Below are 72,089 nucleotides of genomic sequence, written 5' to 3' on the forward strand. Positions count from 1 at the left end.
GTAATATATATTTCACAATTTTCTCTATTTTTGCTTAGGGCATTGCCAGTTATTGACCCCAAAATATAATTTTCTGGTTAGATAAATATCACTTTGAATTCCCCTATTATTATCAATACTACTATTCAGGCCATTATTTCTTTTTTGACCATTTATGATTAACTGTAGTTAATAGTAAACTATTCATAATTTCAACTCACTTTGAAGATTGGCCTGAAATGTTGTCATTAGAAAATTAATCTCATTTTTTTGAACACTGATCACAATAATACCTATTATTTGAATTTTTTAAATAATGTTTTGATTTCAAGTGAGAAAAACTCATAACATTTGTACATTAAGGCTAGGTTCACACTAGTGTGAGGTAGATGCAGGTTTCCCCTCATCCAATTTGCATGACAGTGTACTCCCCTCCTTATGGAGCCGGTTCACACATCTCTGTAGCGGCTGCGGAGCAGCTTGTGCAGGAGTCCTGTGCATCTTTGGCTCAGTTTCAGGGCTGAATTCAGGAAAAAAATTGGGCCTGATTTGTCCTTGAAATGGAGAACAGGGACGCACTGGACCTCCTGCAGTGAATTGAGAAGAGACCAAGAAGAAATACACCAGCGGTATAAAGCGCGTGTCAAGGAGCATGTCATGGTCATCGCTTATCAGACAGACACCAAAAGCATAAAAACAGTCGATGTGAGAATAAGAGCCATATCGTGAGCGCTATTCATATCATATGCTGGGGAGTGGGTACCTTGGGAGACCCAGAGTTGTATGACGCCAGGCAGGACATGCACTGCAAGGACTTTCGTCAACATTTGTTTTTTTATTGGAGCCTTTCTCACTGGATGCACTTGACTTCAGCAGTGTGTTTACTTATACCAGATTATATCTTATTTGATATTTTCAATGAATCTGTGGACACTCTCCCTTTGACACCCAAGTGCCTTTTGTGTATGAATATCGTTCACGATATGGCTCTTATTTTCAGATTGATTGGCTTTTATGCATTTGGAGGCTCTGTGGTGAGCGATGACATGCTCCTTGACACGTGCTTTATACCGCTGGTGTATTTCTTCTTGGTCTCCCCTCAATCCAGACACCCCACCTCAGGTGACCTATGAGATCTTTGATTTAAGCAAGAATCAATTCAGCCTTGAAGAATCGGATATGTCTGATTGCGAAACATGTCCATATGTGCATGTGTCCTTGTGTATTTTTCTGTGACTAAATTATACTATTTCACTATTTTTGTGTTTCAGCAGGGATGTCTGGAGTTGACCGCTTAACGCCCTACCTATATTGTCTTTTTTTCCCTTCCCTTACTTTAAACCAGGGTTGGCACACCATTACAACAACTAGACTTTTGTCTGATGGGTCTTGACTATATATTTACATGACCCTAGGCTATTTTACTTTAGAACTTTGTACTATTTGGATAGCTCTCATCACCATAAAAACATTATTTTGACACTAGGCTTCATGGACGTTAGAAGGGTAATTGTGTTAGAACAACCAGTCTAATAAGCATTACTTATTGTATTTAAACAGATAGCATTGTATGTATAGGCAGGACTAAAATTTCCAATAATATATTTTATTTAGGAAGTCACATAAATATAGTTACATATTATACAGAGAAAATAAATAGATATACAACATAATATAAATTAATATAAGGTGCAATTCATTATCAGGCTCAGTTACATCAGTGTCTATAAGCATAGTGTTTGTTTAATTCCATAAATCTGATGTAGTCTGTAGATCTGTTTGATCTCTTTGATTCAGATATGTGCCATTGTGTCTAGTACAGGTTGACATTTTAATTTAGAGGAAAATCTTCCAGCAGGTTGCTATGGACAGCACAGATTTTTTTTTTGTTATACTGACAAGCCTATAATTATTATTTAAGGTACTTACATAGCGCCATCAAATTACACAGCGCTTTACATATACATTGTACATTCACATCAGTCCCTACACTCAAGGAGCTTACAATCTAAGGTCCCTAATGCTGAGTACACACGATCAGATTGTCTGGCGTACTTAGTCCGCCGAAACGCATTTCAGCGGACAATTCGATCGTGTGTGGGCTTCAGGGGACTTTTCCAGCGTGAAGTCCGGCGGACTAAGAAAGTATTTTTGCACTCCAATCTTCCCGTCGGACTTGGGTTTCAGCGGACAATACGTGAGTCAGTATGCTAGTACGGCGGACTAAGAATGATGCATGCTCAGAAGCAAGTACGAAAAAGGAAGCTATTGGCTACTGGCTATTGAACTTCCTTTTTCTAGTCCCGTCGTACGTGCTGTACATCATCGCGCAAGCGAACGTCGGACTTTCTGTTTGTCCGTGTGTGGCCAAGTCCGTTCGGTAGAAAGTCCGCTATACTATCCGCCGGATTGTATGTCGGACTAAGTACGCCAGACAATTTGATCGTGTGTACGCGGCATTACTCATATTCATATACTAGGGCAAATTTAGACAGAGCCAATTAACCTACCAGCATGTCTGTGGAGTATGGGAGAAAACCCACACAGGCACAGGAGAACATGCAAACTCTAGGCAGGTAGTGTCGTGGTTGGGATTCGAACCAGTAACCCTTAAATAAAAAAATATGAGAACCCAATTCCATACAGAGAGAATATTTTAGACATATCTACATTTCTACACCATTCGTTTAGCTTATATCAAAGTTGAAGATGGTGTACTTTTTCAAATATGGATATAACCTTCCCATCTTGAATGTCTTCTGTAATGGAGACGATCTTCAAACCTGTCAGGAAAGAGACAGATTTTATTAGTCTACCTTACCAATGACAATTACTAGCCATGGTCCTAATTTGTATATCCAAGAGTGTCTACAATCAAAGTCTTCCTTTCATTTTATCATTTGGATGGAATAATGGAAGCTAGAAGTTGAGGACACCACAGACACTTTTCAGAACACAAACCTTTGATAAATAAAGAAAAAAATTTCATTTTTAAGTCAGATAAAAGTCTGGAAGTCACTATTTTAAAAATAATGAAAATATGTGTATAGAACTTTCTCATATCTGTGTGCTCATTTTAGGAAAAATCTACCTTTTACTATGCTTATCATAGAAATCCAAACAAGTGATAGCACACTATACCTACATATTGTACATAGTTACCCCTTTGATTTTTTCAGCCAAAATTTGGACTGAAATCGTCTTATATGTTAACTAAGCCAAGCAATCACACCTTATACATTTTAGCATCTAGGTATACAATTACTGTAGATATGGAACTAGAAATGGAGGCTATTAACAGAGTATGTGACTCTTTAAAGAGGGCTTTTACAGAACTTATAAGGCTCCAAGGAGGAACGGTTAGGCCACTATAAAATAGTTTACAGTGAATTGAACACATTGAAAGATGAATAGGGGATGTTGCACATGTTTGGTGGCCCTGTCCCCACCTCACAGGGTTCTGGTCCTGGGTGCCTGGGCTCCTCTATACTTCGTTCCATATACCCATCCACAAAGATGGAAAAATTGCCTTACTGCACTATCCGATCCAGGGGTTATTCTCATACCAACAAAAGCTGGCATCCTATCTGTTCATAGCTGCTAAACAGGCGATAGCCAGAGCTTGGAAGAAAGCCTCTGCTTCATTTGCCACGATGAAGAGCATTCTGACCAACCTTATGATTAATGAAAAAATGTCTAACATCTTGCATGATTCCCACTTTAAATGTCTTAAAATATCATCGCCCTGGTGGGACTATGCTCTCCCCACCTTGTATCCAAACAGCCTGGGTATTTCCTAATAGTCGCCTTGCAACTCACTCACCCTGCAGGACTTAACCTTTTTCAACCCCCCCCCCCCCCACTTTTTTCTTTCTTTTTTCCATTCTTCTCCTTAGTCTATCTCTTTCTCTCTCTCTGTTGCTAACACAGGGCTTGTGACGACCCTCTGTCTGCTGCTTTTTATGAAAGCCCTGGGTCTAGGGCCACCCCCCTCTCCTTTTTTTGCTGACATGCGGCTAACTATGCCAGGCATAAAACCCATTTCTTGATCATACATCACGGGACACAGGAGGTTCATTACATAGTGGGTTATATAGGCACCTCTGGTGATTGGACACTGGTTAACCCCAGTTAAGGAGAATTCCTCCCCTATATAACCCCTCCCATATGGGAGGCACCTCAGTTTTTTCGCCAGTGTCTATGGTGGTTGGTCACGTAAAACTTTAGCTCTGTGCAGGTCCCTGCGGGGGCCTAAGGGCTACAACAAACCAGATCCATACCTCGGGCCGATATTTGACTCCCAAGATGGTATGGTACCCGGGCCGCGTTAGCCGAAGAAACGAGGTTTGGCCTGTAAGTCCTCTCCTATTGGAAGACTGGGCTCTGGGAAAACCAGACTTGGTGTACTGTTTATACAGAGTGCATGAAAGTTTCTGGCAGAGTCTTTTACATGGTCCAGGTAGGAGGCTCTTCCGAGAAAGAGCCCCAGATAAACCTGAAGGTTGGCTAACACTGCCCGCCGTGATGGGTGAAGGCTGAAATATGTCTGTTTCAGCAATTCCTGCGGCGAAGACAGGTAAGGGAAGTTAATCCTATATATGTAATTATATGATGGATTTCTTCATTTTGAGTAGTTGTATGTCTTACCTGGTTTCCACCACTAGAGGGAGTAAGAGCAGCCCGATGCATACTTACATACCTTTCAGTAAACACGCTCAGTGAAGCCTGGTTCCCCAGCTGTCTCACGTCTCCACTGCAGTCCCTGCCACAACAAGGTAAAACAGGGGTCCCACGTAGTCTGAGGGTCCAACGCAGCTCCGGTGTGGTTCTCCTTTCCCCCCTGGATCCTGCGATCCTTGTGCACACGCGCCGGGCATGTTCCCGGCCTAATGGAGGAAAGGGGGAGTGTGGTTGTGAGCCGTGCATGTCAGTGTGCACGGCGCTGTACTGCGCAGGCGCCAGGCGGCAGATTTAAAAAGCCCAGAGCCTCAGGGGGCTGTAAGTGTGAGACACAGTAGCTATGGGCAGTAAGCATCCAAGGGGATTGGATCCAGGCAAACCTTAGAGTCAGCATCAGGTTGTGCAGTTTAAGCATATATATTTATTGTGAGACTTTAAGCACAACAGTGATTGCACTTTTACTAGTACCTCTGCTTTGTAGCTTAGGACTATGTCTCCTCATAAGAGGGTCTCAGGGGGAGGTAGCAAAGGCACTGGAAAATCACCGCCTAGGTCCAGGGGTTCTAAAAGTGCCTGTAAGTTACCATCCCCCCCTGCAAGACTGGAGCCAGCCTCTCAAGACGAGTCAGTGCCCCTGTCAGGTTTTGCAGCCTCTCCTAATGTCCCAGCCCCGGTTTATGTCACTGAGGACTCCCTTAGGGCTACATTGGAGGGTTTTGAAGGGAGAATAATGAATTTTATTTCTGCTTCCCTGAAAGATAGCAGGAAAAGGGGTAGATCCCCTCCCTCTGCTGAGATTCCTCTCTCCGATGATTCTTCTGACAATGAGGAGAGATCCCTGTCTTGGGACAGGGATCAGGAGCAGTCGGATGATTCAGAGGAAGAGGAGAGAGTCCCCTCCTCCCAGGCTCTCAGAAAACAGGTGCAGTATTATAATGAATTGGTGCGTACCACATTCAGAATGCCTGCTGCTGAAGTCGCTACGTCCTCTGTTTCTTCCCTGGGAGTCAGGAAAGCCCCACAGACTGCCTATTCCTTTCCAATTCATCCCTTAATGGATGAATTGTTGTATGAGGATTGGGGACATCCTGATAAACAGTTTGCTCCTCCTAAAAGGTTTTCTATGCATTATCCTCTGGAGGAAAGTTTAACCAAGAAGTGGGGGGTCCCATCTGTTGATGCGGCTGTTTCTTATGTGAATAAAAACCTGACTTGTCCCTTAGATAATGCGCAGGTATTTACAGATGCAACTGATAAGAAGCTGGAAACCTTATTAAATCCTCCTTTTCCATGGCTAGCGCTGTAGTGCAACCTACACGCGCAGCCGTGGGGTTGTGCCAGTTCCTCAAGGAACAGGTTAAGCAGATGCTTGGGCTCCTTCCCAGCGAGGAAGTAGAGAAGTATGCAGAGATGCCTCATATTCTGTGTTTCATGATTGATGCGATTTTGGATTCTGTCCAACAAGCATCACGTTTATCCCTCATGTTGGTTCACAAGCGAAGGGCCCTATGGCTAAAGAATTGGGCAGCTGAGCTGTCATGCAAGAAGCATTTGATTGGGTTCCCGTTTAAAGGGGAACGTTTGTTTGGAGAAGAATTAGACAAATTCGTCCAAAAAATTTCAGGGGGTAAATCTACTCTCCTTCCAGTCAAAAGGAGCAAGCGTCCTTCATTCAGGCGTGCTCTCTCTCCCGGAGCATCAAGCTCTAATCAGTGGCAACGGCCTTCTCAACCCTCCTCTACAGGAAAGGCTCAGGGCCGGGCCCAGGGGCAGAAAAAGACTTGGGGGCGAAAGCCTGCCAAGCAGAGCCCAAAAGCTTCCTTGTGAAGGGGCGCCCCCGCTCGGCAGAGTGGGGGGAAGGCTCCTGCAGTTTGCAGGAGCCTGGCGGGAAGAGATCCGGGACAAGTGGGTGATCTCTTCTGTATCTCTGGGCTACAGGCTAGAGTTTCAGGAGATTCCACCTTCTGGCTTTCTAAGGTCAAGGATCCCCAGGGATCCAGTAAAGCAAAAACCGCTATTTCTGGCCTTAGATCACTTACTATCCCAGGGGGTGATAGTAGAAGTGGACCCAAAAGAACAGGGTTCAGGGTTTTACTCAAATCTCTTCACCGTTCCGAAGCCAAATGGAAGTGTCAGACCTATCCTAGATCTGAAGGATCTGAACCGGTTTTTACGCATCCGATCCTTCCGAATGCAGTCAATCCGCACTGTGGTCTCCTCCCTGCAAGGGAGAGAGTTTATGGCATCAATGGATATCAAGGATGCATATCTCCATGTGCCAATTTTTCCCGCACACCAAAAATTTCTAAGGTTCACGGTAGAGTGGCGCCATTTTCAATTTGTGGCCTTGCCATTCGGGCTTGCTACGGCCCCTCGAGTCTTCACAAAGATTCTGGACCCAAACCTAAGAGCTCAGGGTATAGCCGTCATGGCTTATCTAGACGATTTGCTTCTCATGGAGAAAACTGTAGCGTTCCTGAACCACAGCGTCACCAGAACGCTAGAACACCTGGAACGCTTAGGTTGGATCATAAACCTAGAAAAGTCATCCCTACAGCCTGTCACCAGGTTGGAATACCTGGGTATGATCATCGACACCGCTCAGGGCAAGGTGTTTCTTCCAAGGTCAAAAGCCTTGGCCATTGGGGATCTGGTGCGCCTAATTCTGGGCAGGAGATCTTCCCCCATTCGATTGTGCATGAGACTGTTAGGGAAAATGGTTGCCTCCTTCGAGGCCGTCCCATTCGCCCAGTTCCACTCAAGGCCTCTGCAAAGATGCATCCTTGCGGCTTGGAACAGGAAGCCCCAATCCTTGGATCTTCCTATGCGTCTATCCCCAGGGACACGCAGGAGTCTCATCTGGTGGTTGCAAACCAAAAATTTGCTGAAGGGCAAAACTTTTCTTCCTCTTCCATGGAAGATTATCACGACAGATGCCAGCCTGACAGGCTGGGGAGCAGTGTTGGAGGAGACGTGCTCGCAGGGGAAATGGTCTGCGATCGAGAAGCTATTGCCCATAAATGTCCTGGAGATCCGGGCAATTTATATGGCTCTCCTAAAGTGGTCTTACAGACTACGAGGTCTCCCTGTTCGGGTTCAGTCCGACAATGCCACAGCAGTGGCCTATATCAATCACCAGGGCGGTACCAAGAGTCTGGTGGCCCAAAAAGAGGTGAATCGCATACTTGTCTGGGCAGAAAAGCATGTTCCGTGTCTTTCTGCAGTCTTCATTCCAGGAGTGGAAAATTGGCAGGCGGATTTTCTGAGCCGCCAGCAGTTGTGCCCAGGAGAATGGGCTCTGCACCCCGACGTGTTTTGGAACATATGTCACAGGTGGGGTACTCCAGACGTAGATCTGTTTGCATCCAGGTTCAACAGGAAACTGGACAATTTTGTGTCAAGGACAAGAGATACACTTGCTCAGGGGTCAGATGCTCTGACAGTTCCCTGGGATCAGTACAATCTGATCTATGCCTTTCCCCCGAGCCTGCTTCTGTCGCGGTTCCTGGGAAGAGTCAAGAGGGAGACAAAATCGGTCCTTTTGGTGGCTCCGGCTTGGCCCAGGCGACTGTGGTACGCAGAGATCATGAAGTTGGCAGTAGGCAGGCCATGGTTCCTCCCTCTCCAGCCAGATCTGCTCTCATAGGGTCCAATTTACCATCCTGCTTTACACAGTCTGAATTTGACGGTTTGGCTGCTGAGACCCACATTCTGAGAGACCGTGGCCTTTCAAGGCCAGTCCTTTCTACTCTGGTCAATGGCAGAAAGCCGACCTCCAGGCTTATTTATGACAAAATCTGGAGGGCATATGTTTCCTGGTGTGAGCTCAGGAAATGGCATCCTAGAAAGTATGTCATTAGCAGGATCTTGGCCTTTCTCCAGTCAGGCCTAGAAATGAATTTGGCCATAAGCACTATCAAGGTGCAGATTTCAGCCCTGTCAGTATTTTTTCAGAAGCCACTTGCATCGCATTCCCTGGTGCGGGCTTTCATCCAGGGGGCCATGCGGATAAGACCGCCAGTCAAACCTCCGGTATGCCCATGGGATCTGAATTTGGTTCTCTCGGCTTTGCAGGGGCAACTATTTGAACCTTTGCATCTGGCTTCATTAGTTCTCCTGACTAAAAAATTGGTCTTCTTGGTAGCCATATCTATGGCTAGAAGAGTATCAGAGCTAGCAGCTCTTTCCAGCAAGGAGCCGTATCTAATTATTCATAAGGACCGGGCAACTTGGTCATCAGTCCACACATTTACCAGATTCTATCAGGTGGATGTCAGAGGGCAAGAGGATATCGCCTTCGGGCGAAGTGTACTGCAGGCTGCAGTTTAGGTCCTCCGGTCCCTGGCGGTCTATAATTATGATCTGTGTCTCCCTCCCCTCAATCTGAGCATTGCTTTGGGACATCCCACTATGTAATGAAGCTCCTGTGTCCCGTGATGTATGATCAAGAAAATTGGATTTTTATATACAGCTTACCTGTAAAATCCTTTTCTTGAGAGTACATCACGGGACACATGGCTCCCGCCCCTCTTGGGTTTTACGTGGTTTCTTATTGCTTTGCTACAAAACTGAGGTGCCTCCCATATGGGAGGGGTTATATAGGGGAGGAATTATCCTTAATTGGGGTTAACCAGTGTCCAATTACCAGAGGTGTCTATATAACCCACTATGTAATCAAGCCTCTGTGTCCCGTGATGTACTCTCAAGAAAAGGATTTTACAGGTAAGCTGTATATAAAAATCCAATTTTTGTTCTTTTCCATTAACTACCTACCCCAACTGGGGACATTCTGTGGAACTGAATGCATTTTAACCTTTGATGCAAACTAGTGCACCTGCAATATAGACTTTCCTTGATGGCCCTTGGGCCTGGTAGACATATGTGGACCTTCAGTTTGTTTCCCTAGGTTGCACAGTGGACATTCATTACCTACAAAAGTTAACTGTTCACGTTCTCTCAGCCCATGTCTTTTCATTATGTTTGATATGCTACACCCCTGCATGGGTGATAGGTTGTCATGTTGCCATGCTCATTACAATAAAAATTATTGTACCAAAAAATAAATAGGCTAAAGCTGTGATCACAAGAGTTATGTTTAGAGGGTTCATTTAGGCTTAGCTTTTGGGGTGGAGTCACGATAACATTAAGTTTCTTAGTATTTCATTAACCACTTGCTTACTGGGCACTTAAACCCCCCTCCTGTCCAGACGAATTTTCAGCTTTCAGCGCTGATGTCCTTTGAATGACAATTGTGTGGTTATACAACACTGTACCCAAATAGAGCTTTCTTTTAGTGATATTTGATTACCTCTGCGGTTTTTATTTTTTGTTAAAACAATTGAAAAAAAACAAATCTTTTAAAAATTATATATTTTTTTATATTTTGTTATAAAAAATTTGCAAACAGGTAATTTTTCTCCTTCACCGATGTATGCTGATGAGGCGGCAGTGATGGGCACTGATAGGTGCCAGTGATGGGCACTGATGGGTGGCAATAATGGACAATGATTGGCACTAGTTAGTTACACTGATAGGCAAGCACTGCTAGGTGGCACTGATTGGCATCACTGGTGGGCATTGATAGGTTGCATTTGTGGGCATTGATAGGTGGCACTCATGAGCATTGATAGCTGGCACTGGTGGGCACTGTGGGCACTGGCAGGGGGTACTGGTGGCACAGATGAGGCAGAATTGCCTCTTCCTCTTCGGGACCGATGTCCCTTGCAGATAAGCCGGTGATCTGCTTTTTTTTTCTCCTCACACTGTCAGAAAAAAAAACAATTACCGAACTTTTGTTTAGATCATGTGATCAGCTAGCATTGGCTGACAGCTGATCACGTGGTAAGGGGCCCCTTACTCGGATCTGTGGGGCACGGGCAAAGGGGAGGAGGTCATATGACGTCTCCTGGAAATTCAGGTCCGTGCCGTGGCCGTCATTCGGCTATAGCACAGATGGCAAGAGGTTAAAGTGTATAATTTTTTGAGGGTGTGATCAATTCCTTTTACCTATATTTCAATTGTCTCAACATTTTTGATCTCTTTAGCACCAGAACTACTTGCACCACTATGCCAAAAACATTGCATCTATAATAAATGTATTTAAAACAGTATACCAAATTGTACTGCATGTTGACTAGACTAGAACGTCTTGCAGTCACACACAGTTTGGCTTGACAGTATTATAACCCCTTTCAACGACACTTCCCTTTGCAGTTTAGGGCCCAAATGGTAAACCATACTAAACTTTACCAGGAAAACTATTGACTGCAGTTGGCAGCCAATTTCAGTGTATTTCTGTTATTTCATCTATAGCTACTGTTCATTATAAGACTTAATATTAAAGTGAATGTAAACCTGATTCATGAAATTTAAGCTGGGAACATATATCTGCAGTGTTTTCTTATCTCTCTTCAAAGTACTAAGTCTTGTGGCTTTCTCCTGCACCATTCTTCTGTTATCAGCATGATAACTTCTGTCAAGTTCTCCATCAACTGTTATAAATCCAGGCTGAAATTTGTATTGTGGGAGGTTGCTAGAAATAGATTCGCAGAGAGCTGAACTTTTCACAAAACAGCTCTGCAAGTCTCTGCCTGTCTGTCTATGTGGAGTGGGGGTGTGTGCCTTTCCTCCGAACAGCTGTCTTGGCTGTGTGACCAGACTTCACTTCCAGTGTTGAACATGAAGAGAAAATCTGTAACACGATGTGAACTTTCTAAAGAATATATAAAGCTGAAGACAGCAGATATGCATGTAAAATTTATGTAGGGAGATTTGTTTAATCTCTGTGTATCATCTGAGGCTGTTCACTTCACTGGGTATATATGTGATAGTTTACATCCACTTTAACTTCATTTACCTCTAGTTTCTGTCGACTGGAGCTTCGAATTGCTATTTAATGACAAAAAAAAAAAAAAAAACAGGTTAGTGGGTCATGGATGAAACATACATATAACTTACACAACTCTATCTTCTCTAAGTATAGTTGAAAATGTGAAGTGATTACCTTTCTATCCCCTTTAACCAGTTCCCGACCAGCGCACACCGATGTACATTGGCAGAATGGCACAGGCAGGCAAATGGGCATACCTGTACGTCCCTTAAAATTTGCCGCCCTGCCATTTGCCGCCCTGGTCGGGACCCCCGTGAGTCCGGTCACGGGTCCCATGGACTCGATCACCACGGGCATACCCACGATCGTCTCACGGGGCGGCTGAACGAGGAAATGCCATTGTAAACAGCATCTCCCCGTTCTGCCTAGCAACTAGTGAAGCTGATCTCTGCTCCATGTGATTGGAGCAGAGATCAGTGTTCACTAAATTAAAGCCCAGCCCCCAACAGTACCATACCCCTAGGAACACTTAACCCCTACACTGCCACCCACTGGTTAACCCCTTCACTGCCAGTGTCATTTACACAGGAATCACTGCATTTATATAGCAGTGATTGCTGTATAAATAACAATGGTCCCAAAAATGTGTCAAAAATGTCTGATGTGTCTGCCATAATGTTGCAGTCACAATAAAAATCGCTGATCGCCGCCATTACTAGTAAAAAAAAAAATTATTAATAAAAATGCCATAAAACTATCCCCTATTTTGTAAACGCTATAACTTTTACGCAAACCAATCAATAATCGCTTATTGCTATTTTTTTTACCAAAAATATGTAGAAGAATATGTATCGGCCTAAACTGAGGGAAAAAATGTTTTTTTATATATTTTTGGGGGATTTATTATAACAAAAAGTAAAAAATAATGCATTTTTTTCAAAATTGTCGCTCTATTTTTGTTTATAGCGCAAAAAATAAAAACCGCAGGGGTGATCAAATACCACCAAAAGAAAGCTCTATTTGTGGGAAAAAAAGGACATCAATTCTGTTTGGGAGCCACGTCGCATGACCGCGCAATTGTCAGTTAAACGACGCAGTGCCAAATCGCAAAAAGTGGTCTGGTCTTTGACCAGCAAAATGGTCAAGGACTGAAGTGGTTAATTTATGTGAGCTTTAGTTGTTGGAAAAATCCAAAAAGTTGTTAGCCACAGTAAATTGCGTGGCAGCATTTGTTTTCATAGACATAGCCCATTAGTTGTAGCCTATAAAGGCCATTTGTTCCTACTTACTCTAAATCTTCTCCTTCCATAAGCTGTTTGTATGTTGCAATTTCCATCTCCAGACGAGTCTTTACATTTGTCAGGATCTTATATTCATGGTTTTGCCGTTCTAGATCATATCTCATCTGAGCCAAGTCAGCTTGTATACTATTAATCAGTTCTTGAATCTCAGCAAGCTTGGAACTATAACTTTCTTTTGTCTCGGCCAGTGTGTCCTCCAGAGCTGATATCTGAAATTTACAACAAATGTATTTAATAATCAGATAGATTTCTACAATATCCACCTTCGATGTAGTCATTGTTTGACCAATGACCCAAATACACTATAAGGATTTGTGCTAGAAGTTTGTCCTTCTGTTGATTGTTTTGGAGTACACTAAACATCTGAAATTCTAAAATGACATCCAGTAGACTAAACTTGTATTGCTGATGTGCATGGAACTATGCATATAACTGTCAGACTCTGTACTAGCAAGGGAGACCTGGACATATCCTAATAGCCTATCTAGAGGTGAGCGATATGACGTCATGTCTTTTCCTGTAGACTCTTGATGGTCAGACAGCATACTCTTAAGGTAGTACTGGGTATATAAGCTGCTATCAGTTTAAGTCATGGCAAGATAAATACTTTCAACTTAGACTGGATAGGCTATTGAAATTTAAAATCGGAGTTGTTGGTAGCTATGGCATACTGAAATTAGTTAAGGCAAACCTATGCCCATCTTAAGGCTGCTTTCCCACTGGGGCGGGAGTGGCGTCGGCGGTAAAGCGCCGCTATTTTTAGCGGCGCTTTACCGTCGTTTTAGCTGCGGTCTGCGGGCGCTAGCGGGGTGGTTTTAACCCCCGCTAGCGGCCGAAAAAGGGTTAAACCCGCCCGCAAAGCGCCGCAAAGCGCCGCTGCAGCGGCGCTTTGCCGGCGGTATTGCCGCGGTGTCCCATTGATTTCAATGGGTAGGAGCGGTATAGGAGCGGTGAATACACCGCTCCTTCACCGCTCCAAAGATGCGGCTTTCACACTGAAGGAAAAGGGGCCGGTTTTTTTCAGGCGCTACACAGGCGCTATTTTTAGCGCTGTAACGCCTGAATACCGCCCCAGTGTGAAAGCAGCCTTACACTTCTTAATAGGCATACTTGTACAACAAACACCTAAATGTGCCTGCACATATGTTGATCTTGAAGAGTTATGGAACTCTGGAAATAGTAACTTCAGACACTGTTGGCTGTTGCCTTCACTACCTTACTATTAATATGACATCATGATAGACACAGTTTCAAACTATTGTAAAATGCCAGCGATGTGAGGGAACAAGGCAAGCATGTCTTCAGAAAATAAATATGCAATTTGCATATTAAAGCTTCCCAGGCATTGGGGCTCTATAAATAGCCTTGAGTCCAGGAAGCCACCCTATTTTTTTTATCTCTTTCATCTTGTCAGGACGTACAAATCTCCTATAACTCCTCCCACTGGACCATCATCCCACTTTACCGCAGCAAATATGGGTGGCCCATACATTGAAAGATAGTCTTGATATGGGCACATACTGTATATTAAACATGTATTTTTCTGTTTTAATTGTACCATTGCCACCAGAAGTGGTGTCATTGGAAGAATTATCCTCTGTTCCTGTTCTGGTGACAACTTAATCTTATGCTGGCCATACATGGTTCGAATTTCGAAAGAATTTTCTTTCAAAAATCATATCTAAGAATTTTCGTATGAATTTCACACCATTAGTGGGCAGCAGCAACAGCCGGTTTTCGTGCGGAAATAAAATTTGAGGAATCGGACATGTTGGAAATTTTTAGAAAAACAAACGATTTTCTAATCAATGATGGGAGAATCGTGCGAGAAACGTAATAAGAAAAGAAAATGTACGGAGATAAAAGAAAATGTACAGAGATAAAAGAAAATGTACGGAGAGAAAAGAAGATTCCCAGCCAAGAAAATTCTTTTCTGTAGCAACATGAGGTGAAATTGAAGGCTTGGTCGGCCGAATTTTGAAAATCAATGGTGGCATCATCGGATCACAAAAGAAACAAATTTTCTGATTTTGAAAAGAAAATTAGTTCGAAATTCGACCGTGTATGGCCTGCATTAGTCTTCAGCGCTCTGCCCAGCATTACCAGGCTAAATACTTATGAACTATTATTGTCGGCTCTATCTAGTGGTTATAATGCAGTATTTTCCTGTTCCAAGCCACTCTTATGGATGAAGAACATCCGACCTGGAGAGAAAATAACCTAGTATGATTCTGGAATTCACAGAGAATAAATACTCAAGCAGTTTCACAGAACTAATAGCTTTTTTTATAAACATTTTTTATAAACACACCACACCACATAGTGAATTAAGCCCCTTCCTTTATGTCTGTGTGTTTATGTTTGTACTGCCAAACCTACAGTACTTAGCTGAGCCTGTAAGTCAATCTCCAGATGCTGTGCTGTGTGTCGCAAGTCAATGGCCTCAGATTTCACTGTTTCAAGCTGCTCAGCTCCTGACACAATCCGACTATTTAATTCTTCACTCTATGCAGATATTGGAGACAGAGACATCACAGAAATAAGCATCACATGTCAGGTATAAATTATAATAACATTTTACATTCAGAAACATATCTTCATGTGTGATGGTATAATGTCACTTAAGTATTGAACACTGCAGTATGATATCGAGTGGGGATCCAGTCAACATAACCTGTGTTGTTTTCAGGTGCCCCACCTATTCTCTAAAAAGGCTGTAAAATTATACCTGCAATTTATTGCCAATACAATTCAGTCTCAGATTTCATTTTTAAACCATTTTCTTTTAACCTGAATATTTGTTTGGTGACAGCCCTAAACATGCAAAGTGACAATGAAGTTGATTTACCAAAGTCAAAAAGACTGTTCGCCTTGCATAGGAAGTTGTGCTTTGCAAGGAAATTTCCCCCAGAGCTTAGTGAATTTGGTGAAGCTTTGCTGACTTCTTTCGTCCAATCCTGTGCAAGCAAAAATGCTGTTTTCTTTTTCTTTTTTTTTTCCTTGCTTGTGATTTGGGTATTCTTTACAAAGTGAAATTTCTCCGAATTCACTAAGCTCTGGGAAAAATGTCCTTTCAAAGTGAATAGCCTGTTTGCTTTTAGTAAATCAACCCTGTTATCTCTTTACATGGTTGTTTAGTTTTTAGGAGGCTATATATAGGCAGAGGAATACTATGCATATCCCTATTCCCTAGTAATAAGTAATAGTTGACAACACTGCTTCTATTAGACACATAAGAACAAGATATTGATGGCATAGATTTAGCACTGGAAAGTTGATGGAGAGAAGTCATGAAATAAAATATAAATCATATCGTTTACCCCTGCATGCTCTTCTAGTTAATGGGGCTTGTTGGAATATTTATCTTCAATGCTTGGTTACACTGCAGTTACATTTGATGTTTTGCAGGTACTTGACAGGTAGTTCCAATCTCTGTCAAGTGCCCTTCAAAGTCTAAGCCCCTGTACAAACGGTCACAGATTTCGACAACCAAATCCGTCGGATTTTGTCCGTCGGATTTTGTCCGTCGGATCTTGTCCGAAACTGTTGCATACACACGGTCGGACAAAGTTGTCGAAAAATCCGATCTTTTAGAACGTGATGACGTAATTTTGTTACGATGGGACTACATTCAGACTAGTAGCCAATAGCTTTGATGTAGGAATTTGATCTGAGCATGCGTGGCACTTGGTCCGATCAAAATTCTCTACACATGATCGGAGTATGTCCGATCGGACCAGTTTGTCGGAAAATATTTCCAACAAGTTGGAAAATTGGGTCCGACGGATATTCCAACGGAATCAGTCCGATGCATACCACACACAGTCCGATTATCCGACAACACGGTCCAATAGGACACATTCCGATGGATTCTCCGACCGTGTGTACAAGGGCTAAGTCTAAAAGTACATAACAAGCCTACTAGCTTTGTTCAAACTTCACAATTTAGGACAAGGATCCTCAAACTACAGCCCTCCAGCTGTTGCGACTAGTCATGATGGGAATTGTAGTTCTTGAACAACTGGAGGGCCATAGTTTGAAGACCCATGATTTAGGGGTTGGGCTTTAATTGTTGGTTCTGTAGCGTTTGGATTGCAGTTTTCATGTTCTGTGCCTTCTTCTGGTCGTCCCATCTGGTATGTCCTGCCATGGTCCAAATGTCACCTAGAAAAACACACGAAGCCAGATCTTCTGGATCCAACACAATTTGAGTGTTTTAAAGCAGTGGTCATCAACCCTGTCCTCATGGCCCACTAACAGGCCAGGTTTTATGTATTACCTTGGGGAGATGCAGACTAGAATACTGCAATCACTGAGCAGCAAATGATATCACCTGTCATGTATTTCAGTTATCTTACAAACCTGGCCTGTTAGTCGGCCATGAGGACAGGGTTGATGACCACTGCTTTAAAGGACCTTTAATAAAATGGGTATCATTTTACCTGTGTGAAAAACCATTTCTCCACTTCATTTAGGTTCCTGTCCATCAAACTTTCATATTCATTTCGGATATCCGACAAATTTTTTTGGAGGTCCACAGCAGGAGCCATGTCCAGCTCCACATGGACCCTGGCACCCAGCTGTTCTTCAAGGTTCTTCACTTCCTAAAAAACAAAACCATTGTAGAAGTGAGTTGCTATAGTTCAAATCAAGCAAGGACTCCATTATTAAAAAAAGAACAGTTAAGAGAAAGTGCAGTCTTTGGTGTGAGGAAGCTAACATGAAAGCGACTGTCTCAAATAATGGTAGTTTACACAATAGTGTAAAAAAAATCATTAATGTATTAGTGCATACAAATTTAATTGCTAAATATATGTTGTTTTCTGCAGGAAGCTGCCTAAACACATAATTGGACAACACACGCAATGCAAATGTACAGTACATGCTTGTACAAGCTGAATCAGTTGAGAACCATAGCCAGTGACTATCTAACACAGTCAAACATTCAAATCTAGCATTGGCTAACAAATTACACTGGCTCAGTTCCTGGTCACATATGTGACCTCTCGTCCAAGAAATTATCACAATGCCATAATACATAAGTGCATCATTTTTAAATAATTGAATAATAATTGAATAGCAAATGATTGTTTGTGATCCTTGTGACATAAAATTGGTAACTGAAATGATCTGCTTAAGGACCGCCCCACATACACATACTGCAGCTGGGTGGCCCTTAAGCGCAAAATACCTGTATGTGATTCCTCTCTTCGGCTGCTCTGCCTATATAAACAAGGCAGATCACCGTTCTGCAAGAAAGGAAAATGGAGATCTTCTGTTTCTGCTAAGCAGAAGCATGAATCTCTCTCTTCCTCCAGTCACAGCATTCCCCCCACAGTTAGCAAGCCCCTCCTAGGAGCACACTTAACACTTTGATTGCCCCTGATGTTAACCACTACCCTGCAGGTGTCATTTATACAGTGACAGTGCATCAAGACTGATCATTGTATTGGTGTCACTGGTCCCCGAAAAAGTGTCCCTTGGTGTCACAGTCCCGCAAAAAATTACTGAACGCCGCCATTACTAATAAAAACAATAAAAATAAAAAAAAGTCCATCTTTATTTATTTTTTTTTCACATAAATCTATCCCATAGTTTGTAGACGCTATAACCTTTGTGCAAACCAATCAATATACGCTTATTGTGATTTTTCTTTTACCAAAAATCTGTAGCAGAACACATTTTGGCCTAAATTGATGAAGAAATTAGATTTTTTTTAATTTTTTTTATTGGGGATAAGCTCTATTTGTGGGAAAATTGTCAGTTTAAGCAACGCAGTGCCCTAGCACAACAAATGGCCTGGTGAGGAAGAGGGTAAAACCTTCCAGAGCTGAAGTGGTTAAAGCTATCCTTTCACAAGTCAGAAAAATGGTGGGTTTGCATTACCGGTATCTCTTGTCCTAATGACAACTTCAAACACCCCAAAAAACTGCAAATGCCACAAAGAGTCGTTGTTTAAACCTCCTGCAGTGTAAGAAACTTGGCCCTAAGCAAACTCATAACAAAAGGTCAGTGCCAGTAGGATTGTGGAATACCATTTATATTTAAAGTTGGATTGTACAAATAATGTTGCAGCGGAGAATGGAGTATACCCATGAATGGGCAGAAAGTATGTTATTTGAAGGATTTCCAGATGAAAATAAAGAGAAAAAAGCTTAAGTAAAGAAAAAACTAATGACGCCACTACATCAAAAGATTGCTAAACTGATATGTTATTTGTCAGGGAATTGTGTGATATTTGTAGATTGTCCATTAACTATATTTATACCTCATTGTGGTTTTTCTTCAGAAGCATCAGGTCTTCTGTAAGATGCTCGAGCTGAAATTCCAGATCACAGCGTTCAAGCGTCAGTCCATCCAGATGTCTCCGTAGATCTACTACATCGGTTTCTATTGCTTGACGCAAACTGAGCTCCATGTTATACCTTAATAAATGAAGTGAACATAATTAGATTATAGAACTTGAACCATGTGCAAACAATATAGAAGGTATGTTAATGCAGATAATATATTATCGGGATAATGCTGCAAGATCAATTAATGAACTAACATCATTCAGAAATCATCAGCTGATGAAGAAGGTGAGGCTGTGTCTTCGAATCGCGTTCTGATTGGCCAGACCGTGTGTGGGCGGCTCCCCAGTTTGACAGCCCTGAACCACTCCCACCCAGAAACACACAGCCGATGTTTGAATAAGGCTTATCGAGGCTCCAGCTGCACTTAACATACAGCGTTTGTGGATCCGACAGAAGAGACTTTCTGGCGGTCCTCCTGTGACACTGCATGTGGAAGCTCCCACCCTCTCTAGCACTCTGCAAGTGCTCCAACATTTTTCACGCAGGTTTTTAATGTTGTTTTATACTTATGTACTGAATAAATTCCTAAGCTATTTAAAGGATTGTCTTAGCACTTCTCTCTCCTTTTGCTTTCCTTTTTTTCACAGTGATCGGGTTCCCCAGCCCGTGCCTGAAGCAGCCTCGCTCCCTTTACAGCCTCCATTTAGAGACTTTTTTAGAGACTAATTTTTAGGTGGTTCATCCCCCAGAACGTTCAATCCACTCACCATTCACATGGTTGCACCTTCATGTATCAACATGCAGATGCATGACTTTTCATAAAAATTTTAAACTTTAATTTTTTTCTTCAGATGGTTTAGCGCTGAACATTATACCAATATTGTGTATGTGTTTCCTCCAAGTGTACCAAATACGCCTACGCTTTCTACCAACCTCCTCTATTTATAGAAGCTGTGCAATAGTTTCCATGAATGAAATGTGATCTACGAATGGAGGATAGGTGGATGGTCCACCTCCTTCATTCATATAGCACACTTCATTCAGAGAAGCTTTAGTACAGCTTCTAAGAATGGAGGAGGGTGGTGGAAAGAGAGGACATAGTTGTCATAGTTGATAAATGCCTGTGACAGCTACAGCTCCCTTAGCTCCATTAACCTCTGTTGCACTGAAAAATTATGGCTGTGGGGGAAGGGCAGAGCAAATGAAGGAGGAAACTAATCCTGCAGACAGCAGCCGAAGGGACACATCTGATTGACTGTAAGTAATCTCCATCATGTTGTTTTATTTTTTGGCTTAACTTAGGGGTAGAGAAATAAGTTGAAGTACGAAGGCTGTTTCAAAAAAGTAAGGCAAAATTGGACAGATCTTGTTTATTAACTTACATTGCTTGTTCGAATTCTACTTGTAGGTAGTAATTCTTCTTCTACAGTAATGCCCCGTACACATGAGCAGAGTTTCCAATGGAAAAACCATGGATGTTTTTTCCGACGGAATTCTGCTCAAGCTTGGCTTGCATACACACAGTCACACAAAAGTTCTCTGAACTTTCGACCGCCAAGAACGCGGTGACATACAACACTACGACGAGCCGAGAAAATTAAGTTCAATGCTTCCAAGCATGCCTAAAATAGTTTCAGAGAATGCGTAGGAATTTTGCGTGTCAGAATTTGTACAGACGATCGGAATTTCCGATCGGAACTTTTTCCGACCGAAAAAGAGAGAACCTGCTCTCAATCTTATGTCTTATCTTAGTCTGATGGAGTCCGACTTTTGCTGTCAGAATTTCTGATCATGTGTATGGGGCTTAAGTCTTCTTCTTTTTCACTGCAGGTAAATAATGCATTCCAAGAAGAAGCAACAAGCTGTCATTGGCATTCTGACATCCACAAAAGACTACAGAATGTTTATGAAGATGATACATTGACAAGAACAATGTCTTGTCATTGGTAACTATTGTCAATGGTGTCAGCTCTGTAAACATTGTAGCCTTCTGTGGATGTCGGACAGCCTGTACCCCTCTTTTAGTCAAGAATTCAACGATGGGATGTTGCTTAAAATAAATAGATCTTAGACATTACTTCTCTTGAATGACGACCTGCCTCCGTTCCTCCTAGGACTCATGTAACACTATTTGTTTACACTTTTTCCAGTAGGAACCCTGGAGAATTTCTATTGTCCCACGTAATTCCCATTGTATTACATTGCTTCTCTGGGCTGTGTTTTCACAGTCATCAAACTTCTCATGGAGAAAGATCATTCTGCAATTGCTTTACTTATTTTGCATTATGTTGTGTATGGCAGTGGTATATCTGCAAAGAGGATGTGCAGAAGTTTAAATCTTTGATGTTCATTCCCTAAAATCTTTTGTGATCTACACTTTAGTTTTAATATTGTTGTTTGCTATTCATGAGGGGAGCCCACATAGGGGTGCCAGCTTACATGATGTAGAGAATATTCACTCTGGTGCTTGTCTCATCTTGGTGCTTGGTCTCTTAATCCATGCAGATGTTTTTTGTCTTTTTTAATTCTTTACTTAAACATTTTTTGTACAGACAGACATGGAAGAGACATTAGCCATTGCATTCCAAAAGTTATAACTCGCAACATAAGTCGCACTGTGAGTGAGCACACAAAGCTCAAAAGTCATATTCCATGTCATGAAACACCACTTATAGCAGGCAATTCTGTCTCTCCCATCCTGGCCATACTTTACTTTTCTTAACAGAGAATAACAAAGCAAATACAAAGAAAAGGAAAAACGAGAAAGAGAGAGAAAAAAAAGAGGTAAAGAAAGGGTTTGGAGCCCCTACTCCGCCTTTACTAGCCCAGAGCCATATTCCCTAGAACAAGTATAAAGAGACAAGTAGAACCACTATTTGTTACATTTTTTCTCTTTACTTTGGAAAATTGCAGTAATACTCTCCATGGCATAAATATGAGCTACTTTGGTGAGCCACAGGGAGATTGTAGGGGAGGGTTCTGGCTCCAAAGGGCTGGAATACAGACTTTGCTGCATTTAGAAGGTAGTCCAAATTATTTTGTATTTACGTTTTGAGAGATCAGAGTAATGGAGAAGATATCTGACTGGGTGAGAGCCCAAGTTGTAATCAGTGAGTTCTTGATAGTGCCTCGCACCTGAGACCAAACCCCCTCTAGTTTTTGGCAAGACCACAAGATATGCAACATGGTAACCTCAGCCTCTCCGCAGTGCCAACAGGTGTTCACCACGTCAGGGTAGATTTTCTTTAAGAGAGACAGAACCTTATACCAGCGTGCGAGGATCCTGTAGCTCAGCCCCTGGTATTTACTGATCCATGTAGATGTTACCTTGCTTGATTGTGTTAGATTTACTTTTGGAAGATGCATGCCCAGTGTATATAGTAAACTTAACCCATGTCACGGGGAGGAAAAACAAATCCTAATGCCTGAACATAGCTTTGCAACTACTACTACTTAGTGTATCTAGGTGTACTGTACCAATTTTTTCAAGACAAATTGGATTTTCATTTGGAGGTAAAATGTAGAATCAATGTACCCTGATTGGGTACATTGATTCTTGGGTGTGCCTACACACATACACAAAATATACACATTAAAACAGGGAGACAAATCATCAAATGAGTGACTATGCCTAAAGGGGAAAAAAACATTAAAGTGATTCTAATAATTGCTTTACACATGATAGATTGATCAGAGGAGATCACATGGGTACCACATCCAAATCAGTATGGAACAGGACACAAGAAAATGCTCTATGGAAGAGCTGGGATTTTTAAGGTGCCAGTAACTTAGGTCACAACACGTAGTAAAAATTAATCAATGTATTCAGTATTTTACAGTAAAGCACATAAAGAGACTTTAAAAATACTGGATAATTTCATGTTTGATATCCACATTGCAACTTGGTTACAATTGCTTGTCATGGTGCAACAATCCTGACATGTTTCACCATTTAAACAGCTTCTTCAGGAGATGTGTGCTATCACACCAATTTCAGAAACCGTTAAGCAAACACTGATCCAAAAACTATTCCTCAAACAGAGGAGAGGAGGAAGGCGTTTTCTATCTACATGAGCCACAGAGGAAGGAGCTGTATATTGATAGGCTGCAGGAGGGGCAAACAGGGCAAGCAAAAAGCTTTAAGATCACCCAGAGGTAGCAGTGGTATCCTCGGTCTAGTAGCCAAACGCTGAAAGTGACACCAAAAAAAGGAGATATTCAAGCTGTAATATTTCATACACTTGCTCTACGGGAGCTCCATCCACCATGCCCGTGCCTGTAGTGGCCCCTGACATTCTACTTATCTAATAATCATGGCCTGGAAGCAGCAGTAACAAGGAAAAACAAAGATTTTTTTTTTTTTTTTTTCATCCTGATGCTTTCAGATGTATTTATTGCAGATACTGAACACATTGTAAGTTAATTCCAGACTTCCAGTCTGCAGGATTCCGGCTTCCTTAATTATAGTTTATATCACCCAGTAATGGCTGGGTGTTTCTATAAGAGGTATGAAGAACAACATAAACAGAAACTGATAAGTTTTCTGGTCAAACTTTTATTGTTCCATAGAGGCTGTAAAAGATTAGAAAACTGGTGGTGCATTTTTATTAGAATCTGTAAGTTTGTTTTGTAGTAATAATACTTGCTTAGGATAACACTGTGCCATGTTGAATACAATATTTTTGCTGGAAATTATTTGCATACCAAGCTTGTTTTTTATCGTTAAGGAAATAACTGGAAAAACATTTCTTACCAAAGCCATAGTAGCCATTGACAATAGATGAGCATAGTCCAAAAAGGTTTGAGTCATAATCAGAGTCAATGAATACTTTCCGGTCAGGGCCGTCTTTAATATTGATTGGACCCGGGGCAAACATTTTTTGGGCCCCCCCCCCCCCCCCCCAATGCAGTTTCGCTCTCTACCTTCTCTGAGACATACAATAAATAGCAGCTAGACTTAAAATCAGTTTACTGTATCAGATCAGGCAGTGATTGGTTGCCAGAGGTTACAGCATATCATTATTGCTTACTGACTGGTTGCTAGAGATTACAGCACACATTAAGGCTCACTGATTAGTTGCTAAATGTTACAGCACATGATTTCTGCTTTTTGATTGGTTGCTAGACCCATGTCCGCAGCCAAATATGTCTATAATTGGCATGTGAGCATCAGAACCAGATCAGGGAGTAAGGGAAGTTGTTTTAAGTGCTGGATTGACCTCCAAAGATCTCAATCCAGCTAAACATCTGTGGGATGTGCTGGAAAAACAAGTCTGATCCATGGGGATCCCAGCTTGCAACTTACAGGACTTAAAGGATCTTCTACTGATGGCTTGGTGCACGATACCACCATATACCTGCAGAGGTCTAATAGAGTACATGCCTCAATGAGTCAGGCTTGTTCTGGTGGCAAAGGGAGGACCTACTCAATACTAGGTGGGTGATCATAATGTTATGATGGATGATCATACTATTATAGGTGACATATATCCAGAATTTCCCAGTTCTGGAGCAAAACCATCCATTTTACTTGGATACCTGGCCTGAGCTCCCAGGTGTCTTTTCCACGAAAAACAGTATACTTAAAATGGCCTGGCCATATGGGCGAAGAGTCCATATTCCATCATATAACAAGGACATTGTAGCTGAACACTTTTAGAGTGTCCAGATCCAGTGCCCCGATCATATTGATAGTCTTTTACATGGAATATTTACTATTTCTATTGCATTTTGTTTGCTAAAGCAATGCATTTCAAAAACAATTGCCATATTTTTATCTAAAATACAATTTTTCCATGCCCTATTGTGTTGCCTTTCTTGTGATCTCCTCCAGCCCTTTTCATTCACTTCCTGCCTATATATGTACAAACAGCAAAAAGAACGGGTCTTTACATGAAGTACACGGGGCATAAGGTTATACATTTAATTTTTGTAATGAACATATCTATGATATATAATATATAATTTTTTTATACATTATTGATTATTGGTAATTTTTCATATTCAATAAACCTATATATATATATATATATATATATATATATATATATATATATATATATATATATATATATATATATATATATATATACACATAAATAGGTAGACAGTTGGAAATTGTTTAATACCTAATATTAAAGAGGGATGAGAGAATATACTAAAATAAAAACTTTACTATACAAGGATGGATGCGCAATTCAGACAGTCCATAAAAAATGAACAAACACATAATGAATGATGGAACCCAAGGTCTTTGGACTAGGAACAATTGGTACAATAGATAACATGCTGATGTAACACATAATTGGAACATGACATCTGTTGGCTCAACGCATATCATGACTTAATGTCATTTACCAGCAACAACCGTGTAATGTGTTTCTGCAATGACATATATGGCATGCTCTGTGACGGATAGTCCACACAGGCCCCACCCGGGATGGACATGCATCAGGCAGGGAATGATGCTTGTCTGTCTTGGGTGGGGCCTGTGTGGACTGTCCGTCGTGGAGCACGCCATCTCAGCTCCTGGGGAGACGTTTCCCTTACATGGGGGACGCATGACCCACGGTACCATACCATCAGTACATCAATACCTGGTAAGTACCAGATGGGGTTCTGAACCCCCCCCCCTTTTCTGCCTGATTATCTGTGAATATACTGGATCAATTAGAAATGTATCTATGTCAGACACATTACATGCTTGCTCCTGATGAGTGATGCTACGTCACGAAACGCATTGAGCCAACAGATGCCGTGTTCCAATTATGTGTTACATCAGCATATAATCAACATTTTTGTTATTTCTGGCTAATATATATATATATATATATATATATATATATATATATATATATATATATATATATATATATAGAGAGAGAGAGAGAGAGAGAGAGAGAGAGAGAGAGAGAGAGAGAGAGAGATAGATAGATAGAAATATATATATAGATATATAGAGTTTTTATTGAATATGAAACATAATACCAATAATCAATAATGTGCCAAAAAATAATATATTATATATCATAGATATATTCATTACAATAATTTAATACATAAACTTATCCCTCACGTACTTCATGTAAAGTCCCATTATTTTTACTCCTTGTACATAATATAGGGATGGAGGCTAATGACCACGTCATTGCCCCATATAAAGTCCCATAAACCCCCTCCCACCATTAGTATTCTGTCTATTTATATATATATATTTGCCCCTGCATTAGTTGCCCGTTTTCACTCTGCATCACGTTCCTGAAGATGACAAAGGTGGAGCATGCCTGTGCAATGTCTCACGGTCTTAATTAGGGGCTCATGTGACTAGTTGGCAATACAAGAGCACAGTTGAAAGTTGTCACGAGATAATATGAAGTACCTGAATAAGACACTTCATGGCAGGATACCTTGGTATTATTTTAATAATGGATTCAAGTAAAAAGACCAAAAAAACCTTTTGAAATTAGATAAAACGCTAACATTTATTTACGTTTTTAGAGATAGTTTTGTCTCTTCACTTTAATTTCAACATAACAATTACCTGCAGTGCTTAAAAATTACATATGTTGCAATATTAACTGCCTGCTTTTCAGAAACATGAACATAACAAATGCCCACAATAAACAGTGGTGCATCTGCCACTGGAACTGCAGTGCTGGATGGTATCAAAGCTTCAATTTTCATATAGCTCATGCTCATATCATCATGACAATCCCACAATGGCATCCTGTCTGCATCTGTACCTGCAAAAGTGCAATCCTGGCCAAAGATATTGAGGTAGATACAGTCCAAGTGATACCTCCCTTTGTATTATCAGTAGGACACATCATTTAAGCCATTTTTCTAATCTCCCAGTTGGCAAGATATATATTTATTTGTGAAGAAATTGGTAACTTAATATTTTCTTACTTGCTTTGTAGGTCATCACCTGCAAGACGGGCATTGTCTATGTGCAGAAGGACTTGAGTGTTATCCATTCTGGCATCAAATATCTGAAAAGGATTGCACAATTTGAAGATTAAAGCCTAATTCTGAGCAAGTTCATATGCCGTCTTGTGCACTATGTTCCAGCACACTTATTGTCTTTATTTAATGTTCACTTTCAGTAGACCGCAAAAATTAGAAAATGGCAGCCAAAGGGAAGGTATTTAAAATCAGGTTGGCCAATATTCTGCCTTATACTGTGAGGTGCTTATTATAAAATTGCTGGGATGGGGAAGAATAGAAGAATATAAAGGGTTACATACCGTAGGTTAAGTGCTTTAATGTGCTTGACACATCTAATAGATTTGACACATCTAATAGACTTGACACATCTGTATAGAAAGCCTGACTGCTGGTAGAGATATTACTTGAACATCTACGGATAGTCATATTTCCCGAATGTTAATTATCTATTATCTGTGTCAGTGTTTAGTTATCTAACTTACACAAGCCTTAGAGCCTGTGTTGATGGGCTTTTTGTTTGCATCAGAACTGCTTCTCTCCCGGTAAAGTCAATGGAAATACAAAAGCAGCTTGAAGAAGGTTGATGCAGCTTAGGAGTAGGCCAAATGCAAGTCAGAAGGAGTTCAACTACATGTTGAATATACCTATCAGAAAAAAATGCATGCATCACAAAGCAAGCTGGTACAAGCCCAAAGCCCACAGACACAGGCCCTAAATCTGGACACATATTTTGATTAAATGGTCTGCACAGTTTTCCCATATAGTGCAACAGCCTACCAGAACAAGCATTTTCGATTTTTATTCAACTAAAAAGACACTAAGCCCTTGTACACACGATCGGAGATTCCGACAACCAAATCCGTCGGATTTTGTCCGTCGGACAAAATCCGACGGATTTGGTTGTTGGAATCTCCGACAACCATTTTGTCCGAAACTGTTGTATACACATGGTCAGACGAAGTTGTCGGAAAATCCAATCGTTCAGAACGTGATGACGTTATTTCGTTACAACGGGACTATGTTCAGGCTAGTAGCCAATAGCTTTGATGTAGGAATTTGATCTGAGCATGCGTGGCACTTTGTCCGATCTAAATTCTCTACACATGATCGGAGTATGTCCGATCGGAGCATTTTGTCGGAAAATATTTCCGGCAAGTTGGAAAATTTGGTCCGACGGATATTCAGACGGACCAAACATTGTACAATTAGATTGTAGCGTATGTGATACGTTTTGGCAGCTAACCCATTCAGTAAACAGCTTACTTTAGCACAATTTACAAAATATTAATCATGTGCCCACTAATTTACACTGGTTATTAAAATTGTTTTGCAGTACATTTCCACTACACAATTTGTATAGAAATAAATATGTTACTGTTTCTGTGGGCATCTAATTGGTTTCTTCTTGAATGTGCTTCTATTAAGTATACTATAGAGAAATAAAAGGGTAACTCCTACAAAGGTATGTGACCACTGTGCGTAATTATGTGATTCATACCTGTCTCTGAAGCTCCTCAATGCTCTTCAAGTTTTTGCTGTAGTCAGGCAATTGTTGAGGTGCATTTTTTTCATACCACTCTTTGATCTTCCTTTCCAGTTGTTGGTTTTCTTCCTTCAGTGAGGTCACCTTGTCTAAATAGGTTGCCAGTCGGTCATTTAAAGACATCATAGTCTCCTTTGAATTCATACTAAACAGTCCACCATTCTTCCAATCGCCATAACTTTCAAAACTATTGATGTTGAAACCCAAATTACGCTCTGTACTTCCAGCTTCAAATGTTCTTCGAAGTCTTGATTCACCATAAAAGCTGATAGACTCTGGAGAGCTCTTGTTGTTCACTAAGGACAAATGCCTGAATAGCTTTTTTGGTTGACCACCAAATGAAGAGGTCCTCTTGAGAGAACCAGCAGTAGACCATGCTTTTTTTAAATTGTAATTCATAATGAAGAGCTTGTTGAGTTTGGATAAACAAAGGAAGACTTGGTTGACTTAGAAAATGAGCAATTCTATGTGTGCTTCTTTTATAAGAACGCTTGTGGGTGTCACAATGACTTTTAATGGGAATTTTACAGGCGTCTAGGTATATGCCAGGCAAATCTCCAGCTTCATCAAAGGTATTTTTAAGACTGATGGCTATTTTGTGTGTGAGTATGAGCATCAGACAGAAACACGCCCTGTGAAACACTGTACTAAACATTAGTTTGGCACTGTTGACCTTGGAGAACAGTATACATGCAGCATACTAGCTAATTATAAGTAGGGATGAGCTGAACACCTTCCTGATCGGTTCACAGCAGAACAGGAAAAAAAATTGGCAGAACACACAAACCCCATTAAAGTCTATGGGACACGAACATGAATAATCAAAAGTGCTAATTTTAAAGGCTTATATGCATGTTATTGTCATAAAAAGTGTTTGGGCACCTGGGTCTTGCCCCAGGGGACATGTATCAATGCAATTTTTTTTTAAACAGACGTTTTTACGGGAGCAGTGATTTTTTTAATGCTTAAAGTAAAACAATAAAAATGAAATATTCCTTTAAATATTGTGCCTGGGGGGTGTCTATAGTATGCCTGTAAAGTGGTGCATTTTTCCCAGGTTTAGAACAGTACCACAGCAAAATGAAATTTCTAAAGGAAATATTGTCATTTAAAACTGATCACGGCTGTAGTGAATTGTCGGGTCTCGGTAACATAGATAAAACTCATTGAATAAAAGAGCATGGAATCCCCCCCCCCTGTCCATTAGCATGGCCTTTGGGTCTGGTATGAATATTAAGGGGAACCCCGAATCTATTTTTTTTTTTAAATTGTGTGGGGGTCCCCCTAAAATCCATACCAGGCCCTTCGGGTCTGATATGGAAATTAAGGGGAACCCTGCGCCAAATAAAAAAAATGAATGGCATAGGGACCCCCCAAATCCATACCAGACCCTTATCCGAGCACACAACCATGCCAGGCCACATGCCCTTAACATGGGGAGGGTGCTTTGGGGTAGCCCCCCAAAGCACCTTGTCCCCATGTTGATGGGGACAAGGGCTTCATCCCCACAACCCTTGCCCGGTGGTTGTGGGGGTCTGCGGGGGGCTTATCGGAATCTGGAAGTCCCCTTTAACAAGGGGACCCCCAGATCCCGGCCTTCCCCCCTGTGTGAAATGGTAACGGGGTACAAATGTGCCCCTACCATTTCACAAAAAAAAATTCAAAATGTTAAAAAAGATAAGACAGCTTGGGACAAGTCCTTTCTTAAAAATGTCCCACGATGTCCATTCATCTTCTTCTATCACGCCACGATGGACCGGAAAAGAAAAAATAATCTGCAATGGATCCGCCTCCATGGGAGGCTCCCGCTGTGTGATGCTTCTTGTTCACCATGTTGAGGGCATGTGGCCTCGTATGGTTGTGTGCTCAGATAAGGGTCTGGTATGGATTTGGGGGGGCCTGGTATGGTGACAGGGAGCAGTGATCCCTCTCATGTCAAAAGGCAGGACTGGGAAATGCCTTGTTTACATCTCCCCGTTCTGGGGCTCCGTGACACGATTCCCGAGAGACCAGCGGACATCAAGTGCGCGAGTCCCGCGGGCACAGTCACGCTGTACACGGCGCCCCGCCAATTAAAGGGGGCGTACAGGTACACCCCTTTGCCCACCACTTGCATTGTGCTGACGTATATTGGCGTGCAGAGATCGGCAAGTGGTTAAAGGCATGCCTTGAATATAGGATTTAGTTCTGTTTTAAAAGAATCAGGATCAGTTTGTTCAATTCATCTCTGCAGCAACCTATAAAGGCACCTCAAACTTCAACTGACTTAAATCTAAAGAAGTGCGACATAGCATAATGTATACATGACCTAAACCTAATATTGGACCACAAAAAAATCTCTTGAAACTTGCTATGTGAGTCAGTATATTGGGGGTAGAAAGTTCCCTGCCCCCCCCCCCCACCCCACCCCCACATTCTGCTGTTGGTGGTATTGTGGGGAGTCAAATAAAGTTACAAGAACCTATAGAATTTTATATAAAATGTGAACCTTATAGTAGATCCTTTAGTGTCTTTGCAGGTACACCTATTAACCACTTAACCACTGGGCACTTAAACCCCCTTCCTAACCAGACCAATCAGCTTTCGGTGCTCTCACATTTTGAATGACAATTACTCAGTCATGAAACACTGTACCTATATGAAATTTGTGTCTCTTTTTTCACACAAATAGAGCTTTCTTTTGGTGCTATTTAATCATCGCTGGGTTTTTATTTTTCGTGCTATAAAATAAAAAAAGACCGAAAATTCTGTAAAAAAAATGCAATTTTCTTAGTTTCTGTTATAAAATTTTGCACATTAGTAATTTTTCTTCATATATTTTGCCCAAAAAATTTATACTGCCCAAAATTTATACTGCTACATATGTTTAGTAAAAAATAATCCAAATCAGTGTATATTATTTTGTCTTTGTGAAAGTTATAGAGTCCACAAGCTATGGTGCCAATATCTGAAAATTGATCGCACCTGAAGTACTGATGTCATTTCTTGAGACCCTAACAAGCCAGGAATGTACAAATACCACCAAATTACCCCTTTTTGCAAAGTAGACATTCCAAGGTATTTAGTAAGAGGCATGGTGAGTTTTTTGAAGTTGTAATTTATTCTCACAATTCTTTGCAAAATCAAGTTGTTTTTTTTTGTTTTGTTTTGTTTTCACAAAATTGTTATATTAGCAGGTTATTTCTCACACACGGCAAATTACACCCCAAAACACATTCTACTGTTCCTCCTGAGTATGAGTATGGCGATACCACACATGTGAGACCGGGACAAAAGAGGGTTAAAGCTGATTATCCTGATAGAGGTTCTAACCTTTCCAAGCTAATAAAAAATGTTAGATTTACCGACATTGGGGGTGTTTATTCATAAACAATTTGCTATTGTCACAGCCATCGTGAATAATCCATGAAATATGTCCAATATGTTTATTTATTGAGATCATCAGCTCCATCTAATGGCCATAATGTGGCATTTTCCTAAAATACATCAGTAAGGAAAACACTACATTATGGCCACTAGATGAAGCTTTCAATGTTGGCATTGACTGCCATTTAAAAGAAACAGATACAAAAAAGGAAAAAAATGGCAAATATTGACTGGTAATCTAGATCAGTGTTTCTCAACTCCAGTCCTCAAGGCGTGCCAACAGGTTATGTTTTCAGGATTTCCCTCAGATGAAATGGTTGTGGTAATTACCACTGATTTTCACTGATCAAATCACCTTTGCAAATTAATGGCAAGTCTGAAAACATGAACTGTAGGGGCGCCTTGAGGACTGGAGTTGAGAAACACTGATCTAGATAACATTAGCCTAGACTGAGATGTAGGCTCTCCATGTTATGCACAGGCTATTTAAATAAAAATAAAATGCAAGCTATAATTTTTGGTCTTAATGAAAACCTTAACAGGCTAGTAATTGGTAAGTTATTACCTGATAAAATGTAAAACAAACACTTTAAAAAGCTTTTTCAATTAAACACTGTTTACTGATCTTATGGCAATGTATAATGGGAGTCTATACCATCACCCTTATTTATGTTATGGGAAGAGTAGGCCTGACACCTACACAAGGCACATAATTATTTTATGGGGTGAATCAGTAGTTAGCTTTTACGCTTAGTAAGAAAAGATTATATTGAAGGTTAAAATGTGATAGGAAGTGAACCCAAAAGTGACATACTGGGGTTGATTTGCTAAATGTGTAGTGCATATCCACTTTGCAAAGTGAGGTTGATGAATGATAAAGCTGTGTTAAAGAATGAAAACCCAATTATATTCAAGGAAAATTAAAAGAGGGATTTTTGCTTGAACGTGATTGGATGATTAAGTGCCGGTTCACACTGGTACGACCTGTCAGGCGACTTAGCCGCCTGACAAGTCGCGCTCCATCCAGTGCAATGGAACTGTTCTAATGGGAGTGACTCAAGTCGCTCCAATATACAAAAAGGTTCTTGCACTACTTGGGGGCGACTTTGGAGCTGCTTGCATTGACTTCTATTAAAGAAGTAATTTGCAAGCCACACTGAGGTCACTCTGTGCAGGGCAGCTTCAGTGTCAGGCAACTTTAAAGCCGCCCCAGTGTGAGCTGGCAACGCCCCAGTGTGAACTGGCATTTAAGCTTCACCTTCCCATGTCTGTAGTGCGCAGTTAGGTTGCAGTTTGTTCTCTGACGTGAAGGTGGCATTGTGTTACTTCTTCGGGCTGACAGGAAACCATTAGAAACTAAGTTGACCCCTACTGTAGGCTCCAGTTCTCCCTCTTGGGGAGGCTGGCATCTGTTATTAGATGCCAAAATTCCCATGATTTGGGCATCCATCTTGACACAGAAGTGTGTAAACAGCAGTCTCTATGTCATTTGGTGCATACCTCTTCTGCTAGCTTCTTGGAACTGTCTCCCACCATCAGCAAGGTTTTTGGAACAAGGCCACCTGGAGCCCAGGGTGAGTATGCCAAACTGCACCCCCCCCCCCCCCCAAGATGTATAAGCATTATGTGTAAGCAAAAATCCACCTCAGGGAATTACTACAGGGGTTCCCTGAGGTTGTGACCAGTGCACTGGTCTGTAGTGCTCACCAATAAAAAAGGTAAGAACGAATCTGCATAAATATATTAGAAAACCTCTATAGTATTTCCCTGAGGTGGTGAGCGGTCAGTGCACTGGCTTGTAGTGTCCTCCTAGCACTCAAGCAAACTTGTAGATAAAAGAAAACCAGCAGCTTGATCTTGCGTGATTAATACATTTATTAATCCAGTTGTGGTAAAAAATAATACTGGAATTTTGTGTTTTGGCATGTAGCCTTAGTCTTAGCCAAGGTTATGACTAAGGCTATACACCAAAACGTGTAAGCACTGTATTATTTTGTGCCACACCTGGATTACAAAATGCATTCATTGTGGAAGATCGGCCTTTCGGCTTTCTTTTGTCTACACCAGGGTTTCTCAACCAGGGTTCCATGGAACCCTATGGTTCATCCAGAGGTTGCTAGGGGTTCCTTGAGCAATGGGAAAGTTCTGCATCTCAGAAAGATTCCCACTGACACAACTGAACTTTTTAGCTATCTATAAGGAGGTAATTAATGTCTAAACCGCTGGCAACAAAAGTGAGTACACCCCTAAGTGGAAATTTCCAAAATTTGGCCCAAATAGCCATTTTCCCTCACCGATGTCATGTGACTCGTAAATGTTACAAGTTTTCAGGTGTGAGTGGAGAGCAGGTGTGCTAAATGTGGTGTTATCGTTCTCATTCTCTCATACTGGTCACTGGAAGTTCAACATGGCACTTCATGGCAAAGAAAAAATAAATGTTGCTCTACATAAAGATGGCCTAAGCTATAACAAGATTGCCAAGACCCTGAAACTGAGCTGCAGCAACGTGGCCAAGACCGTACAGTGGTTTAATAGGACCAGCTCCAATCAGAACAGACCTCGCCATGGTCCCCCAAGTGCAAGTGCTTAGCGTCATATCCAGAGGTTGTCTTTGGAAAATAGATGTATGAGTGCTGCCAGCATTGCTGCAGAGGTTGAAGGGGTGAAGGGTCAGCCTGTTAGTGATCAGACCATACGTCGCACACTGCATCAAATTGGTCTGCATGGCTGTCATCCTAGAAAGAAGCCTCTTCTAAAGATGAAAAAAAAGAAAGCCCAAAAACAATTTGCTGAAGACAAGCAGACTAAGGGCATGGATTACTGGAACAATGCCCTGTGGCCTGATGAGACCAAGATAAACTTATTTGGTTTAGATGGTGTCAAGCATGTGTGGCGGCAACCAGGTGAGGAGTACAAAGACAAGTGTGTCTTGCCTACAGCCAAGCATGGTGGTGGGAGTGTCATAGCCTGAGGCTGGATGATTGCTGCCAGTACTGGGGAGGTACAGTTCATTGAGGGAACCATGAATTCCAATATGTACTGTGACATACAGAAGAAGAGCATGATCCCCTCCCTTCAGAGACTGGGCAGTAGGGCAATATTCAAACAAGATAACGACCCCAAACACACCTCCAAGACTACTACTGCCTTGCTAAAGAAGCTGAGGGCAAAGGTGATGGACTGGCCAAGCATGTCTCCAGACCTAAACCCTATTGAGCATCTGTGGGGCATCCTCAAATGGAACGTGGTGGAGCTAAAGGTCTCTAATATTAATCAGCTCTGTGATGTCGCCATGGAGGAGTGGAAGAGGACTCCAGTGGCAACCTGTGAAGCTCTGGTGAACTCCATGCCCAAGAGGGTTAAGGCAGTGCTTGAAAATAATGGTGGCCACACAAAATATTGACACTTTAGGCCCAATTTGGACATTTTCACTTAGAGGTGTACTCACTTTTGTTGCCAGCGGTTTAGACATTAATGGCTGTGTGTTGAGTTATTTTGAGGGGACAGCAAATTTACACTGTTATACAAGCTGTACACTCACTACTTTACATTGTAGCAAAGTGTCATTTCTTCAGTGTTGGCACATGAAAAGATATAATAGAATATTTACAAAAATGTGAAGGGTGTACACACTTTTGTGAGATACTGCACGATCTTCCATTTGCATTTGAAAAGGACAGATCCAGCTTCTAGTTAGTTAAGTCTAGTTAACATCTAGATGCCAATAAAGTATCCAATCTGAGTAAACATAGATTGCCACCTTCCCAAAGCCTCAAAGAAGACCGCTATCCATTTTGTCTACAGACAAGAAACACACAAAACTGTTATATGGCCCCTGATTGCGGCAGCTGGACAGTACTAAGTGCTGTTGTGATCAAACTGATGCACTGGTGTCAGAAATCCTATCCCCGACACAGCGAGCCTAGCCGCTCTGGGCCAATTCAACTTTGATAACTTCAGAACACGAACTTTAGAACACTTTGATAACTTCAGAACATGAACTTTAGAACACTTTGATAACTTCAGAACATGTGGGTTGAGACGGGAACACCTCCCAGGGTTTATTGGCCTAGGGCTGAAGTCCAGCCCACATTAGACATGTGCAAAAGGAAAAAATTTGTTTAGTTTAATTTTGTTTTAATTCGTTAATTCATTAATTTCGTTTAGTTATATTCGTTAACTTCCTTAAATTCGTTTTCGGATTTCGTTTAGTTTTCTACTGAATTCGAAAAATCGGCCACATTCAAAATTATTTCAACCAAATTCGAAAATATTCCACCGGATTCGAAATGATTTCAACATGATTCGACATTAGAGCCATGTATCTCGGGGTCACTTGGTGCTAGACACTTCAAATATCGGGTCGCAAAATGTCATTCTCTGCTCTAATAACTAATAACATTTTGCGACCCACATTTTGGGGCCACATATCTCGGTGTCACTTATAGCTAGAAACTTGGTATGCAAACACAATAATACTAGCACTACAACATATCCAAATTTGAAGTGTCTAGCACCAAGTGACCCCGAGATACATGGCCCTAAAGTCGGGTCACAAAATATTTTCGAATGCGGTTGAAATAATGTCGAATCATGTTGAAACCATTTCGAATGCAGTTGAAATAATGTCGAATCATGTTGAAATAATTTCGAATGCGGTTGAAATAATTTCGAATCATGTCGAATTCATTCAAATTCATTCATTATATTTCTTTCGTATTCGTTGTAATTTGTTATTTTTTTATTCGGACATTCGGATGCATCCAAATGCCCGAAAGATACAAAATTGGGCCGAATTTCGATTCATTAGGAAACGAATTGCACAAGCCTAGCCCACATCCATATTTCTATAAATTGAGAAGCATGGGATATAGACAGCTTGATTTCCCCAAAGCTGGTCCCTCTGATAGAAATAAAAATAGAAAACTTTACAACCCCTTTAACCACTTTGTGCCCAGGCCAATGTGACAGAGGAAGACAGAGGAAGATACAACGAGTAAATAGATACCCAACATGTCACGCTTCAAAATTGCACGCGCTCGTGGAATGGCGCCAAACTTTGGTATTTAAAAATCCCCAAATTTTTTTACTGGTTACATGTTTTTGGTTACAGAGGAGGTCTAGAGCTAGAATTATTGCTCTCGCTCTAACGTTAGCGGCGATACCTCACATGTGTGGTTTGAACACCGTTTTCATATGTGGGCGGGACTTACATATGCGTTCGCTTCTGCGTACGAGCTCACGGTGACAGGGGTGCTTTACATTTTTATTTTTTATTGTTAATTTTATTTTAATTTTTTTAGTTTGACACTTTAAAAAAAAATTGATGACTTTTATTCCTATTAAAAGGAATGTAAACATCCCTTGTAATAGGAATATGGCACGATTGGACATATTTACAGTAAGATATGGGGTCAATAAGACCCCATATCTCACTTCTAAACTGGGAAGCCTAAAATAAAAAAAATTAAAAAATGATCCTGGCTTCCTAGCCAAATCGGCGCCGTTAATTTGAATGCAGAGGCCGGGCGTGACGTCATAACATCGCGCCCGGCCCCCGAACGATCCTAGAGACTCTGGGGACGATCTGGTCCGCCAGAAATCTCTATGGTAACTTCCGGGGGCCGGCGGATCCTGTGACCGACTCACTGATGGAAGCGGTGAGTCGGTACAAGCACCGGAGGGCGGCGGGAGGGGACGATCATGGAACAGCCGCTATGATCGTTCTTATGGTGCACGGAATCGCCGGCTGAAAACGCTGATATCTGAATGAAGTCTGTGGCCTCAGGCATCATTCAGATACAACCACCGAAAGCCCATGACGTCAATAGACGTAGTATGGGCACCAAGTGGTTAATAAGTGACTTCTGTGTACTAAGCTAGGGCTCCTGTCTCTGGAGAGATTGATGCATCGTAGTGTCTATGTGCTTGGTCCAAGTTCATTGCCAATCCATATGCAATTTCTCTGCATGTTGGTAGATTGCATGCAGATTGTAAACTAGTAGATCTACCAGACGGAGATCTGTGTGGACGTGGTGGCCCAGCAGACCAGTCTGCGGACAAATTGCTGGGTGGTGGCAGGCTATCGTTTGTTGTGTGTCTGGTGTGGGGGTGTGTGGACAGTGGAAAGAGTGATTAACACAGGGGTTCTAGCTTGTAGGATAGCTTTAGGAATACTAGAATGGTATGCTAATTGCTAGACTGCTTCACAACCCTTAGAGTGCACCAAATTATATGTAAGTATCTGCCTGCGTGTGGGCAGCCAGCTGGATTGGAGTGGAGTCTTCCTCTAGTGGTGGCCAGAGGTAGTGTGGGCTGCGAAAGTGTATCACGGCCAGTGACACGTACCTGACAGCCAGTGGCGGCCCGTCCATAGGGGGCGCCCGGGCGCCGCCCCCCCCTTCTGTGTAGTCACAAAAAAAAAAAACAAGTTTAAAACTGCTCCTTTAAAAAAAAAAAAGTTCTTTAAGGAAGTGCACTGTGTTCGAGCGCCGGACACAGTGCACTATGGGAACCGCCACGTCAATGCAATCATGAGATTGCAGACGTGGCGCTTCATTTGCGGGCGTTTAGCCCGCCTTAGGGCGCTTTCTGAAGCGCTGAGTAGCTTCCGCCCGGCGCTGTAGTTTGTATCACTACGGCTGGGCTGTTTGATTGACATCTGAGTTGACTCAGATGTCACTTCCTGTCTTCTCTCTCCCATTGCACATGAGAGAGGAAACAGGAAGTAAGAGCAATAAAGCACACCGCAGGAGAGGAGCGGAGAACACCGGAGAGGAGCACACAGTCCACAGGTAAGTGCTGATCCTGTGCTCCCATAGAGAAGGGGGGTGGAGGGGAAGGCCATGCATTAAATAGGAGGAATATTTCCATTAACATACATTATTTTCATTAATTTATGTTATATAGAAGGAAGGGAAGTGTTTGTGCAAGAAAGCCTTTTTTTTTTTCTTCTTCATTTTTAAGGTTAAAGTAATAGCTCCATACCAACTGCACAGATCCTGACTTAAAAAAAAAAGATTTTCTCATTAGGACAAAAAGCAACATGTGAGTCCTCCATCCATGTGTGAGGGGGAGACTAGCTGGAAATCAAACTGTAGGTTGCTAATTAACATTAAGCGCTCAGGCTGCCATGAAGTAAGGTATGGTTACCAGGGACAATAACTGATGCTGTATGGTTACCAGGGACAATAACTGATGCTGTGTGGTTACCAGGGACAATAACTGATGCTGTATGGTTACCAGGGACAATAACTGATGCTGTGTGGTTACCAGGGACAATAACTGATGCTGTATGGTTACCAGGGGCAATAACTGATGCTGTGTGCTGTGTGGTTACCAGGGACAATAACTGATGCTGTGTGGTTACCAGGGACAATAACTGATGCTGTGTGGTTACCAGGGACAATAACTGATGCTGTATGGTTACCAGGGACAATAACTGATGCTGTATGGTTACCAGGGACAATAACTGATGCTGTATGGTTACCAGGGGCAATAACTGATGCTGTGTGGTTACCAGGGGCAATAACTGATGCTGTGTGGTTACCAGGGACAATAACTGATGCTGTATGGTTACCAGGGGCAATAACTGATGCTGTGTGCTGTGTGGTTACCAGGGACAATAACTGATGCTGTGTGGTTACCAGGGACAATAACTGATGCTGTGTGGTTACCAGGGACAATAACTGATGCTGTGTGGTTACCAGGGGCAATAACTGATGCTGTGTGCTGTCTGGTTACCAGGGACAATAACTGATGCTGTATGGTTACCAGGGACAATAACTGATGCTGTATGGTTACCAGGGGCAATAACTGATGCTGTGTGCTGTGTGGTTACCAGGGACAATAACTGATGCTGTGTGGTTACCAGGGACAATAACTGATGCTGTGTGATTACCAGGGACAATAACTGATGCTGTGTGGTTACCAGGGACAATAACTGATGCTGTGTGGTTACCAGGGACAATAACTGATGCTGTATGGTTACCAGGGGCAATAACTGATGCTGTGTGCTGTGTGGTTACCAGGGACAATAACTGATGCTGTGTGGTTACCAGGGACAATAACTGATGCTGTGTGGTTACCAGGGACAATAACTGATGCTGTGTGGTTACCAGGGACAATAACTGATGCTGTATGGTTACCAGGGACAATAACTGATGCTGTATGGTTACCAGGGGCAATAACTGATGCTGTGTGGTTACCAGGGACAATAACTGATGCTGTGTGGTTACCAGGGACAATAACTGATGCTGTATGGTTACCAGGGACAATAACTGATGCTGTATGGTTACCAGGGGCAATAACTGATGCTGTGTGCTGTGTGGTTACCAGGGACAATAACTGATGCTGTATGGTTACCAGGGACAATAACTGATGCTGTGTGGTTACCAGGGACAATAACTGATGCTGTGTGGTTACCAGGGACAATAACTGATGCTGTATGGTTACCAGGGGCAATAACTGATGCTGTGTGCTGTGTGGTTACCAGGGACAATAACTGATGCTGTGTGGTTACCAGGGACAATAACTGATGCTGTGTGGTTACCAGGGGCAATAACTGATGCTGTGTGCTGTGTGGTTACCAGGGACAATAACTGATGCTGTGTGGTTACCAGGGACAATAACTGATGCTGTGTGGTTACCAGGGACAATAACTGATGCTGTGTGGTTACCAGGGACAATAACTGATGCTGTATGGTTACCAGGGGCAATAACTGATGCTGTGTGCTGTGTGGTTACCAGGGACAATAACTGATGCTGTGTGGTTACCAGGGACAATAACTGATGCTGTGTGGTTACCAGGGACAATAACTGATGCTGTATGGTTACCAGGGGCAATAACTGATGCTGTGTGCTGTGTGGTTACCAGGGACAATAACTGATGCTGTGTGGTTACCAGGGACAATAACTGATGCTGTGTGGTTACCAGGGACAATAACTGATGCTGTGTGGTTACCAGGGACAATAACTGATGCTGTATGGTTACCAGGGACAATAACTGATGCTGTATGGTTACCAGGGGCAATAACTGATGCTGTGTGCTGTGTGGTTACCAGGGACAATAACTGATGCTGTATGGTTACCAGGGACAATAACAGATGCTGTATGGTTACTAGGGGCAATAACTGATGCTGTGTGCTGTGTGGTTACCAGGGACAATAACTGATGCTGTATGGTTACCAGGGGCAATAACTGATGCTGTGTGCTGTGTGGTTACCAGGGACAATAACTGATGCTGTATGGTTACCAGGGACAATAACTGATGCTGTGTGCTGTGTGGTTACCAGGGACAATAACTGATGCTGTATGGTTACCAGGGGCAATACCTGATGCTGAATGAATACTAGGGGCAATAACTGATGCTGTGTGGTTACCAGGGACAATAACTGATGCTGTGTGGTTACCAGGGACAATAACTCATGCTGTATGGTTACCAGGCGCAATACCTGATGCTGTATGGTTACCAGGGGCAATACCTGATGCTGAATGAATACTAGGGACAATAACTGATGCTGAACGATGACTAGGGTCAGTAACGGATGCTGAATGATGAGCAGGGGCAATGCCTGATGCTGTATGGTTACCAGGGGTAGGGACTATGCTTTTATTTTTTTATTTTTATGGGTTACAACTGATGTTGCGTGATCCCTAGAAACAGTGGATACTGAATGTTTGTTTGTTCTTAGGGGTAAAAACTGATCACAATGGTGGTCTTGAGATATTAATTGACGCACAATGGCTTATAGGGGTAACCACTGTCTGATGGGTTTTATATTTAGGGGTAGCAGCCACTTAGTGAATAGTAGGATTATTATTCAGGATTTATATGGCGCCACCAGTTTGCCAACTGATTTCTCAATAATCTGATTACAGAATGGTCCTTATGGGGTAACAACATTTTTTATTCATGGATTAGCAGAAATTCCTCTCTCCCCCCCCCCCCCCCATCCCCCCCTTTTTATTTTTTTTTCCCTTTTAGAACGATTACATGAATAATTATACAGTTTGTGGTGGGTATGTTACTGTTATTAATTAAATTATTAAATATATCTTATATCGGATGTATGATGGTGGCATTTCAATAATAATAATTTATCGTGATGGTCATGTAATGCTGCCATAATCTTATTATCCTTTATTTATAGATTCCGCTCTTATAGCGAGAAATGTATATGTCCCCAGCAATTTATTTTCTATAAAATGTTCTGAATGTTCCGTATAATCTGGGCTGAGGCTGATATACATTGAAGACAATGATAATTGCACATTTATGTACAAAATATAATAATCTCCGCTCTTGTCCAACATTGTACATGTATAGCTATTTGCTACAGTATAAGGTAATGCGTGCAAGTACATCATCACTATACAAAATATAGTATATTTTTTATTAAATACTGCAGTGTTTAAATACACATCTAATATGTGTGTGTGAGATTAGTATATATCGGCTCCTATCACTGTCTGCATGTGTTTATAAGACTTATAATGTTATACCTGTGGCCCATGATCATAGTATGATCTCATACTACTACACAGAATGTGCAGCCTGGTATATGATGTGCAGAGCCCTGTGTATATGATGTGCAGAGCCTGGTGTATAATGTGCAGCCTGGTATGTGATTTGCAGAGCCCGGTGTATAATGTGCAGCCTGGTATGTGATTTGCAGAGCCCGGTGTATAATGTGCAGCCTGGTATGTGATTTGCAGAGCCCGGTGTATAATGTGCAGCCTGGTATGTGATTTGCAGAGCCCGGTGTATAATGTGCAGCCTGGTATGTGATTTGCAGAGCCCGGTGTATAATGTGCAGCCTTTTATGTGATGTGCAGAGCCCGGTGTATATAATGTGCAGCCTGGTATATGATGTCCAGAGCCCTGTGTATAATGTGCAGCCTGGTATATGATGTGCAGAGCTCTGTGTATAATGTGCAGCCTGGTATATGATGTGCAGAGCTCTGTGTATAATGTGCAGAGCCCGGTGTATAATGTGCAGCCTGGTATATGATGTGGATTATATAAGGGGTGTGGCTTATGAGAAGTGGGAGGGGCCAACTGGTCTTGCGCCCCCCCCCATCCTAAAACTTCACCAGCCGCCACTGCTGACAGCTAAGCCTGACGTGCAGAGGGAAGGCCTCTCATACAACCCCGTCTCAGGGACCACCAATGTTGTAACAGTGGCCATGAGAGTGTGGTGGTGTATGGGTGCCTGGATCGTCTTCTTGTGGTGAATGTGTTACCAGGATGGACCAGAAGGTTAACTGTAGGCTATGGCAGGCCAGCAGATCCTGGCCTGGTGGCAGCAGGCAGCAGGGACCAGGCAGGTGCATGCAGAGCAGAAGAAATACAGGATGCGTGGTCAGACAAGCGGGTTGATAAGAGATGATCAGACAGGCATAGACGGTAGGCAAAGAATAGTCAGGGTACAGGCAGAGATCAGCAACATGAGTTCAGGCAGATGAGCAAGAGACAAGAAGCAAAGTCCAGATACAAGCCAGGGTCAAGGTAGGAGAAATTCAATGGAGTCAGAGGCAAGCTGAAGTCAAACATATGAATAACAGGATCAAGTTTCAGGAACACAGGTACAGCTGTAGATCAGACAGCAAAGCAGTAGTGCACTTATATATGGCACTCGGGCCATTCATGTGCCTGGCACGATGGGCACTTGCGGGATCACGCTTGCGCATGCGCATTTCTGTCTGCCCTTGAGCATTAGTAATGCTATGGCCAGCAGGTCCTTTACAGCCAGTCTTACTTACTCAGTCAGTTCCTCCCACCTAATGAAACTCATACACACCGTTTATATTGCAATGCAATGGGCAATTGCCCTTAATTGGAAGTCTAATAAGTCCCATTCACACAAGTGATCTATCGTGTTGATCAGATAACGTTGACGGAGAAAATATTTCATACACTTTCATACATTTCTCCTCCAAGCACAAATACCCACCTCTCCCCCCGCCAATCACCCCTACTAGCACCCCCACTAGTACCCCTCCCCCTTTACCATATCACCTCTTTTAGCACAAACCCCTAATACCCCCTTCTAGGGCAAATCCCCCCCCCCAACACAAATCCTCCTAAATCACCACTCTTAACACATCACCCAAATTTACCCTCCTAGAGAAGTTCTTACCCCTGCCACCCCCAAAATTCCCCCTTTCAATAAAAATCCCCCTCCCCACAACCTCACATGATACCAGTGCCCAGGGCTGCTGTCCCTCCTGCCCACCCCTTGTCCCGGCCCTGCTCAGGGCAACCTAGTAATCTGGATACCTCCTGCAAGGGAAGTGCTCCACATGCATTCTGTTGTCTGTAAGTTTATATTATATTGATATTGAAAAAGTCCCTTGTTGTCAGACATTAGTTTTCTGCCTTAAAGAGGAAGTAAAGGGCACTTCTTTCACTGACCTTGTCTGGCAAGTAATGTCAGTTTCAGGTATAGCTTAAATGCAGTTATGAGTGCCTAAGGCCTTTGCAGCAATTTGTTCATTGAATTACATTCCCCAGGCCCAGTGGAGCTATGTACTGTCACTCTATGTGACAGTGACAATAGGCGGAAAAGTCACATCCATCTTCTGTCAAATACAACATTGCCCTAGGCCTGATTGTGATGAACTTATACTGCTTGTTTGACAATAGAAAACCAGCAACACAACTTGAAACTGCAACCGAGTCAATGGTTCATGAATAGTTCATTTAACCGCTTCAGCCCCAGAAGAATTTACCCCCTTCCTGACCAGAACACTTTTTGCGATTCTGCATTGCGTCGCTTTAACTGCCAATTGCACGGTCGTGCGACGTTGCACCCAAACAAAATTGAAGTCCTTTTTTTTCCACAAATAGAGCTTTCTTTTAGTGGTATTTGATCACCTCTGCAGTTTTTACTTTTTGCGCTATAAACAAAAAAAGAGCGACAATTTTGAAAAAAACGCTATATTTATTACTTTTTGCTTTAATAAATATGCCCCAAAAATAAATTTAAAAAAATGTTTTTCCTCAGTTTAGGTTGATATATATTCTTCTACATATTTTAAACAAATTTGCAATAAGCGTTTACTGATTGGTTTGCGCAAAAGTTATAGCGTCTACAAAATAGGGGATAGTTTTATGGCATTTTTATTATAAATCTTTTTTTTTACTAGTAATGCGGCGATCTGCGATTTTTATCGTGACTGCAACATTATGGCAGACACATTGGACAATTTTGACGCGTTTTTGGGAAGATTGGCATTTACACAGCGATCAGTGCTATAAAAATGCATTGATCACTGTAAAAATATCACTGGCAGGGAAGGGGTTAACACTAGGGGGTGATCAAGGGGTTAATTGTGTTCCTTAGTGTGTGTTATAACTGAAGGGGGGAGGGGGCTGTGTAGGGGAAGAGATAGATACTGTGTATGAACAGACGATCTGTCTCTTCTCCCCTCAGAGAACCGAAAACTGTGTGTTTACACACACACAGATCCCGGTTCTCCATGTGCCCCGAGCGTTCACGAGAGCCCGGCGGTGATCGCGATCATTGTGCACTCGCATCGGCTCCATGGGCGAGCAGGGGGCATGTGCGGCGCCCCTAGTGGACAAATAAGGAAGCAACATAGCATGGATTCACGCAGGCGAGCCATGTTGCCGCAGTACCGAGTTGGACCCCCTTTTGCCTTCTGAACTGCCCTAATTCTTCGTGGCATAGATTCTGCAAGGTGTTGGAAACATTACTCAGAGATTTTGGTCCATATTGACTTGATAACAAAAAAAGAGAGGGGGTCCCCTGGGGGTGGACTTTTAAGGCACGTACAAATTAGAATAGTATACAAATTATTTTATTACATAAAACCAACAAAAGGTAATTGAATATACAGTATACATTAAAAAGTACACCAACAGGTATATATACAACCAGTATTGATGCTATGTCGTATCATTCATTTGAACAGAAACACCCTACGCGTTTCGGAGCTTAGAAAAGCGTGTCCTTCTTCAGGGGTGTGTGGATACAAAGTTTCTGTAGAATAAAACTGTTAACATATATGACAATAGCCGCTGGGCACCATTTGATAAAAGAACAAACAATTGTACAGGACCATATGGGTATATTTGACTCCGCCAATGCTCGAGGTATATGCCCCAGTCTATCTATATTCAATAAAGTGTTGTAGAGATCCTGCAGGAGTGGTGTGAAAACAGGTCTGCAGTCCCCTATTGGGGGAAGAAGATTTTTTTCATATAAACTGGGACTTTTATAGTTGTTTTACCCAGAACACCACTTCACCATATGGAGTTGTGGGAGAGAATGAGAGATCCGTCCAGCCGGCGTCCTGACAATAAGGTCCTTATTGTCAGGACGCCGGCTGGACGGATCTCTCATTCTCTCCCACAACTCCATATGGTGAAGTGGTGTTCTGGGTAAAACAACTATAAAAGTCCCAGTTTATATGAAAAATATCTTCTTCCCCCAATAGGGGACTGCAGACCTGTTTTCACACCACTCCTGCAGGATCTCTACAACACTTTATTGAATAGAGATAGACTGGGGCATATACCTCGAGCATTGGCGGAGTCAAATATACCCATATGGTCCTGTACAATTGTTTGTTCTTTTATCAAATGGTGCCCAGCGGCTATTGTCATATATATTAACAGTTTTATTCTACATAAACTTTGTATCCACACACCCCTGAAGAAGGACACGCTTTTCTAAGCTCCGAAACGCGTAGGGTGTTTCTGTTCAAATGAATGATACGACATAGCATCAATACTGGTTGTATATATACCTGTTGGTGTACTTTTTAATGTATACTGTATATTCAATTACCTTTTGTTGGTTTTATGTAATAAAATAATTTGTATACTATTATAATTTGTACGTGCCTTAAAAGTCCACCCCCAGGGGACCCCCTCTCTTTTTTTGTTGTGATGTTTTAGGATGTGGCACAACAAATTTACGTGACCCTGTCATACCCTCTCTTTTTTGATATTGACTTGATAGCATCACACAGTTTCTGCAGATTTGTCAGATGCACATACATGATGAGAGTGTCCCGTTCCACCTCACATCCCAAAGGTGCTCTATTATATTGAGATCCTGTGACTGTGGAGGCCATTGGAGTCCAGTGACCTCATTGTCATGTTCAAGAAACCAGTGGTGAGATGATTTGAGCTTTGTGACATGACCAGTTTTAGTGAGCCTGAACTCCCAGTTTCCCAGTGTTGTCTTCTGCTGCTGTAGCCCATCTGCTTCAATGTTTGATGTATTGTATATTCAGAGATGGTATTCTGCATACCTTGGTTGTAACGAGTGGTTATTTGTGTTACAGTTGCCTTTCTATCATCTTGAACCAGTCTGCCCATTCTCCTCTGACCTCTGACATCAACAAGGCATTTTTGTCCACAGAACTGCCGCTCACTGGATATTTTCTCTTTTTTGGACCATTCTCTGTAAACCCTAGAGATGATTGTGTGAGAAAATCCCAGTAAATCAGCAGTTTTTGAAATACTCAGACCAGCCCCTCTGGCACAAACAACCATGCCATTCAAAGTAATTTAAATTCAATTTCTTCCCCATTCTTATGAACTGTTTGAACTTCAGCAAGTCGTCTTCACTATGTCTAGATGCCTAAATTATTATTATTATTATACAGGATTCAAAATAGCACCAACAGTTTGAGCAGCACTTTACAACAGACAGTGCAGTTACAATACAATTCAATACAGGACGAATCAGAGGGCCCTGCTCATTAGAGCTTACAATCTAGATGGGGGGGTCAAGTGGTAAAAAAGGTAATAACTGTGGGGGATGATGTGAAGGAGAAAATAAAAGTACAGTTGTTAGGTAGGGGCAGAGTAGGTCTCTCTGAAGAGAAGGGTTTTCAGGGATCGTCTAAAAGCAAACAGAGTAGGAGATAGTCAGACAGATTGGGTTAAGGAGTTCCATAGGATGGGAGAGGCTCAGGAAAAGTTCTGGAGGCAATCATGGGCGGAGGTGACAAGGGAACTAGAGAGCAGGAGGTCTTGGGAGGAACTAAGTGAACAATTTGGTTGGTATTTTGAAACTAGGTTGGTGATGTAGCTGGGGGCAGAGTTGTGGATGGATTTGTAAGTTGTTGTTATTATTTTGAATTTAATTTATTTGGTGATTGGAAGCCAGTGGAGGGATTGACAGAGAGGTGTAGCAGACACTGATCGGTTGGTAAGGTGGATGAACCTGGCAGTAGCATTCATGATGGACGGAAGACGGGAAAGCCTTTGTAAAGGTAATCCCGTGAGGAGGGAGTTGCGGTAGTCGAGGTGGGAGATGACCAGGAACAGGAGTAAACTAGGAGCTTAGTGGTGTCATTGGTTAGGAGTGGGTGTATTCTGGAGATGTTGTGGAGGCTGAGGCAGCAATATTTGGACAGTGATTGGACATGGGGCCAACAGGAGAATTCAGAGTCCAGGGTTACAACTAGAAACCTGGCATACGAGGATAAGCTGATAGTAGTGCTATCGATCTGGAAAGAGAAATCAGGGGAAGAGGCATGTGGAGGAGGAAAAATCATGAGCTCAGCTTCGGATAGATTGAGTTTGAGGAAGTGGAGTGACATCCAGGCTGCCATGTCTGTCAATTATTGATACGTCTAGAGACTAAAGGAGTAAGCGGAGGGGTACAGAGATAGGTTTGGGTGTCATCAGCACAGAGATGGTATTGGAAGCCATGGGAGGCTATTACCTGACCCAAGGAGGTGGAGTAGATGGAGAATAAGAGAGGCCCAAGAACAGAACCAAGAAAGGAAGAGGAGAGGAGGAAGTAGAATTGTAAGTAACGATAAAGGTGCGGTTGGATAAGTAGGATGCAAACCAGCAAAGAGTACAGACACGGAGACCAAAGGCGTGAAGTTTTTTGAGGAGGAGGGGGTGGTCCACTGCCTCAAAGGCACCAGAGAGGTCCAGGAGTCGGAGTACAGAATAGTGTCCATTGGATTTAGCTGTTAATGTAATTGTGAGTTTTAGGACAGTAGTTTCCATGAAGTGTTGAGGGCAGAATCCAGACTGAAGGGTATCAAGAATGTTATTCTAGGCAAGGTGGTCTCTTAGTCAGTTGTAGACCAGACGTTCAAGAAGTTTGGATAAAAAGGGGAGCAAGGAGATGGGGCACAGGTTAAGATTTGTGGAGTCTAGTGATCATTTTTTAAGTATGGGGGTGACTAATGCATGTCTTAGAGAGTTGGGGAAGATTCCAGAAGAGAGGCAGAGATTAAAGATGTGAGTTAGAGAGTGTAGGATAGAGCCAGAGGGTGAACGTAGCATTTGCGAGGGTCCAGGGCGTAGGTGGTTAGGTGGACGTTAGACAAAAGTTTAGCAACCTCGTCTATAGTGGCAGGGTTGAGTGAAGGAAGTAATGATTTTACCTGTGGACATGGAGTGTTAAGTGGCAAAGGGATCTGTACAGTGGAGATCTCCTCACGAATTGTATCAATCTTATGTTTGAAGTGATTGATGATCTCCTGTGCAGTGAGTGAGTTAGAGGGTGGAGCCAGTGGAGGATGAAGTAGAGAGTTAAAGGTAGAGAGGAGATGACAGGGACGAGAAGATAAGTTGTTAAAGCGGAGCTCCACCCGATTTTATAAGATTAGCTCAAGCCGATTACCTCAGTGTTATAAAATAAAAAACTGAACTTTTTTTTTTCCTACTGTACCTTTGATTTCCACATCTTGATCTGCATTTCCTGTATATGGAGTGTGCGGATAAGGGCGAGTATTTCGCAATTTCCTTTTCGCCGCACTGGCTGCTGGGAGCTTGTTTCATTGTTCCCAGGAGTCAGTGTGGATTTCTTTTTTTTTTTTTTGCCATCACAAGGGGGTGGGAACTTCATGCGACGCCGCCCGTTCGGATGGCAACTATAGGAAAATAATTGTTGGAGAGGTTGCGTGGAGTGCATAGGTAGGAGAAAACAAAGTCAAGGATGTTGCCATCAGAGGTAGTAGGAGCATTTATCTATTGCTTCAGGTAAATGCATTGAGTTGCTGCCATGTGATTGGCTGATTAGCAACTTGTGCTTCCAAACAATCGAACAGGTGTACCTAATAAAGTGGATGGTGAGTATACACTTTAAATTTCTCTCCATTAATTCCCCAATCCAAGCTAAGCACCATGAATAGAAGAACGGCAGCTAGAACACAGGATGCTGAATACCTGAACAGTGCTTGTATCTTCATGGATGCAAGCGCTGTTCAGCCAACATTTTCTTATCAGCTTCTTCAATTAAAGTTGATTTAAAAATGGACTTTTGTCAACTTGGAGTTTCCAACTGGGCCGCCCACAGCTTGCTTGAATTTCATGCAACTCAGTAGGAATTTGAGCAGTGTATAGCTAACTTTAGGTTTCTTTGCTAATTGGGACACACAGGCTAAACTATGGGCAGAGAAAAAATAGCAACTGATATATCGTATATGACAGTGGTCATCAACCCTGTCTTCAGAGCCCACTAACAGGCCAGGTTTGAAAGATAACTGAAATACATCACAGGTGATATCATTTGCTGCTCAGTGATTGCAGTATTCTAGTCTGCATCTCCCCAAGGTAATACATAAAACCTGGCCTGTTAGTAGACCCCGAAGACAGAGTTGATGACCACTGGTATATGAGATCTTTTAGAATATACTATTGAAAAGCTTTGTCACAATTTCTAAGAAACATATGATATGCCTTTGGTGGTATGTCTTGATATATCTATAGTGGTACCCCGGGAGGGGCTGCTGGATATTGTGGTCCACCTGTCACCCTGTCCCAGCCCAGCATTCACTTCCCAGTCACTCCTGAGACAATGAACCAAGTCCGTATGTTTGTTTTGTATTTTATTGAACTAAGGGAAGGGAAATTATGCAATGCCCAGAATCAATAGTGGAATCAATAATGGAATCAATAAGATGATCAGTTGGAACCTCTATTTACACTTCTAGAGTTCCAGTCTCCTCTAGCACAATGCTTATTTGTAGACTGTTCCTCTCTCTCCTGTACAATATTTGGTTCCTGGTAGAGCTAGCACATGGTAGGCCTGACTGACTCTGTCAGGCCTTAGTAACTACCATTTGCAGACGGGGACCATGGACCCCCCTTAGTGTAGCAACAAAAAGAAGAAAGTCTTTGGTGCTAGCTGACCTATGCTGGACTATTGCTCCTAGTCAGTTCTCTTCAGGCCCTGCCAGCTCTCCTGGCTGCAGCTGCCCGACTTAACTGCCCATGACATTACAGTCTCTCCTGCTGTCTTTACATCCATCTCAGACTGCACACTTACAGTCCGCTCCGGCCTGCCTCCCCACCTCTCCCAAATGTGCCTGTCACCCTCAGCCCTCCTGGCTGCACTCCAGTGGATCCCTCCTGGAGACTTGCCCGGCAACACTAGCTCCCGCTGTCTTTCTCAGTTTCTCTCTGTGCCTCCTGTCCAGATCCTCCTTTGTTACTCAGGAAGGCTCCGACTTGCACCCAAACCCCTCAGGCCCAAGGCCAGCCCCGTAGACTGGGGAGTGCCTCAAAGGCCCCCGACAACCTAGTGCTCCATCTCCAGCTTCTTCCACCGACAATTCCTCCACAGCTGGGCTGACTCTGGGTATTTAAGGAGGACTACTCCCTGGCAATCCAGGTTTGGGATTGGTCAGGGCTCCTTAGAACACCCCAAACAGCTCCACCTCTCTTCTTAGAATACTCTAGAAGGAGTCCTACTTCTAGCACCTATCTAAAGTAAAGGGTGCTTCTTATCTTTAAATTTATAGAATATACTCTGGATTGCTCCAGCTGCTCTCCCATTCATTGCTGAAGCCCAGAGACTCACTTGCTCAAGGAAGTCAAAGCACCCAGCTTCGGGAGGGCTTGTGAGTTCAGTTAAGGCCTGTGTTGATGGACTTTGGGCTTGGACTTTGTGCCAATTGCATTTGACATCAACTTGAGACACTTCAGAATTAATTAAGAATTCATTAAGAATTCATTGACAGATTCATTTAACCTGCAGTTCATCTCCTTCAAAGTTGCATTTAAGCTGCTTTAAAGCTGAACTTTGGGCACAAAAAACTTTAAAGTGGAGCTCCAGGCTCCCCCCTAAAAAATTAAAAGTCAGCAGCTACAAATACTGTAGCTGCTGACTATTAATAGAAGGACACTTACCTGTCCAGGGATCCAACGGTGTCCTCACCTGAGCTGATTCATCTTCAAGTGCAGGAGTCGGCATCGTAAGTAAGGGAAACCGACACTTTCCTACTGCACATGTGCATGTCGCGCTGTTCTTTGAGAATGGTCCCACAGTCTTCTGGTACCAGTAGTGGGTCAAAGAAGGCTGCGGGAGAAGGAGGGGGGCAGAATTTCTAGCTCAAATCGCTGTTGCGCATCTGGCTCGGAAGTGGAAGCGTGTACCTGTCAAAACTAGGTACTCACACTACCCCCCCCCTTCTTTTTTTTTTACCGGGTCTCACATTCAAACATTTTATTTGGGCTCCAGAGCCATCAGGGCGGCAATGGAATGAAAAATATGATATTGACTTGATTGCCTTATTGTTGTCCTTTTTGCTTTCATTTTTGTGTTAGTTGTGAATGCATGTTCTCTATACTATGGACACTTTGTGTGCTCTTACAACTAGGTACTTCATAAACTTTGCTTTATTTCTATTTTACTATATTATATAGCAGTTGCTTTTCATGCCCTATAATCAGAGAGGAAAATCTTTACACTAAGTATTGAAATCGTATGCCTCTACATTGATTGTATACTGGTTCTATCCTTTTTTTCTGTCAAAACCTCAACAAAAGAAAATTGTATGCTCAGTTGTGTACTTGAAGAAAAAAAAAAAAAAAAAGTTAAATTGGGCTTTAATCGCAAAGGATAAAGGGACTGACATTTATGATGTTCATAAATAGAGCACAGTTATGTGCATTAACCCATAAAATGTGTCCCATGGGTTTAAATCCACTAAACATTTAAAAGTGTATTACCTATATAAATGATGTGGGCAAAGTCAGTTTTTCTTTTTCAGAGATTGAATGCTTCTTCATTGTTCCTCAATCCTCACATGCCCACACCTAAATCAATGCAAAACTCACTCACTCATACAGAAATATGCACAGTATCCATGATGCAACATAGAACAAAGCAAAGTCGTGTCCCTAGCGGCTGTATAGTGATTGCTTAATGCAAATAGCATTTTTAGGTCCTGTCTTAAAAGGTCACATAAAAAAAAACTTGGTTTTGTGAATACAGGTTGCATCTAAGAGTTAAGTCTACTCTTAGCTTTTTATTTGTCCTACTGGTCTCCAATAGTGAGATCTGCCTGCCATAATTCTTTGTTGCTATATATTGTTGGGTGCTCCTACCCTCTTTTACATGTTCTTGTACCTCCTATTACCTTTTACATAATGTAAAAATCCAACAGGGAAAGTGTGGACCCCTTATAATGGTCCCAACAGGTGCTCAGATCAAGGAACTCCATGTATAACTCTTCCCAATAGAATAAACAAATTCCCTGTAAGCTTTTATAAAATAGTAGAACATAGAGAATATAAGTCAAGAGAATAATTGAGTGTAACACAACTACATTTTGCACAACCCATGAATATCTTTATTATATTTATGATAAAACATTGCCTGGTGAGATCAGCGGTGGAATTAAAATTGTTATCTGTGCAGGTATCTCATATATAGATGTTTGGTTATAACAGAATCAGTAGATTGTTTGGCTGTGTAGTGCTCAGCTTACTCACTTAGAGTATAAGACAACTCTGGGGATCCTTACAGGGTTCTTAGGTGTAAACATATGCATAAATTATCTAGTTGCACAGTGGACCTGGGTTGTAGAAGATGCCTTTCCTCAAACTGGTGGCAGGGATCTGGTCTTTAGATCTTAGTACCTCTTTAGAGTGGAAGTTGAAGTAGAGATGACCTTGCCACCAACTTCTTCCTTTATGATGGCTTGTACTTTGGTAGTGGTTTTGGTCGTAGAAGATGAGCTAGATCCTAAAGAAAATAATTACAGTATGGATGGACTTGGTCAGTTGGTAAGTCCTTTGCATTGTTAATTTCAAACTATCTAACAAATAGGTAATGCAGTGGGGACAGGATTAGATCAAAGTCCAACTCTATTCTTATCTGTGTGTCTTTCTGCCTCGTCTGTATCCTTTGGTGGCATTTAAAAAATGTATGGGTTTTTAGTTTTTCCTCCTTTCCTCTTTGCTGTTTGCCTCAGAGATTTTAATAAAATGTAGTGTGTGCTTCTGGTATATTTTACACCCAGCAACACACGACACCACTGTGAACTCATGTATGTCATAGCTCCACCCCCTCAACTACATCTGCTGCCTATTCTGTTATGCCACGTACACATGATCGGAAATTCTCGTCGTAAAAAGCCCCAATGGTTTTCCCGTCGGAATTCCGACGGAATTCCGCTCAAACTGTTTTGCCTACACACGGTCACACCAAATTCAGACCCCCAAGTATGCGGTGACGTACACATACAACAGGACTAGAAAAATGAAGTTCAATACCTAGTAGCCAATAGCTTCCATGTCATAGTTTAATCTGAGCATGCGTGAGTTTTTGCGCATCGGAATTGCATACAAGCGATCAGAATTACCGATCGAAAGTTTTTCCATCTGGAAAAATGAGAACATGCTATCAAATTTTTGCTGGTGGGAATTCAGCCAGCTAAATTCCGATGGAGCATACAAACAGTTTCATTTTCCGATGAAAAGCTCTCATCTGTCTTTTGCTAGCTGAAATTCCAATTGTGTGTATGCGCCATTAGTGTTACCATGCTGATGTAGGTACAAAGTAATGGCTACAACAAAACTGATGACAGCTAGCTGGGGCAGGGAACATTATTCTCACTCCTCTATTCTCTATTAGACCCCAGATAAACCTCTGCCCGTACAGTATCCAATCGCTGTGATCAGACACTTTCCAAATTTAAAAGTTGCTCTGTATATATTCAGGAAACCGGAAGTGCCGAAAATCATTGTCACTTTTGGTTTCCTATGCCATAGAGATCATCGGGGACCTTCCAGACCTCAACGATCTCTGTTGTAAGCCAGCAGGACTGCCAGCTTTCATTCCAAGCTCACTGCCGGGAAAGTAGAGCCTGGAGAGGCATCGGCTAAGGCTGAAGGAGAGGACCCCTTCCACCACCCGTAAAAGCCATCCAGAGGCTAATTAGGTGCTAGGATGGTTTTTATATAAAGGCTGGACACAGCTTTAAAAATCAATACCGGGATAATATCTGTAGCTACAGACATCATCCCAGTACAACCACTCAAAGTCAAATGACATACATGTACGTGATTTGGAATTAGATGGTTTAATATATTTTAGTATTTACAATGCTGCTGAATGCCATTACTTACCTGCTTGCAGCTGTCCAATAGCAATCCTGGAAAAAAAAACAGGAAAACAATACATTTTTATTATTATAATACTTGAGCATTATTGCTAAAAAATACTGAATTTGTTACAGTTCACTTACTTCAGAACCTAAGGCAACTAACTACAAGCAGATCATGTGGTCTGACATTAACTGTATGGAAAATCGACATCTTTCAGTGATACGAAAGTGTCCACTGCACATCCTTAACATATTCTGACAATGCTATTTTCATAACAAGGACTGATCATGCACCCCAGGATAAAAGAAAAAGGGTGCAGCCACTATTTCCCCAAAGACTGAGATCCGCACCTTGTTAGAGAAGTATCAATGCCATAGGATGTAAAGGCTGTACTAACCTCAAAAAAGACATTGACCTCTACCCCATCTTATGGGGTGCCAATTTTCCTGCCACATGGTCTAAGACATCCAATATGGTGAGTGAGACCATCCTTGGAATAACAATTGCAGAACAAGCTGGGAACTCAGGTGCCTAAATCTTATTGTCAGTATCCACAACGTCTATATTTACATGATTCAACCCAGCAAGCCAAACTTTAGTCAACTGTTCAAATATCAAAGCTGCTCACGTTGAAGTACTCATCTTAAATTTGGAGCTGTCTTCGGCAGGATTTATTTTTCACCACAAAATTATGCCCTGAGATCCTGCGATTGCAGGACATCATGGGCTCACTCCTGAGGAAATGTCCTAATGGTGTCCTTAATTTGTGGTACTGATGTCATCATGCCAGCAATGCTTTCTGCATGATCTGCATGATCCAAAACCACCCATTACCAGGAGAAGATCAAATGAAAAAGAGAAGCCTGTGGCTCATATGACAAGGCGAAAGCCTTTGGCAACTTTAAAAAAAAGGACTCTGCCTAAGCCCTTGTACATACGATCGGACATTCTGACAACCAGATCCGTTGGATTTTGTCCGATGGATTTTGTCCGACAGATTTTGTCCGAAACTGTTGCATACACACGGTCGGACAAAGTTGTCGGAAAATCCGATTGTACATAACGTGATGACGTTATTTCGTTATGACAGGACTACGTTCAGGCTAGTAGCCAATAGCTTTGGTCTAGGAATTTGATCTGAGCATGCGTGGCACTTTGTCCGTCGGAGTAGGCTACACATCATCGAAGTATGTCTGATCGGAGCATTTTGTCGGAAAATTTTACGGACAAGTTGGAAAACTTGGTCCGTCGGATTCTCCCACAAAACGGTCCGATAGGACACATTCCGTCGGAATCTCCGACCGTGTGTACAAGGGCTTACAGTTTTGGGTGAAATGCCATTTTGTTTCAATTGTTTAACTTTATCAAAGCCATATGTCCCCCTCCATATTGGAAGGTTGTGTAAGTTATTTTCCCTATTCAAATCAATAAGAAGTCCTTCAGAACCCTTTCTGCTTAGCCCCAGGTAGAGTAAAGCAGTTGCTGTAGGACATTTAAAGCATTGAGTGTGTTCTTAAAGTGTCACTAAACCCACATCATAAACAACTATCAATAAATGTGTATTACTTGCTGTCACTATATGATTTGTTTTCTGTATTCTGCAAAAAAAAAAAAAAAAAACTGGTTCATCCAGCGTCTCTCTATCTCCCCCTTTTGTCCATGTCACCAATTCAGCTGAGGATTTTGGAGCTGTGGTGGCAAATCTGCACATGCTCAGTTTTAAGTGAGCTTTAATGCTGAGCATTTCCTCCCTATGACATCTGTGCAGCCCGTGTGTCTATAAAATCACACATGTAGGTGTATGCCACAGTGGTAAATGGCAGCCCATTCGTTCCTTCCTACTCCATGCCCACTAACCAGCTAAACTCTGAAATCTGCCCACACCATGTTATTTTCACAAAATAATAAAGATTTGATTTCAAATATGCATTTGTATGCTAATTTTTTAAACCGTTTATTGATGTAGTTTATTTAATTTTTCTCTGTATTCTAAGGGCTGTTTATACATTTTTTTGTATTTTGAACATGTGACCAGCAGCAGAGGACTAGAAATTCCACCTGCTTATACTTCCTTGCAGACAGGCTGGCAAAGAGCTGGGTCATGTGACAGCTGTATAATGATTAGGAATTTTTTTATTTTTTTTTATTAAAATAATTACAGTGCCATCATCCACATACAGAAATGGAAACGCTTTAATGGCCCTAAAGCATTTATTAATAATGTATATTCTTGCCTTAGTGGACACTCATGCTTCTGATTTGTTGTTATTAATGACAGACACATAACAGTAGAAGACAAATCCATCCTTACTGTCCACCCTCTCCCTCCAGAAGCTGATGGTATGTGGCAATCTCCTGCTCCAGCCTGCTCTTAATGTCCAGCAGAGTTCTGTATTCCTGGTTCTGGCGTTCAAGGTCTGAGCGAAGATCTACAAGCTGAACCTCGTAGCTACCAATAATGGATTGTATCTGGTAGAGCTGTGCTGCATACCGACCTTCTACATCAGCAACAGCAGCTTCCAGACTAGCTTTCTAGATGGAAAAGAAAGAGTTCATATAAGGGTCCTGGCTGAAATGCCATTTCAGGGGATGTTGGGTAAGAACATTCTCTTGTACTTACGGCACTGAGTTGAGACTGAAGTTCGACTTCTAGACCCTGTAAATCACGCCTCAGTTCCGTGCTTTCTGATTTGGTGCTGTGCACTTGCTGTGTGCTGGTGACAACCTCATTCTGTAGTGTTTCAACCTGGGAGATGATAAAGACATAAATTATTGGTTCGAAATTTTTGTTCACATAAACACTTTTATTATAGAAAGGCTGGAGATGCTTAGGGATCCACTCCAGGGGCATAGCCAGTGGGAGGGGTTGAGCCTTAGCCCTTGTACACATGGTCGGACATTCCGACAACCAAATCCGTTGGATTTTGTCTGTCGGATTTTGTCTGTCGGATTTTGTCTGACGGATTTTGTCCGACGGATTTTGTCCGAAACTGTTGCATACACACGGTCGGACAAAGTTGTCGGAACAGCCGATCGTTCAGAATGTGGTGACGTCATTTCGTTACGACGGGACATACTTTCAGGCTAGTAGCCAATAGCTTTGATGTAGGAATTTGATCTGAGCATGCGTGGCACTTTGTCCGATCGGAATTCTCTACACATGATCGGACAAGGTTCGATTGGATCATGTTGTCGGAAAATTTTATAGCCAAGCTGGAAAACTTGGTCCGTCGGTTATTCCCGACAACATGGTCCGATCGGACATTTTCCGTTGAAATGTCCGACCGTGTGTACAAGGGCTTAGGATTTTAGGATCAGGAGGCTGTGGCTCTGAGATTCATCTGGGAAGAGGTGGGTGGATTACATTAATCAGGCAAGGCATGTTAGTGTACTACCTACACTTCACAAATGTAGAAGACCTATATGGAATGTCCATCTTGCATACAGAAGGGAGAAATGATTAGAGATTTTAGGAAGGAAAATATACAGGTCCTTCTCAAAAAATTAGCATATTGTGATAAAGTTCATTATTTTCTGTAATGTACTGATAAACATTAGACTTTCATATATTTTAGATTCATTACACACAACTGAAGTAGTTCAAGCCTTTTCTTGTTTTAATATTGATGATTTTGGCATACAGCTCATGAAAACCCAAAATTCCTATCTCAAAAAATTAGCATATCATGAAAAGGTTCTCTAAACAAGCTATTAACCTAATCATCTGAATCAACTAATTAACTCTAAACACCTGCAAAAGATTCCTGAGGCTTTTAAAAACTCCCAGCCTGGTTCATTACTCAAAACCGCAATCATGGGTAAGACTGCCGACCTGACTGCTGTCCAGAAGGCCATCATTGACACCCTCAAGCAAGAGGGTAAGACACAGAAAGAAATTTCTGAACGAATAGGCTGTTCCCAGAGTGCTGTATCAAGGCACCTCAGTGGGAAGTCTGTGGGAAGGAAAAAGTGTGGCAGAAAACGCTGCACAACGAGAAGAGGTGACCGGACCCTGAAGAAGATTGTGGAGAAGGACCGATTCCAGACCTTGGAGGACCTGCGGAAGCAGTGGACTGAGTCTGGAGTAGAAACATCCAGAGCCACCGTGAACAGGCGTGTGCAGGAAATGGACTACAGGTGCCGCATTCCCCAGGCCAAGCCACTTTTGAACCAGAAACAGCGGCAGAAGCGCCTGACCTGGGCTACAGAGAAGCAGCACTGGACTGTTGCTCAGTGGTCCAAAGTACTTTTTTCGGATGAAAGCAAATTTTGCATGTCATTCGGAAATCAAGGTGCCAGAGTCTGGAGGAAGACTGGGGAGAGGGAAATGCCAAAATGCCTGAGGTCCAGTGTCAAGTACCCACAGTCAGTGATGGTCTGGGGTGCCATGTCAGCTGCTGGTGTTGGTCCTCTGTGTTTTATCAAGGGCAGGGTCAATGCAGCTAGCTATCAGGAGATTTTGGAGCACTTCATGCTTCCATCTGCTGAAAAGCTTTATGGAGATGGATATTTCATTTTTCAGCACGACCTGGCACCTGCTCACAGTGCCAAAACCACTGGTAAATGGTTTACTGACCATGGTATTACTGTGCTCAATTGGCCTGCCAACTCTCCTGACCTGAACCCCATAGAGAATCTGTGGGATATTGGGAAGAGAAAGTTGAGAGACGCAAGACCCAACACTCTGGATGAGCTTAAGGCCGCTATCGAAGCATCCTGGGCCTCCATAACACCTCAGCAGTGCCACAGGCTGGTTGCCTCCATGCCACGCCGCATTGAAGCAGTCATTATTGAGTATTGAGTGCATAACTGAACATAATTATTTGAAGGTTGACTTTTTTTTGTATTAAAAACACTTTTCTTTTATTGGTCGGATGAAATATGCTAATTTTTTGAGATAGGATTTTTGGGTTTTCAGGAGCTGTATGCCAAAATCATCAATATTAAAACAAGAAAAGGCTTGAACTACTTCAGTTGTGTGTAATGAATCTAAAATATATGAAAGTCTAATGTTTATCAGTACATTACAGAAAATAATGAACTTTATCACAATATGCTAATTTTTTGAGAAGGACCTGTAGTGGTACAAGTGAGGATTTTATTTAGGGATTATATTGTTTCTGTTTCCAAGGTGTAATGAGCTACCTGGCTCAGGAAAAAAGCTTCAGCCTCCCGTCTGTTCTTCTCAGCAATGTGTTCGTACTGTTCTCTGAGTTCATTGATGACCCTCAGAAGGTCCACTCCAGGAGCAGCATCCAACTCAACATTGACTGTTCCGGCTGCCTGTTCTTTCTTCTCACTGACTTCCTGCAAAGGACAAAAATTCATTCCAATAAATGATGGGAAGCACAATTTAACAACATAAAAAGTTGCTTGGTGTCTTTGATTCTTTTAAAGCAGTGTGCTTTTTCTTGTATTGGTTTAAGCATATGTCCTGAAGCTTTATACATGCAGACAGGGTAAAGCAGAAGGTTCACGTAATTGTCCCCTATTCCCTTCCCTTTTCTATACACCTATTCAGCCATCAGGAGTGAAAATAAAAATCTGGCATATCCAAGTATAAAGGATCATGAGAGTTAGTCCCCTTGCCCCTTATGTAATAGTGATGGTGCTTGGTCATTGATCTAGCTCTGTCACATGGGGCGCTCCATGGGTAAAGCACAGGTTTGCTTTAAAACCAAAGAGATCTTTCATGGTTACTATACATCTTCTTATCCATGTCTGGATGATATTTAAAGAGAATAGTGTTACTTTAAAGCCTGTGCCTTCTACCCAATACTGCTACCCTTCTGTTGATGTCACCACCAGCCTGTTTGTCCACTGAAGGCAAGTAAAACGTTTCTGGGCATTCTTTCACCTTGCTTTCATGATGCGAGAATGGGTGCCTGTGATAGAGCAGGATGGGAAAGGTCCCCAGCCCTGTGTAGGCGACAATCAAGATGAGTTTGGGCCTAAACAGGTCTTTTTTTCTGCAGGTAATCAGGGCACTGTAGGCATAAAAGTAAGGTGGGTTTCTGCAGCAGGGAGCTACTAAGTTTAATCATTGCTTTTCCATTGATGGGAAAAATACAGGTTCACTTTAACAACTTGGTTAGGCATTACACCCTGATCTCTTGAATGAAACACAGAACAACTACTTCTGGGTAACATTATGCACCCATAGCTATTGCATTGCAGTGATGTCCAAAACTTCTAAAGACATGACTTTACCCTAAATGCAACTCACAAAATAATTCATACATCTTCGTATATGCAGAATTATCCAACAGTTTTATCTAATGAGAACGAAGAACAAACGCAAGCTACAGCAGCTCATTACGTTTCACATTTACCATGTGGTAGTTATTGGCTATTAATTGATTGTTTTGATTGACTGCCCTTTATAATTGCTATTTTCTCTGTGGCTTGAAGTCACACTTACTTACCTCTTCATGGTTCTTCTTCAGGTAGACAAGCTCTTCCTTGAGGCCTTCAATCTGGAGCTCCAGGTCAGATCTGGTCATGGTCAGATCATCCAAGACACGTTTCAGACCACTGATGTCACTCTCTACACTCTGGCGCAGGGAGAGTTCATTTTCATACCTGGAATGAATTACTGCATGTTTAGTAAATAGAAAAACTACCATCACCTGCTTTGAAACATACAAACATTGAAAGCAGACCAATGGGACACAACCCAACTGTTCATCCAGTATTTTGTTTCCATCCTTGACTTGTGCAAATCACAATTTTTGCCAGTAATGTTACCACCTGCATATACTTAATTAAATGATGGCCATGCGTTCTGAGCTTCACTCTGCCTCGGAGATCACTGTAGCCTGGCCTACACTTTTAACTTATGCTCATGGTTAAAGAATACCCTAATAAGGCCCAAAAGCGACATCCGATGTTCGAGGGCAGCTGAGGAACACTTGGCAAGAGTAAAAGCCGTGCATGAGTGATTATAAGTCACTGTATAATTTTACCTCTCGGCTTAATTGCTTTTTGACTTATAACCAGCACATTATTCTTTGTCCTACCCTTTTGGCTTTTCATGTTATTTAACTTCAAAACTTCAAAGACATTGTAGATTTTTTGTGGTCAGGCTTTGGTACTACTGTACTTATTTAAGAAAGCTATTATTTGTAGTAACCATAACAGCAAATTAGATATCATTTTATGCCAACATAGTTTAGCCAACTCATAAAACTGATGTCTGATTGGTTAATAAGACAAACAGTACTTTACGATTCCTTGATCTACTGTAAGTTATTTTCTTTTTTTCAAAGATCTTACCCGTAATACAGTATATCAATTTTTTTTAATGTTCCATGTAAAATGAAAGGGCATCACTAAACTGATGAGATCATCACACTGTTTTCAAGCTGCCAGTTTTGATTGACAACAGTTGTACAATGTATTAGAGCCTTACTGGTTACAGTGCAGCCCTTCCCTCACCCACTGTGTGACCTGTCATGGAGGATTTTAAAAGAAATAAAGCTAAAGATAGATTTAAGAACTAATGGTAGAATATAAAACGTCCATTTGCGATCGTGTATATGTATCAAGTGTTGACATTTAAAGTCAAGTCAAGGCAAACATTTTTTACACTTTGGATGGAGTGGGGAAGTGTTAGTTGTTTATAACGAGTAAATAAAATACTGAAATTTTTTTTAGGGGTGTACTAACTTTTGTGATATACTGTATGTCAGTTTTTTTCTGTCTGTATAACAAAATATAGTTACCAAATTTGGGTGGAGCCCCACCTTTTACAGTTGACCCCATAACATGAGCCTTTATTGAAAGATTTTTTTTTTTTCATTTACGGCCCCCTTTAAAATCATGGAACATCTCAAGGCACCCAGTCTAAAAAGGGGTTCCCCATCATATCATAAGCCTCCAGCCTTTAACATCCGAGGCCCCAGTCCCCCCACCTCCTTTCACATCAGAGTCCTCAGCCCCCCTCCCCCCCATCTCCTTCGAATCAAACTCATAAATCCACCTTTCCCTCTCACATCAGAGACTTCAGTCACCCCCCCCCCCCATCAGAGTTCTCAGGCCCCCCTTTTCCCAAGAGTCCTACCTTCCAGTGTTCAGCACAGAATAGCTGTGTCAGCATGGTAATGGAAAGGAGGTGAAGCAGGACAACTGGAGGTGTATTTTTATCCCCTTCTGAATACTGGAGCTGCCCTGAATGCCATCCACCATGGATTAGCATCATGCATTTCCATTACACTGACAGCCAACCCACCTGCGCATGGAAACAGCTGACACAGCACAACACCCCTAATGAGCTAAAACATCATACAAGGATGTCACAGCAGCCCAGATTGAGAAATGCTGCTCTAGACCACTGTACATTTTGGTGTACTGTAAAGTTGTAGTCATCATGGAAAATTGTAAGGTTGACTCTCCCCTGAAGATGTACATGCGCATGAAACATGTTGGGAGGATCTATGTGCTGATGTCACGCCGCCGCTTCTGCTTTTGGGACAGCGGTCATCTTATGTGGTGAATTTCCCTACTGTGATGCCCTATCTGTGCTAAAAACACTGTGTGCTGTCTTTTTGATGCAGCTTATTAGCTGGTGAGTGTGATAGTTTGGAGCAACATGTGATGATATATTTGGACTGTTGGATGAATACTACACGTGGACAACTGTTAGAGTTAATATTTACCACTAAGAAGAGGCATGTATGTACGACTTTTTATGCACTTTTTAAGCACAATTTTGTTATAAGTTTATTATGTACACTTTTGATTATAAGATTGTTATATTCATTCTTGACCACTTTGGCACTACAGTCTTGTTTTCACATTTAATTTTGGGGTTTGAACACTTACCTTACTTGCCGCCAGCTGCCTGGGTACTGCACTCTGATTTCAGAAGCTGAGCCTGGTCAGTCCCTGAATGAGAAGACTGTCTTACCTTACATGCTAGCTGCATAAATATTCTCTTTTTCCCTAGCGCTGACTATTCCCTTTGAGTTTACAACTGAAGGTTTTGCACAGTGTAGCTCATTTCTTGCATCATATAGGGAATTCACAGACCACTTTTTGTGTTATACCCCATACAAGTAACACTATAATAAAGGAAATTACAGGAATATAATCATATCAAGAAATAACTATATTAAAATCTGAAGTCATTTTAATAAAGTATACCTTAATACAGTGTGTGTGAGCGAATCATAAAAAACATTTTTAATGGTAAAAATCCCAATGGTCATCAATTCAGCATTTTAACATCACTTTATAAATGTTGTATACTCACTTAAGCCTGAAGTCATCAGCAGCCAACCTAGCATTGTCAATCTCCAGAATTCCTTTAGAGTTGTTGATTGTTGCAACAAAGATCTATTAAAGAAATATGTTATGTGTAAATGTCAAAGAACACCTTCAAACAATGTATTAAACACCTGTTTATTTAGTAAGGAATGGCAAACTATAATAATAGTACTGTACAATATGTAGCAATGTATAGAAATCCAATTGATTATTTCTGATTGATTGCCAAGCATCAGTCAAGAGCCATGGCTTTCATTTACAATGAATCTTTTGAATACATTAGAGGAGATTTTGGTAGCCAATCAGCTTCTAACTTCAGCTTGTTCAATTAAGCGTTGACAATAAAACCTGGAAGCCGATTGGTTTCTATGCAGAGCTGCACCAGATTTTGCAAGCCCCAGTTTTAGTAAATCTCCCCCACTGTGTTATGTTACTCCCTCATACAAAAATGCAGAATAGTATAGATCTTGCCCTTTGTAGCCATCCAAATTCTAATCCCCTTAATATTTCAGGTTAAAGATTTATATAGGTATCATTAGCGAGCCATAACGTATGTAATTTTATTTGTATGTGAGCAAAACAATAGTGTATTTCTTCATAAATTCTTACAGTATGTTTTTTTTTATTTTTTTTATGCACAGCAACTAATCAAGTATGTAGTACAAATTCTGATTGGTTGCTATTAAATATTGTACTTCACAAACAAGCCAATAACCCAACAAACTTTTAGCATAAATTTAATAGGATGAACGTAACAATTCCAAGACACTGGCATAACGTACAGCTATAACGTGATGAATTGCTGTAAGCAACATATATTTCCTTGACTTGTAGCATTTGTTAAAACAGGTTTAATATTGTAATCTTTACACTGGACATGTTTGCACAAACCAGCTATCATTATTTGCATCTAAAACATTGCGTTATGTACTATTGAAAAATCAAAGAACCGTTAAATCTCTCTGTACCTTATCACGCAGCTCATCAATAGACGTGTAGAAGCCAGCAAAGCTCTGTTCACGGACAGCCAAAGACCCTTGCTTAGCATACCAGTCACGGATTTTGGCCTCCAGATCAGTGTTGGCCTGCTCCAAGGATCGCACTTTATCTAGGTAGGTGGCAAGGCGGTCATTCAAGTTCTGCATGGCGTATTTCTCATTTCCAGAGAACATACCATCTCCACCAGCACTGCCGCCAGAACTGAAGTAAGATCCTCCACCAAAACCAGCTCCACCACCATAGCCAGCTCCTGATCCACCACCATAGCCAGCTCCAGCTCCACCACCATAGCCAGCTCCAGCTCCACCACCATAGCCAGCTCCTCCACCAAACCCAAAGCCTAAACGTGAAGAGCTTGCACTGGAAATGGAGGTGCTGAATCCACCTCCATGGACACTGGCTGCCCTGTAGATCCCATCAGACAGCCTGGAGGAGACACCACTGCCCCCTCTGGAGGAGCTCTGACTGAAGCTGTAGCTCATTGTGATAATGAGTAGTGGTTAGCACATACAAATTAAATAAGGCTCCTATACAACTTGACCCAGGATTCAGGAGTGCAAATAATCTTGCTACATGGTCCTCTTTTATACCCTTCATGGAGAGGTGTAACTATCCAAAGGGGTCATGTTCCATGACATTCTCCACACCTCTAGGAACGAAGCCAAGGCTTTCCTCCAATCCTTAATGGCCACTTGCTCAGTTTTGAAGATGGTAATTTACATTCTTTCATTTTTTTGCCTTAGGACAAACACATTTTAGCTCTCTTGTTTGATTTGTATCACATGGCCAGAGGCAATAGGCTAAATTCTCAAAATCCATTCTGTAAAAGGAGTGTAACTTAAACTTGTTATTTTCTTATACTACTGCTTGACACAAAAAAAAAACTGCAGAATAGTAAATACGTTCAACAAAAAATACGTTAGAGAAGAATTCTCAGACTCAAGCTTTGCATATCTACATAAAGAACTATAGAATAATGTTACATCAAGGCTACCAAAATAAAATAGCATAGTCTATTCTCTACTTGATATATATCTTGACAAAACAGGAAGTGTGAATTGATAATACTGGAGAGAGTGTGCCTAAAACATAATTTTATCTTGTATAATACATACTTTTATAATAATAAGTTCTTCAAACCACCACTGTGCTACTCAGCATGGTTCCAAAAGAAATATATAGCTGAAGCAACTACAATATATCAATTATGCTTTGCTCCTACCTCATAAACCTGTGGTTGTCAATCCACTAATTTGCAGAATTCTTAGAATTTTATAAAGCTACCAGATGCTTACATTACACCCTACAGAGTTCTTTTTAATAAGACAATTTAGAGTTACTCACTATGATTAGATCAGATTTGGTACTACAGTGATTTGACTAAAATGACTGAAGTAAAATGATGATGGGTTGTTTCACTTCGCACATCATCAATGTTCTTTAAAATGGCTTATGCTGGGTTCATACTGTTGTGCTACATAAGCTCATGTGCGTTAAAAACGGTGTTGCCAAAATACCGGATTGAAATTTACTGACATGACACCCAAACTTTACTGGCACAGCCACGTTTTTACTGGCAGTTCCAAAAGTTCCAAAATTACAGTTTTAAGTGCAAATGCCAGTATTTAGGCTACAAATAAGTACAATAGGCAATTAGTGATGCCATTTAAGGTAGATATTAGGGCAAAACGCATATTTCTTATTTTATTTTCAATATAGTAAATAGCTCAGAGACAGGACTCAGGAGGGCGATACATTAGAATGTGTGATGCACACATGAAATTGACTCTCAGGCCGCGTACACACGGGCGGATTGTCTGCCCAACTAAGTTCGTCAGACAATCCGACAGACAGTCCGTTCAACTTTTGAATGAACGGACTTGACCACACACGATGAACAGACAGTCCACTGAAAGCTTGCGCGATGACGTGTACAGCACGTACGACGGGACTAGAAATACGACGTCCAATACACTGCAATGCAACCTTCGGCGTGTAAATCCTTTCTGAGCATGCGTCATACTAAGGCCGCGTACACACGGGCGGATTGTCTGCCCAACTAAGTTCGTCAGACAATCCGACAGACAGTCCGTTCAACTTTTGAATGAACGGACTTGACCACACACGATGAACAGACAGTCCGCTGAAAACGTGCGCGATGACGTGTACAGCACGTACGACGGGACTAGAAAAACGACGTCCAATACACTGCAATGCAACCTTCGGCCGTGTAAATCCTTTCTGAGCATGCGCCATACTTAGTCCGTCCAACTTGCCTACACACGAGCGGACTGTCCGCTGAAACCAAGTTTGAACGGACAAAACCAAGTTTGGACGGACAAAATTACGGAAATTCCGAAAGACAAAGTCTGTCAGACTGTCCGCTGAAAAAGTCCGCTGAAGCCCACACACGAGCGGATTGTCCGCTGAAACACGGTTCAGCGGACTAAGTTGGGCAGACAATCCGCCCGTGTGTACGCGGCCTTAGTCCGTCCAACTTGCCTACTCACGAGCGGACTGTCCGCTGAAACCAAGTTTGGACGGACAAAATTACGGAAATTCTGAAAGACTAAGTCCGTCAGACTGTCCGCTGAAAAAGTCCGCTGAAGCCCACACACGAGCGGATTGTCCGCTGAAACACGGTTCAGCAGACTAAGTTGGGCAGACAATCCGCCCGTGTGTACGCGGCCTCACAGTGATACTGACAGCAGTGTGCAGCAGCACAGATCACCGACATGACATGTCCCCTCCTGAGTCACAGTGACCGTCTATCTCCATGCCAGGTGGTCCCTTCAGTCCACTCCAGTCCAAACAGCACTGACAGTCCCGGTCCTGGCTTGCCTTAATCCTACAGATCCGCACACAAGGCCCCGGCCACTCCGCTGGGCTCTCTTACACCATGAAAGGCACTTGGATGGTCTCAGTTGGCTCAGGGCCTGAGCTGCGCATGCGCAGTTCCGAGCCGTGCATCATAGCCATCTTTTTTACTGGCAACCGATTCCTCTTAATGGCATTTACTGACAAGAGAAAAGTGCCCATTTTTTACTGGCTGCCAAAATACTGACGGTTGGCAACATTGGTTAACACACGTTTCATTAAGGCAGCCTATTCATTTGAATGGAAAACCTAACACATCAAAAAAGGTGCAAGCACTATTTTTGGAACACATCACACTACGAAGCAATGCACATAGGTTAGCAAGGTGCATTTGGTTGCCTTACGATAGTGTAAAAGGGGCCTTAGTATGATATCCCAAAATAAATCAGATTTTGATTAACTGTTTGATAGGATTAGGTTTATTTGATTCGCCATAGTTTTCCAGAGTTAATATAAAGATAAGCCCAGTGGTTCAATTCACATCCTATGTGCATGTACTTAATGCTTTCAATTATATACTGTAAACTAATAAGACATTAGGGTGGTCTAAGGCTACCCAAAGAAAGCTTGAAGTAGAAATTTGGTCATTCAGCTGCTATGGGTGCAAAGGCATGAAGGACATCCTGGGGTCTGAAAGGGATATTTGAAGAAAAAAAAACTCTTTTCAATTCCTCACACCCCTTCACACTGTAAACTGGATATTAAACAAGGACTACTTTCTGTGCATCAATCCACTCACTCATTCTAGCTTAGATCTTACCACCAATCATGCAGATAAAGTCAGGAGTATCAGCATATGACACAGGTAGTAGTTTAAAATTTGCCAAGAAAAAATAGCCCGTGCAAAATGGTTTAGCCCATGCACCATTTAAACAGCTTTTCCATTAATGCCATCAGTTTTCATTTGGCCACCATAAAAATGCTTATTAGTGCTCATTCACACTAGCGGATTGAGGGTCAGAGACATTTTTTTACCAACCCCCTCTCCCTTTAGCTGCAGAGGCAGCTGCTGGTGGTGTGCACATGCCATGGACACAATGCTTTGCTTCGTGACTGCAGCAGGAATTATACCTCCTGTCGCTTTTGGTGGGCGTAGTGTCACGCTAAGCATGACCCATTCAATTAAACAAGTCAGCTCTGCAAGCTCTCTTACAAAAATTGTAATTACATGCCCCTGTTAAACAGGGGCTGAAAAATTGGACCTTAGCCACTGGTAGCGGTGCCCAGAACCAAAAATGTTCTCCCAAGCTATCAGCAGAATCATTGAGGATCACTGAGGAGGAAGAGGAAAGTTAGTCAGCATAACAGGATAGTCACTCAGCATCAGCATAGGCAGTTTTGAAGAGATGTGACATTTCAAAAAAAATTATTTGGTTACATCAGCTCATCTTTATGAAGGTCAGTCGATCAACCGGGATTGTTGACCCAGATAGGAATAGCTATCCTGGTAATGGCGGCTATAATCTGCTGCATTCTCCCCTGCATCAAGAAATGCGTGGAAAAGGCAGTTAATCAAGCTACCCCTACATTGGTGAACCAAGAAACCCCAGACGACAACGACGATGTTTATGTTAGACTTGGCGATGCCTATGATGACAGTTATGTGTTATGCTCCGTTACAGTCACCCTCCCCCGAGATTAAGAGTCTCATGCTCTACCGACTGAGCTAGCCGGGCCCAGTATCCTACCATAAAGGGATATGAATGTAGCAACACGTGTGTTAGATGAGTTATACCAGAATTGAATCATACCATCTTTTTGTTCTACGGCCACCTCTTGGGCCTGAGCATAAATCACAATTAAAAGGATAAACAGGATCGTGGCTTGGTCCCCTCAGCCTCTCCTTCTGCTTCGGGCACGGGGACTTTCTTGCAATGGGAGGCATGTATCCACGAGTTCTTTCCGGCCACTTTTACTGATGTGGAGGTTGTCAGAAGGACTTGGAAAGGACCATCGTATCTGAGTTCAAGGGTGTGTTTCCTCACAAACTTCTTCACCAATACCCAATCTCTGGGGTTTAACCTGTGCGATCCTGTGTCTAATTCAGGATCTGGTATAGAGAAAAACACTTGCACATGGATACGGGTTAAAGCGGAGGTCCACCCTAAAATGGACCTCCGCTCATCGGAATCCCCCCCCCCCTCCGGCGCCACAATCGGCACCTTTCAGGGGGGAGGGGGGTGCAGTTACCTGGATAATCCAGGTAACTGCACCCACTTCCGGGCTAGCTCTCTGCGGAAAGGGGCGTACGTTACGCCCCTTTCCGCAAGCGCCCGCCCCCTTCAGCAAGTGCCCCGCTGCCTGCTGGGAAACACACAGCTCCCAGAGGCAGCGGGGACCGTCCGGATTGCGCCGCGCGGCTCACGCATGCGCAGTAGGGAACCGGGAAATGAAGCCGAAAGGCTCCATTTCCTGATTCCCATACCCAAGATGGCGGCGGCAGGACCCGACAGACGAGCGAGCGATCGGCTTCGGGTGCCGACATCGCGGGCGCGCTGGACAGGTAAGTGTCACTATTTAAAAGTCAGCAGCTGCAGTATTTGTAGCTGCTGGCTTTTAAAAAAAAAAAAAAAACGCGGAGTCCCGGTGGACTCCCGCTTTAATTCTCGAGATAAAGCAGTCACATAATCAGTTAATACATCAGATTGTAGTTGCAACTGTTGCGGAAAATAACAACCCAGTCTAGGGGCTGAATCGAACAATATCTCATAGGGTGACAAACCATGATTTCCCCTTGGGGTGTACCTGACACTGAACAGGGCAATGGGTAGGCTGTCTGGCCAACTCATTCCTGTTTCCTGAGACATTTTCAGCATCCTGGACTTAATTGTGCCATTTAGTCTTTCTACCCTTCCACTACTCTGAGGGTGGTATGGGGTGTGAAAGGCTAGTGTGACCCCTAAGGCTGTCCATATCTCTTTGGTTACTGAGGCTGTGAAAGCCAGCCCCTGATCACTCTCTATAACCTCTGGGACACCGCTTCTTCTGTGACTGACCGAAGCCTCAGCAACACTTTGTCCATGACTAGGGATTTGTAACCTCCCAGTCTCTGGGAACGCGTTGCACAGACCTTTCTGCAAGGCCTCCCGGAGATGTCTCATCCTCTGCTCCCTCCGCGATGGCAAGATAAGATCCGCAACCTTACCCTTGTACCGTGGATCAAGGAGAATTGCCAGCCAGTAATGATCCCTCTCCTTGATCCACTGAAAACTAGGATCATTCCACAGGCTTTGCAGGATCAGGGAGGCCATGCAGCGTAGGTTAGCTGAGGCATTCGGTCCAGAGTCCTCTGGGTCACTAAGGACGACATGATCCGCAGCCACCTCCTCCCAGCCATGTACAAGTCCATGGGTTTCTTGGGACCGTAAATCATCCCTAAAAGATTGCTGCTGATGCTGAGTGCCAGGCTCCACCTCCATGCTGACACAATCCTCCTCCTCCTCCTCCTCCTCCCCATCCTCTTCCTGTGTGATCAGCGTGATAGTAGGAACACTGTCTGGATAAAGGGGGCCTTGAGAGGCAAGGAAGTCCTCCTCTTCCTGCCTCAAGTGCCCTGTCCATTATTCCATGCAGCGCGTGCTCCAACAGGTGGACAAGAGGTACAGTGTCACTGATACATGCACTGTCACTGCTCACCATCCTCGTAGCCTCCTCAAATGGTGAC

At 42.2% G+C, this 72,089-nt stretch overlaps 2 protein-coding genes across 2 annotated transcripts; both read right to left on the minus strand.

Moving 5' to 3' along the window:
- Nucleotides 1-1,602: 1,602 nt before the first annotated feature.
- LOC143935808 (keratin, type I cytoskeletal 19-like) lies at nucleotides 1,603-29,011 on the minus strand. The gene is made up of 8 exons (XM_077459918.1): nucleotides 28,531-29,011; nucleotides 26,994-27,076; nucleotides 19,058-19,214; nucleotides 17,232-17,393; nucleotides 15,169-15,294; nucleotides 12,778-12,998; nucleotides 11,516-11,547; nucleotides 1,603-2,762 (listed from the first exon to the last, which is right to left on the minus strand). The coding sequence occupies exons 1-8, from the start codon at nucleotides 28,972-28,974 to the stop codon at nucleotides 2,677-2,679; spliced, it is 1,311 nt and encodes a 436-aa protein (XP_077316044.1). The 5' UTR covers nucleotides 28,975-29,011; the 3' UTR covers nucleotides 1,603-2,676.
- A 24,489-nt stretch (nucleotides 29,012-53,500) lies between these two features.
- On the minus strand, nucleotides 53,501-66,116 carry LOC143935807 (keratin, type I cytoskeletal 19-like). Its single transcript, XM_077459917.1, has 8 exons — nucleotides 65,518-66,116; nucleotides 64,536-64,618; nucleotides 61,708-61,864; nucleotides 60,428-60,589; nucleotides 57,903-58,028; nucleotides 57,594-57,814; nucleotides 55,304-55,329; nucleotides 53,501-53,918 (listed from the first exon to the last, which is right to left on the minus strand). The coding sequence occupies exons 1-8, from the start codon at nucleotides 66,028-66,030 to the stop codon at nucleotides 53,806-53,808; spliced, it is 1,401 nt and encodes a 466-aa protein (XP_077316043.1). The 5' UTR covers nucleotides 66,031-66,116; the 3' UTR covers nucleotides 53,501-53,805.
- Between the last annotated feature and the right edge of the window lie 5,973 nt (nucleotides 66,117-72,089).

The sequence above is a fragment of the Lithobates pipiens genome, unplaced genomic scaffold, assembly GCF_037356315.1.
Source record: "Lithobates pipiens isolate NorthernLeopardFrog02 unplaced genomic scaffold, aLitPip1_a1.2 Scaffold_28, whole genome shotgun sequence".
NCBI lineage: Eukaryota > Metazoa > Chordata > Amphibia > Anura > Ranidae > Lithobates > Lithobates pipiens.

Bases quoted from the DNA above. Each gene is read 5' to 3' on its own strand.
- LOC143935808 (XM_077459918.1), bottom strand. From the start codon at position 28,974: ATGAATTACAATTTAAAAAAAGCATGGTCTACTGCTGGTTCTCTCAAG. The intron at 19,215-26,993 runs GTAAGAAAATAT...TCATTTATTAAG, and splicing joins GGTGATGACCTACAAAGCAA to GTATAACATGGAGCTCAGTT. The intron at 17,394-19,057 runs GTATAAATATAG...TTTGTTTTTTAG, and splicing joins TGAAGAAAAACCACAATGAG to GAAGTGAAGAACCTTGAAGA.
- LOC143935807 (XM_077459917.1), bottom strand. From the start codon at position 66,030: ATGAGCTACAGCTTCAGTCAGAGCTCCTCCAGAGGGGGCAGTGGTGTC. The intron at 57,815-57,902 runs GTAAGTACAAGA...TTTTCCATCTAG, and splicing joins TTCAGTCTCAACTCAGTGCC to AAAGCTAGTCTGGAAGCTGC. The intron at 55,330-57,593 runs GTAAGGATGGAT...TTTTTTTTCCAG, and splicing joins CTGGAGGGAGAGGGTGGACA to GATTGCTATTGGACAGCTGC.